Genomic DNA, 72,089 nt, shown 5'->3' with positions numbered 1-72,089 from the left:
ATTCATTACATATGTTTACAATATGATCAAGTTTATGATAGCATGTCACTTAAGAAATTATCTTTGTTATCGTTTTACCTGCTCGGGACGAGCAGAACTAAGCTTGGGGATGCTGATACGTCTCCAACGTATCTATAATTTCTTATGTTCCATGCCATATTATTGATGATATCTACATGTTTTGTACACATTATATGTCATATTTATGCATTTTCTGGAACTAACCTATTAACAAGATGCCGAAGTGCCAGTTCCTGTTTTCTGCTGTTTTTGGTTTCAGAAATCCTAGTAAGGAAATATTCTCGGAATTGGACGAAATCAAGACCCAGGTTCCTATTTTTCCACGAAGCTTCCAGAACACCCGAGAACCGCCAGAGGAGGGCCCTGTGGGCCCCAGATGATAGGGTGGCGCGGCCTGGGCCCTGGCCGCGCCAGCCTATGGTGCCACCGCCTCGTCGCCCCTCCGACTCCGCCTCTTCGCCTATTTAAAGGTCACTGACCTAAAACTTCGATACGGAAAAGCCACGGTACGAGAAACCTTCCAGAGCCGCCGCCATCGCGAAGCCAAGATCTGGGGGACAGGAGTCTCTGTTCCGGCACGCCACCGGGACGGGGAAGTGCCCCCGGAAGGCTCCTCCATCGACACCACCGCCATCTTCATCAACGCTGTTGTCTCCCATGAGGAGGGAGTAGTTCTCCATCGAGGCTCGGGGCTGTACCGGTAGCTATGTGGTTCATCTCTCTCCTATGTAGTTCAATACAATAATCTCATGAGCTGCCTTACATGATTGAGATTCATATGATGATGCTTGTAATCTAGATGTCATTATGCTAGTCAAGTGGGTTTTACTTATGTGATCTCCGGAGACTCCTTGTCCCACGTGTGTAAAGGTGACAGTGTGTGCACCGTGTGGGTCTCTTAGGCTATATTTCACAGAATACTTATTCACTGTTATGAATGGCGTAGTGAAGTGCTTATTTATATCTCTTTATGATTGCAATGTGCATTGTATCACAATTTATCTATGTGCTACTCTAGTGAAGTTATTAAAGTATTTTATTCCTCCTGCACGATGTAATGGTGACAGTGTGTGCATCCGTGTTAGTACTTGGCGTAGGTTATGATTATGATCTCTTGTAGATTATGAAGTTAACTATTGCTATGATTGTATTGATGTGATCTATTCCTCCTACATGGCGTGAAGGTGACAGTGTGCATGCTATTTTAGTACTTGGTTTAGTCGTGTCGATCTTTCATGCACTCTAAGGTTATTTAAATATGAACATTTAATTGTGGAGCTTGTTAACTCCGGCATTGAGGGTTCGTGTAATCCTACGCAATGTGTTCATCATCCAACAAGAGTGTAGAGTATGCATTTATCTATTCTGTTATGTGATCAAAGTTGAGAGTGTCCACTAGTGAAAGTCTAATCCCTAGGCCTTGCTCCTAAATACTGCTATCGCTGCTTGTTTACTGTTCTGCTGCTTGTTTACTTCCCGCAATATTACTACCATCAACTGCACGCCAGCAAGCTATTTTCTGGCGCCGTACTACTGCTCATATTCATTCATACCACCTGTATTTCACTATCTCTTCGCCGAACTAGTGCACCTATTAGGTGTGTGATACGTCTCCAACGTATCGATAATTTCTTATGTTCCATGCTTCATTATTGATGATATCTACATGTTATATGCACACTTTATGTCATATTTATGCATTTTCTGGAACTAACCTATTAACAAGATGCCGAAGAGCCAGTCGCTGTTTTCTGCTGTTTTTGGTTTCAGAAATCCTAGTAAGGAAATATTCTCGGAATTGGACGAAATCAACACCCAGGGTCCTATTTTGCCACGAAGCTTCCAGAAGACCGAAGAGATAACGAAGTGGGGCGACGAGGCGCCGCCACCATAGGGCCGCGCGGCCAGAGGGGGGCCCGCGCTGCCCTATGGTGTGGGCCCCTCGTCAGCCCCCCTGACCTACCCTTCCGCCTACTTAAAGCCTCCGTCGCGAAAACCCCAGTACCGAGAGCCACGATACGGAAAACCTTCCAGAGACGCAGCCGCCGCGAATCCCATCTCGGGGGATTCAGGAGATCGCCTCCGGCACCCTGCCGGAGAGGGGATTCATCTCCCGGAGGACTCTACACCGCCATGGTCGCCTCCGGAGTGATGAGTGAGTAGTTCACCCCTGGACTATGGGTCCATAGCAGTAGCTAGATGGTTGTCTTCTCCTTATGTGCTTCATTGTTGGATCTTGTGAGCTTCCTAACATGATCAAGATCATCTATCTGTAATACTATATGTTGTGTTTGTCGGGATCCGATGGATAGAGAATACTATGTTATGGTGATTATCAATCTGATGTTTATGTGTTGTTTAAGATCTTGCATGCTCTCCGTTATTAGTAGAGGCTCTGGCCAAGTTTGTACTTTTAACTCCAAGAGGGAGTATTTATGCTAGATAGTGGGTTCATGCCTGCATTGATACCTGGGACAGTGACAGAAAGTTCTAAGGTTGTGTTGTGCTGTTGACACTAGGGATAAAACATTGATGGTATGTCCGAGGATGTAGTTATTGATTACATTACGCACCATACTTAATGCAATTGTCTGTTGCTTTGCAACTTAATACTGGAAGGGGTTCGGATGATAACCTGAAGGTGGACTTTTTAGGCATAGATGCAGTTGGATGGCGGTCTATGTACTTTGTCGTAATGCCCAATTAAATCTCACTATATTTATCATGCCATGTATGTGCATCGCGGTGCCCTCTCTATTTGTCAATTGCCCGACTGTAATTTGTTCACCCAACATGCTTTATCTTATGGGAGAGACACCTCTAGTGAACTGTGGACCCCGGTCCATTCTTTTATACTGAAATACAATCTACTGCAATACTTGTTCTTTACTGTTTTCTTGCAAACAATCATCTTCCACACAATACGGTTAATCCTTTGTTACAGCAAGCCGGTGAGATTGACAACCTCACTGTTTCGTTGGGGCAAAGTACTTTGTTTGAGTTGTGCAGGTTCCACGTTGGCGCCGGAATCTCTGGTGTTGCGCCGCACTACATCCCGCCGCCATCAACCTTCAACGTGCTTCTTGGCTCCTACTGGTTCGATAAACCTTGGTTTCTTACTGAGGGAAACTTGCTGCTGTACGCATCACACCTTCCACTTGGGGTTCCCAACGAGCGTGTGCTTAACGCGTCATCAAGCTAAATTTCTGGCGCCGTTGCCGGGGAGATCAAGACACGCTGCAAGGGGAGTCTCCACTTCTCAATCTCTTTACTTTGCTTTTGTCTTGCTTTATTTTATTTACTACTTTGTTTGCTGCACCTAAACAAAACACAAAAAAATTAGTTGCTAGCTTTACTTTATTTACTGTCTTGCTCTCTATATCGAAAACACAAAAAAATTAGTTACTTGCATCTACTTTACTAGATTCATCATGTTTCCTTTTAATTTTACCACGAAAGATATTATTACCGGTAATAGTCTTGATGACCCACAAGTATAGGGGGTGTATCGTGGTATCTTCGACAACCTCACTGAGACTAATAATATCCATTGATTATCTTGTTATTGAATGTGTAGGGACAGGAAAAATCACGCTCGGAAGGTCCCTGCTAAAACTATTGGGAGCAGTCATAGACGTGGGAGAAGGCATCCTGGATTTCACCTCTATACCAGGGGGGAATCATACATTTCCTAAGTCAAAGAGGAAGGAAAACAACAAGAAAGGTAAGGGTAAAGCCCAAGGTAAGGATGATGCACCACTCTCCGATAATACTTGATTACACTTTCTGCGCCTAGCTGAAATGCGTTAAAGAAAAGCGCTTATGGGAGACAACCCATGTTTTTACTACAGCACTTTGTTTTATATTTGAGTCTTGGAAGTTGTTTACTACTGTAGCAACCTCTCCTTATCATGTTCTTGTGCCAAGTAAAGTCTCTATAGTAAGGTTCATACTAGATTTGGATTACTGCGCAGAGACATATTTCTTTGCTGTCACGAATCTGGGCCTAATTCTCTGTAGGTAACTCAGAAAATTATGCCAATTTACGTGAGTGATCCTCAGATATGTACGCAACTTTCATTAGTTTTGAGTTTTTCCATTTGAGCAAGTCTGGTGCCATTTTAAAATTCGTCTTTACGGACTGTTCTGTTTTGACAGATTCTGCCTTTTATTTCGCATCGCCTCTTTTGCTATGTTGGATGAATTTCTTTGATCCATTAATGTCCAGTAGCTTTATGTAATGTCCAGAAGTGTAAAGAATAATTGTGTCACCTCTGAACATGTAAATTTTTATTATGCACTAACCCTCTAATGAGTTTGCTTGAAGTTTGGTGTGAAGGAAGTTTTCAAGGATCAAGAGAGGAGTATGATATACTATGATCAAGAGGAGTGAAAGCTCTAAGCTTGGGGATGCCCCCGTGGTTCACCCCTGCATATTCTAAGAAGACTCAAGCGTCTAAGCTTGGGGATGCCCAAGGCATCCCCTTCTTCATCGACAACATCATCAGGTTCCTCCCCTGAAACTACATTTTTATTCCGTCACATCTTATGCATTTTGCTTGGAGCGTCGGTTCGCTTTAGTTTTTGTTTTGTTTGAATAAAGTTGGATCCTAGCATTCACTGTGTGGGAGAGAGACACGCTCCGCTGTTGCATATGGACAAATATGTCCTTAGGCTTTACTCATAATGTTCAAGGCGAAGTTTCTTCTTCGTTAAATTGTTATATGGTTGGAATTGGAAAATGCTACATGTAGTAATTCTAAAATGTCTTGGGTAATGTGATACTTGGCAATTGTTGTGCTCATGATAAGCTCTTGCATCATATACTTTTCACCCATTAATGAAGAAATACATAGAGCTTGCTAAAATTTGGTTTGCATATTTGGTCTCTCTAAGGTCTAGATAATTTCTAGTATTGAGTTTTGACCAACAAGGAAGACGGTATAGAGTCTTATAATGTTTACAATATGTCTTTTATGTGAGTCTTGCTGCACCGGTTCATCCTTGTGTTTGTTTCAAATAAACCTTGCTAGCCTAAACCTTGTATCGAGAGGGAATACTTCTCATGCGTCCAAAATACTTGAGCCAACCACTATGCCATTTGTGTCCACCATACCTACCTACTACATGGTATTTTCCACCATTCCAAAGTAAATTGCTTGAGTGCTACCTTTAAAATTCCATCATTCGCCTTTGCAATATATAGCTCATGGGACAAAATAGCCTTAAAAACTATTGTGGTATTGAATATGTACTTATGCACTTTATCTCTTATTAAGTTGCTTGTTGTGCGATAACCATGCTTCTGGGGACGCCATCAACTACTCTTTGTTGAATATCATGTGAGTTGCTATGCATGTTCGTCTTGTCTGAAGTAAGGGAGATCTACCACCTTATGGTTAAGCATGCATATTGTTAGAGAAGAACATTGGGCCGCTAACTAAAGCCATGATTCATGGTGGAAGTTTCAGTTTTGGACATATATCCTCAATCTCATATGAGAATAATAATTGTTGCTACATGCTTATGCATTAAAGAGGAGTCCATTATCTGTTGTCCATGTTGTCCCGGTATGGATGTCTAAGTTGAGAATAATCAAAAGCGAGAAATCCAAAATGCGAGCTTTCTCCTTAGACCTTTGTACAGGCGGCATGGAGGTACCCCATTGTGACACTTGGTTAAAACATGTGCATTGTGATGATCCGGTAGTCCAAGCTAAGTAGGACAAGGTGCGGGCACTATTAGTATACTATGCATGAGGCTTGCAACTTGTAAGATATAATTTACATAACTCATATGCTTTATTACTACCGTTGACAAAATTGTTTCATGTTTTCAAAATAAAAGCTCTAGCACAAATATAGCAATCGATGCTTTCCTCTTTGAAGGACCATTCTTTTACTTTTATATATGTTGAGTCAGTTCACCTATCTCTCTCCACCTCAAGAAGCAAACACTTGTGTGAACTGTGCATTGATTCCTACATACTTGCATATTGCACTTGTTATATTACTTTACATTGACAATATCCATGAGATATACATGTTATAAGTTGAAAGCAACCGCTGAAACTTAATCTTCCTTTGTGTTGCTTCAACACCTTTACTTTGATTTATTGCTTTATGAGCTAACTCTTATGCAAGACTTATTGATGCTTGTCTTGAAGTACTATTCATGAAAAGTCTTTGCTTTATGATTCACTTGTTTACTCATGTCATTACCATTGTTTTGATCGCTGCATTCATTACATATGTTTACAAATAGTATGATCAAGATTATGATGGCATGTCACTTCAGAAATTATCTTTGTTATCGTTTTACCTGCTCGGGACGAGCAGAACTAAGCTTGGGGATGCTGATACGTCTCCAACGTATCGATAATTTCTTATGTTCCATGCTTCATTATTGATGATATCTACATGTTATATGCACACTTTATGTCATATTTATGCATTTTCCGGAACTAACCTATTAACAAGATGCCGAAGAGCCAGTCGCTGTTTTCTGCTGTTTTTGGTTTCAGAAATCCTAGTAAGGAAATATTCTCGGAATTGGACGAAATCAACGCCCAGGGTCCTATTTTGCCACGAAGCTTCCAGAAGACCGAAGAGATAACGAAGTGGGGCGACGAGGCGCCGCCACCATAGGGCCGCGCGGCCAGAGGGGGGCCCGCGCCGCCCTATGGTGTGGGCCCCTCGTCAGCCCCCCTGACCTACCCTTCCGCCTACTTAAAGCCTCCGTCGCGAAAACCCCAGTACCGAGAGCCACGATACGGAAAACCTTCCAGAGACGCAGCCGCCGCGAATCCCATCTCGGGGGATTCAGGAGATCGCCTTCGGCACCCTGCCGAAGAGGGGATTCATCTCCCGGAGGACTCTACACCGCCATGGTCGCCTCCGGAGTGATGAGTGAGTAGTTCACCCCTGGACTATGGGTCCATAGCAGTAGCTAGATGGTTGTCTTCTCCTTATGTGCTTCATTGTTGGATCTTGTGAGCTGCCTAACATGATCAAGATCATCTATCTGTAATACTATATGTTGTGTTTGTCGGGATCCGATGGATAGAGAATACTATGTTATGGTGATTATCAATCTGATGTTTATGTGTTGTTTAAGATCTTGCATGCTCTCCGTTATTAGTAGAGGCTCTGGCCAAGTTTGTACTTTTAACTCCAAGAGGGAGTATTTATGCTAGATAGTGGGTTCATGCCTGCATTGATACCTGGGACAGTGACAGAAAGTTCTAAGGTTGTGTTGTGCTGTTGCCACTAGGGATAAAACATTGATGCTATGTCCGAGGATGTAGTTATTGATTACATTACGCACCATACTTAATGCAATTGTCTGTTGCTTTGCAACTTAATACTGGAAGGGGTTCGGATGATAACCTGAAGGTGGACTTTTTAGGCATAGATGCAGTTGGATGGCGGTCTATGTACTTTGTCGTAATGCCCAATTAAATCTCACTATATTTATCATGCCATGTATGTGCATCGCGGTGCCCTCTCTATTTGTCAATTGCCCGACTGTAATTTGTTCACCCAACATGCTTTATCTTATGGGAGAGACACCTCTAGTGAACTGTGGACCCTGGTCCATTCTTTTATACTGAAATACAATCTACTGCAATACTTGTTCTTTACTGTTTTCTTGCAAACAATCATCTTCCACACAATACGGTTAATCCTTTGTTACAGCAAGCCGGTGAGATTGACAACCTCACTGTTTCGTTGGGGCAAAGTACTTTGTTTGAGTTGTGCAGGTTCCACGTTGGCGCCGGAATCTCTGGTGTTGCGCCGCACTACATCCCGCCGCCATCAACCTTCAACGTGCTTCTTGGCTCCTACTGGTTCGATAAACCTTGGTTTCTTACTGAGGGAAACTTGCTGCTGTACGCATCACACCTTCCACTTGGGGTTCCCAACGAGCGTGTGCTTAACGCGTCATCAGTGTGTTGGGGACACAAGAGACTTCTTGCTTTGTGGTTGCAGGGTTGCATGAGAGGGATATCTTTGACCTCTTCCTCCCTGAGTTTGATAAACCTTGGGTGATCCACTTAAGGGAAACTTGCTGCTGTTCTACAAACCTCTGCTCTTGGAGGCCCAACACTGTCTACAAGAATAGAAGCACCCGTAGACATCAACGTGCAATGATGGACGCGTAGGACGCGGGTCGCATTAACCACCCCTCGCCTTTATAGACGCCTCCTCGCACTATCTCTGTCACTCTCACTCTCTCACGCAATGCCGCCTCTCACGTCCCATCATCTTCTCCAAAGCAAAAAATCCTCTCCCTCTCCCTCTCCTCTGCCGGCGAGATAGACAAAGAGAATGCGAATCCCATCGTCCACGACGCCGTCGGCTCCAAGCGCGACGCCTCCCTCTTTGACGCCGTCCCCTCAACGGCCGTCGTTGCCGCCGCCGCCGGTGCATCGGAGGCTGCCGCCGGTGGCAGTCAGATCCCGCCGGGATGGGACCCCTATGAGGAGGTGCCGTACATCTCGCCCTCGAACCCCTGCGACACCTGCATGGACGACCCATGGAACGAGGTAACTACGGTTTGCTCCCTTTTTTGTTCCCCATTCCTTTTTGAACTCTATTTTTGCTGGTTCCCTAGTAACTATTAGTGTCGATCTGTAGATGGATTAGTATTGGGTTAATATTTGCGCCGATTTTATTTCATTTTTTTATCCCTTCTTGATTTCGTTTAAGATTTGGGGTTTGGCCGTTCGGTTAATTTATGCAAGTAATAATGGGATCTCAATTAGTTAATTTATGCAAGTAATCATGGGATCTCAATCAGTTATTTTATGCACGAATCAAAAGATATCAACCGTTTAATTTTGCAAATAATCTGGAATATGTTCAAATTCAGACTGGAATCTGTTTCTTTGCCTATGATGAATCGTTGGGCATAAATTTTTACAGTGAGGGTTCAGCGAACCATTGTTGTGTACAAATTTGTTGTGCATGAGCTTTGGTTCGCTAACACCGTCCCTGTAGATATATAATCGTGTCCACTCTAACTGAGGAGGCCTATGTTTTTCCTAACTTTGTTATCATGCACGTTAGTCATCGTTGCAACTCATTCACTCATAATTTCTGTTTGATATGGATCAGGTGTCTGGTAGCGACGTCGGCAGCGACGATGAGGACCAGCACACCAAGACTCGGCAGGTGCTGCGGAGGCTGCAGGTCGGCCAGTACATCTCCTATTTCGCCAAGGGTGTCTACAGGTGTCCCTTCTGCACTAGGAGACTCGGCGGCACCGACTTCAACTGCCTCCTCACGCATGCCAAGGACATCGGAAGGACCTTCCCCAAGGTCGGCGTGACAGTGAACGTCTACTCCTTCCGCGCCAAGAACAAGGCGCTCGGCATTGACCTCCGCAACTTGCAGCGGGTGGAGATCTCCGCCGGGCGCATGCCTCCGATCAAGCCCAAGGTGCCCAAGGGGAGCAACAAGTGGAGGCAGAGCCAGTGGGGTAGGCGGAGTCCTGGACGTGTGCTGCTGCTGCAAAGCAGCTTCTATTTTGTTGTTAGCTAGGGATCCCTTGTTGTTATATTGTTAGTATGATGGTGTTGTGAAGAACCTCGAACCTGTTACTATGTTGGTTGTTGTATGCAGCTTATTATCTAGGGAGGGATTCCTATTATCTATCCCTATTCTACTATATTTTATTGGCCCTACTTTGTTTTCTCGATTTACTATGACCGTGTGAATTTATCGTATATTACCCTAGAGATTTGCTTCTAGATTTAACTACATACATATGGACCAGAGGGAGTACTAGATTTGCTGCCATATTCGGCAAACAACGAGGGCCAAAAGGCACAAATAATTGAAGAAAGACAGAAATGCAAACTTCTCTAGATTTGATACTAATTTGGTGAAAAAAGACAGAGAGAAAGAGGGGGAAAAGGTGCTCTTAAAAATGCCAATTTGGGCCGAGAGAGACAGAACCGAGCTCCTGCTCACGTACAACCAAACGCGGTCTCGTCCTGTCCCATGCGGTCCCTTTCTACCAGCCCCACGCGACGCGATCCCACACGCGCGGCCCCACACGTCAGCACGGAACGGTCAACTAAACGGGAATCCTCCCGTATGAGCTCCTTCTGCGGGTTTCAAACAAGGGCTTGGGAAAAACTAAGAAAAAACTAAGGAGCTGGGGAAAACTGAGTACAACTAAGGACCTGAGGGCACGAAAATAGAAATCCCTTTTTATTATACGAAACATGTATGGGGTATATTTTAAATGTTCCCAATATTAAAATGAGTGAAATATAATCCAATTTGATGTATAATACTTACGAAACCAAAAACATAGTGTTTGAATAAGGTTTAGAAAAGCTTAGAAAGTCATAAAAGGATTTAGTTTCTTCAGAAAACTCAACAAAGACAAACATATCAATAATCTTTATTTATTTAACATTACAAAGGTTGGATTTTTTTGGAGGCATCCTCTCAGAAATCATTGATTTGGACTATGTACTTGTCACTCTTCTCGTACTTAGCAGTGATCCATCACCGTCCTTGTTGAGTTGAGTGGCGGCCATCCTCCTCCTTCTTACTATGGAAACAACATGAACCACCATGCTCGACAACGGACCTCGCACGCTATCAACGAGTGCAGCAGGGGCCAAAGAGGAGTGAATCCGGTGCTTAACAAACTAAATAAATGCAACTTATACTAAACTGTTATACTTTTATAGAACATACATATATGATGATATAGTCTTAGTGTGTATATTTCTATTATTTATTTGGCATATTTAACCAAATATATAGCAAAGTTGCTAAATGTATTAGTTATAATGTTATTTGGTATACCATTGTAATGCATCATTCAAAACTACTCTTGCATTGTGATAAATTTAAGTTGCATTTCGTCACAAAAGTTTCTTCTCGAATCATTTTTTTACAGCTGCATAATATTTGTGTCAAAATCTATAAAGCGTGCACGATCTAACAAAATAATTTGCAAAAAAAAAAGACAAGGAATCGCTGTTTTTCATTGATGTAGAAAGAAGAACGGTTAGCATTTATATTTTCCCAGCAAGCTGAAATATGGTTCATTCGGCCTAACAAATATCTTAATACCGGTTTTGAGAGCATGCACCCTGAATCGAAGCATGCATTAATATGGACATGGAGCGGTATTGCAGGATGCGCGTGAGAAGCTGCAAAGTTTGGTTCGTTCGCGCTGATCAAGTTAGGCAATGCGCTTCGCAGGTACGCTGCCACGTCGCCACGCCGGCCTTCGCGTGGGCGACCGTCGTCCTGCTCGATCAGCGTCCACCCAACCGTACATAGCGCAGTTCAAATGCAGTAGAAGCGCAGAGGGGATTAGTGGGCAATGTTTTTTTTTTACCAGGAAACAGCAGGAGAGTCTACTGTGGTACTCCATTTCATTCATCGGCACAAATATTAACTTGGGGAGTAAAACCCCTTTACACGGTTTGGTAAAAAGAAAATCTGAATTGTGTCAACTAGACTAAATATATGATCTACCAGGTTTTGAAGACCCTGAAACTAAGAAGCAAAAGATCAGAATGCACTCTTTCTATCCAACATGCTCCATTTGGCCTCATGTCTCCGAAAATTAGATTATTGCTTTCCTTCCAAATTCCCCTCGCTTCAAAAATAAGTTTTTGGAAAAATAAAGGCCCCTGGGAAATGTTTTGCGACTGCGTTGGTGTATTTAGCTCCTGCTACTGATCAGGATGCAAGCGGGACTTTGAGGGTGTCCCTCACAGTCTCACATTTGTTTAGTGGGTGTTCCGCGGGAGCCTGCGCGCCAGTGCTCAAGATCTCACATATGCCTATCAATACCCACATATATGTTTTGCTACTGCCCACAAAACACACATGTGACACACAACTGTGAACAAAATCAACAGTTACACGAGCGACCTAGCTGGCGGCAGCTGAGGAACACCAATACGGCCACCACGGAGGGCAGTACTCGGCCATCTTCACCTCTGCAAAACGAAAAAAGAATAGTAGGCGGGCGCCCCGCTGCTGAATCTGACAAGAAATTGTTCATTGTGTCTCTTTCACATTGACATTGTTTCATGCTCATGTACTAGGCTGGGCGCGGATGAGGAGGTCGACGACACGGGCCTTGACGTCGTCGAGCAGGGGCAGGTGTTGCGGCAGAAGGAAGCACGCATACACAAGAAGGCGAGGAAGGCGAGTGACGTGACGGAGCGCGCACACCACTCCAGAGCACCCAACACCACCCGCTCCATGCGTCGGATGGTCACCGCATCGAACATGTCGTCCCTCTGCAAAGCATACCACCACACACTTGATTAACTAATCCAAACTATTGTGTTGCCTTTATAGGAAACATCAAGGCAATCTTCTGATTTGTCACAGAAAAGCGGGACAACACCGTGTCACGGTAGAGATATTAGGAAGCTGCAACAATTACCGCTATGGTGGAACTTACCGGCTACGCTTTGGGCACATTTTTTGTTCTGAATCTCGTCAGCATGAGGATAAAGTTAAGTAGGACGTACGTGCGGGCTCCCAAGGCTGTCAACTTACCCCACAATTTTTTGGTACTTAACTGCGGGTGCCCATGGACAAGATTAAGTGGGCTAATTATGCGGGTCCTGTGAACGGCCCACTCCAACTTGCACCCTTTTCTACCAGTCATGCATCTCCCTTCTCTCGGCTAGGAGGATCATATCGGCGAATTATCCACCTGGCCTTTTTGGTGGTCATAGTTGCGGGTCTAGGATTATTAATCTAATCTGGTCAGGGTTCATGGTTCCGATGGTTACAACAAATCTTGGACGGTTACTGAACATTTTAAAAAAATCTTCGAATTCAAGTTATTGGATTTTTTTAACTATAGTAACTGCACGGTAACCAGCAAATTCAAAATATCTCATTTGGGTCGGTCTCTTGATTTTTTTTTTCCCCGGTAGCACCTTAAACGCGGCGCTCGGGAACCTCACTTACTGACCGGTAACCAAAACCTTGATTTTGGTGCGTCCAGCATTCCCAGGGTATGAATATCCATGGCGCCACCTATAAGAAAACGTTGCCGCCCAACGTGAGCGCATGTGGGTGGGTGTGGATCAGCAAGCTAGACACTGGATGTCACAAAGCAATCGACGATACAATATGTAGCGCTCATGGCATTGCTTTTCTGTAAAGGTCCTTCAGTAATATTAATCTCAGGTTAGTTAATTGACTCACCAGCCGTGACAGCCATTTGGACCACTACATGGCATGGCATCGCATCCACTTTCACTATCACACCATCAGTCGTTGCCGGTGAGAAGGTCGAAGCTCCTCCGGGAAATGGAGAGCAGCGGCGGCGTGGGAGAGCACCGCGTCCGGATGTCGGCTTGCGGCGGACCAGCAAGCAAGGCCCCTACCGCTGACCCGCCGGAGATGGGGCTGAATCGCTTCGTCCGGTTTGTGGCACTCATCGAGAGGCTCGGCAACGCCTTGGGCACGCTGGCCTTCACCTGGGCGACCGTCGTCCTGCTCGGCGGCTACTCCAAGGACCTCAGACTTGACGATGATTTTTGGTACGCCACGGCGATAGTGTTCCTCGAAGCTACAAGGTATGCGAAAGCAGATTCTGTGTTAGCACAGGCCAATACGTACGAACCCCATTTACGCATTTGTAGGTAGTACTAAAGGATAGTTTAAAACATGTTCTTTATGATTTTCTCCTGTTTTTGTACATGTGCCTAAATTAACACTAAGTAGCACCATGAATTTTTTTAGAACTTGCAGAGTATTTATGTCTAAGAACTCGCCAAGGGGTGCATATATGACATAATATAAGACTTTCACCATGGCATGGAATTAACACATGGCTTAATATATAATGAAATTTATTATTCAAAATAGAGGGCTATTGTAAGTGTTTCTACTTGTTGTAATAATGTTACTGCTACAAATTATACCTTTTACTATATGCACAGTTAATTGTCATCAGAGCTTGACTGTCCATACTTGAAATTATCGTGCTACGTATTGGAAACTTCCATAGACTTGAAACTTGTTTCTCTAGAAAAATAGAAGTACTCTACTGCTTCATTTCTGCACAAGTTTTGGCTACTGGTATCAAAATTTTGTCCAAGCGAACCATTAGGGCCGGTAACCACGGGCAACCCAAAAATATCTGTCGTTTGCTCAAAAAAGTCTTTGCCATTCAAACGGTAGTTGACATAATTTTCAAAAATCATTTAACACCATATCTACATACTTCAGGATGTTCACCCGCAACAATAGACTGGATTACCAACTGTTTTTTAACACCAGGGGAGCTTTTAGACCTGTTGGCTGGAATGGACTGATTGCAATCCTATGCTTTTTCGATGTTTTGGTGATCCTCCTAGAGAAAGGTTCTCTGTCTAATATGGGGATTCTTTTGATGGCAGTAATACTTGCAACTGGCAGGTTCTGTCTGGGCTCAAACTGCACATATGCAATCCACTACGCCATGCCATATCGCTATGGAGCCCCTTGGTTGCAATCCTACTGATGGCTCCCCCTCTAACAGATAGCGTTACTCGATACATATATGCTGCTGATTATAATGAATATCAAATCGAAGATCAAAAACTAGGCCCGTTGCCCAGATGGATAGTGTTCACAGTACTACTTGTGCCAATGCTGTTGGTAACAATAAGCAGGTTACGGTTCCCAAGAATCATCACACTTGTGCGTAGAGCTCTGGGCAGCAGACAAGTATTTTAGCGTCGAGTTATTACCAACTTGTGCATGGTTGCAGCGCTAGGAATGCAAAATTTTGGTAAAAGAGACCACCTGTCCCAACGAATTGGCAAAAAGAATCACCTGTGAATCAAATTGATAAAAAAAAACCACCTTCTCTGTGGCGGCAGCGCTTCCAGCTGACACGTGTAAACGTGCCGCCAGAGTAGATGGCGGCAGGGCTTGCCGTCACCAGACGTGGCGGCACATTTGCCGGCTAGCGCCACCGTCAGCCGTCGTTAAACGATGTGGGACCTGCCGCCCCCGGTGGTGGTGGCAAGACCACGTGGAGTGTGCCGCCTCTAGCCTTGGCGGCAGGACCCTCCTCCACGTCGCGTCGCGTCTTTTGCTAGTTTTCTCTGGTCGCGGCCTGTGCATGTAGTGTGTGATGCCTAAGTAAACTTGGGAGCTAGGTGTTGCATGCCTCACGTCGAGTGCACAAGCTTCACTATGCATGGCAGTGCTTACATAGGTGGGCTCCACATTTGGTACCTGCTAGTACTACTCTTTGCATAGCTAGCACCACAATTAATTATACGAATGTAGCAATAGTATCTACTAGAATATCTAACAAAATAAGTGATTTAATAGAAAAAATGGTATTTTACAACAAAAAACAACAGTTTTAGCACTAACATTTTTTGTTTGTTTACAATAATATTCAACTACGTTAACAAATTCCCGGACTAAAAGTTTTCAGAACATATCTGATAATGATTTACAACAATATTTCACAACTGTCTTAGCTAAATAAATTAACTAATCCAACATTAGTGATATTCCCGTGCAAAATATATTGTTAATAGAATCATAAGTCATCTTCAACAAATTTCGTGACAAAAAAATGTTGTCCATCGGGCCCTATACTCTCCAAATCGGCCAGGCAACTAAGAATCTAGGGCACTAGCTTCGGCGACCTCTGTCCCATTCCCAGTGGTCGATGTGTGTTTGCAGCGAAAGATAGATAAGACACCAGTTTGTTAAAAATAATATATAAACTGTCGAGCACGATGAGCTCCGGTACCGTCCACGACCAGTTGGGAACCGGGGGAACGTACGCCGGGCGCGCCGGCGGTGCTGGACGTGGAGGCGCCCAGGGCTGTGGATGTGGCGGAGGTGGAGGCGCCGAGGGTTGTGGCGGCGGTGGAGGCGCCCAGGACTGTGGCGGCGGTGGAGGCTCCCGGGGATGTGGCGGCGGAGGAGGAGCCCAGGGGTTGTACGACGGCGGTTGTGGCGCGGCCGAGTCCTGTAGCGCCAGTCGTAGGGCTTCATCCTCCGACAGGCCCGGCGGCATGAAGCCGGTGGCGTACCGGGGCAGCGGTGGCTGCATAGATCGGTCGTTCTCGAAGACGAGGATGCCGAGCTTCGCCGTCATGTTGTCCGGGAACTCAAACTCGCGGCCCTCCGCCATGGCCAGCTGCCAATCCTGGAAGACGACCGCGACGTAGTCGTCGCTGTCGTCCTTGACCTCCTCGTTGTGGTACGCCAGTGCCTCGATGTAGTCGTCGTCGTATTCATCAAAGTCATCGTCGTCCTGCGCAGGAGTCGGCGCCTGGTGCGCACGCGTCGGCGCCTGCTGTCTTCGAGGACGAGGCGGCGGTGGACGGTCGAAGGGAAAGTCCCTGTCGCCCATGAAGCCCGCCCTCCTCCTCCGATCCCTCTCGGACACGAGATACGTGCGCCAGCTATCGGAGTCGATGGCGTACGCCGGATCGGCACAGAGGTCCGGTGGCAGGTACCGCCTCCTTCGCCGGATCTATAGTGGGACATTTATGTCTTAATGATTCTTATACTTGCACATGAAAATGGCTCTAGGACCCATCATAAAGGGTGTATTTGCACATGCTTATGGCTGCACCTATCTATGGCTCCTCCCTAGAAGAAGCACTAAAAAGACTATATTGAGCTTCACTAATTATGACAACCACACAAATGAAGTAGCAATTTTCCCGAACACTTGCTCTCACGAGTTACTTCACTTCACTTCACGTCATCTCATTGCATTTCACTTTATTGCACTTTACTTATTCTTGCACTAATTTTACTTCTTGCATTTTAATTTCAACACTTATAGTTTCTAGTAAAAACCTCTTTACACACACACACACACCCCATAGATCATAGTTTTGCATAAAGGCCATATAAGTGGGTTATAGGGATTTAGAGAACAGATAGTTTACCTTCAGCTTCTCGTGGGTTCGACACTCAAATACTTATCGAATTTGTACTGCGGTGATCCCCTGCACTTGGGGGTTATCAAGATACTTTTTTGGCGTTGTTGCCAGGGAGCGTGGCGCTAAGCTTCTATTCTTGTTTGTATTGCTAGTTTACTTTTAGTACTTTTATTTAGAAAATGGAAAATACCAAAAATACTCTTGTTATGAGCACAAGCATGAAAATTAATGACACTTTGTTTATGAACTTGAATGCTTCTAAGATTGCTAAGAAATATAGAGAATCATGTGAGGGGAAACGACTAAAAAGTTTCTTAAGACTGCTAAATAAAGCCGCTACTGAGTTGCTTGCATATTATGAAAGGTCTTGTAACCTTTTTTTGTAGTGAACACTTTAATTTCCAATGTAAATCCCATGAACAACATACAATTGCCTCCTATAATACTTATATTTATGTTCATTGGATGGAGGATGTAGAACAATTTGTGAGCTTTATGGCAGCCTATGAATTAAAAACTTTCCTTGATGATGTATATGAAATTAGTGGTGCGACTCATGATTGTGATTTTAATGTCTCTACTATCCTAAATCATTGCATAGAAGATTTTTCTGATAATATCTATGTTGTTGACTATAATAAGAGGGTCAACACTTCCCGAGAGAGCACTAATATTTTGCAGGAAGAAGATGATGAAAGCATAAGTTTGGGAATGTCCATGCAGCCCCAAGAGAAAGACAAAGAGGAATAAAAGGAGGGAGAGGATGATAAAAGCATAAGCTTGGGGATGTCCATGCAACCCCAAGAAGAGCATGAATAGGAACAATGGAGTAGCTACCCATCTCCAACTCTAAACTATGGTAACACACAAATTCCTATGAGCGCCCCTTCTTATAATATTGATGATGATCCTCTATGTAATTTAAGCTTTTCTAATTTATGGAAGGATCATGATGATTTAAAAGAAATAGATGATACCATAAGCTCATTAGATGATTTGTCTATATGTGGTGATTCTATTCACAATTATGTTGTTGAGTCTACTCTTGATGCTTCAAATTTTATGAAAGAGGAAGAGATAAGAGCCCTATTTATATTTCTATGTTATTTCAAGTGCAAGTTACTGGTCATTATATGCATTGGCTACCATTTAGTTTATGTTATTTATTCATATATAAAATGCCAATGCATAAGAAGAGGGTGAGACTTAAAAGTTAATGGTTTCAAATCTTGTGGTGTGCTCCATATGCTTTCAAGTAACTTTTAATTTGAGCACACCTTTATATCCTTGTTAAATAGCTTTACTTATTATTACATAGCAATGAGTTTTTAAGTTTTAATAAAAGAAAAACAATAATGTATGGAACAGTAAATGAGAAGGATGAGCAATGACGAAATTGGGGTCGAGCTTGAGCATGTGTTGTTCATGCCAATGGAACCATTGCAAAATCTATATCATTAAAACTCTTCACAGTAAAACTAAATAAAGAGAGTGTTGTCTTTCTTTATATATGTTAGCTTCTTGAATAAAATGGTTTTCCAATTATTCCCATCATGGTAGAAATTATCATATCATTTGTTTGGAGAACTAACAGTTTTGTAGGCATTGGAGTATCATGGAGATGAAAATATTTCTTTGATTGAGATGAGTAACATGATATGATGAGGAAGAAGTAGAGGACCTGAGGTAGCAAGATCATAAACTTGGAGATGCCCATGCATCCTCCTCTTCTTTCAAGTATCTCAAATAAATTATTTTCTAACTCATGTTCTAGTTTTATCTTCATGATCCCGTTAAATGTTTGCGGCGACCATGTTTTTATTTATCTTTGTTTATTTTTCGTTTTTTATGCATGCTTGCTTTAGCATGTTAGTTTTTTTTGTTTACTCTCTGGTTTCTAAATAAAGTATCAAGTTTTTACCCATTTAGATATTAAAAATTGCAAAAACAAATGTGGGAGTGGTTGTTTTCTACCCTGCACTTTTTAGTACATGATTTTTGTATTTTTTTGTAACTCCTAAAATCTTGATAAAATCACAGTAGCTGTAACTTTTGATCCTCTATGTGCACGTAAATTGGATAAATTTTATGAAGTATCTAAGTCGTGCCAAAAATTTAGTTTTGCTGCAGCAAAAGTTCTGAACAGATTCTGCCTTACTATGTTAGATTCATTTTTTTGAGTATCAAAGTGATTTTGTTTGAAACTTTTGATATGCTAGAATGAGTAGAGCATTATGTGCTCTCTGGTTCATAAATATATAATTTTATTTATGAAGAAAATAGCAGCAAGCATGATTCTTTGTACCTCTAATGTCACCCCATAATAAAGAATGGGGAGAAAGTTTTGTGTTAAAGTTTTTTCACAGGGAATGGAAGAACACCACACCAAGAGAAATCCAAAAATGGTGAAGATCATAAGCTTGGAATGCCCAAGGCACCCCACTGTACACATATTAAATCTCTCGGTTTGCACACATCTAAAATTCACTTGTGCATTTAAATATTGATTTTTCCTTATTTTTTATGTGTTTCTCAGGCTCTAGACGGTCGCACGCGCTGTAATTTGCAATGCCTGGTAAACCTATGCTTTCTCCCGGTTGCCGTGCCCTACATTTTAGCGTATTTGGTGAATCTCTCACCGGCGCCGCTTGTTACATCGGTATATAGCGCGCTGCAAATCCAATATAGTGTGCTGAATTCTGACGCGGCTGCTGGAATTGCTCTAAAAAGTTGACTTAGATATAATAAAAATCAGTGGACTTATTTCTAGCGAAGCCGATTCGATATCCTGGTGCATCTTTGTTGATAAAGGTTCAGGACTGGTAGTACTCATGTAGGGTTAATTAATCGACTCACCTACCGTGACAGCACTGACAGGCATCCGTAACGAGTTTCACTGTCACAAAGTCAGTCGTCGCACTGAGAAGGCTGGGGCTCCCGAGCCGGCCCGAGACGTGTGCTCAAGCTCATCCAAGCAATGGCCAACGGTATCCTGTCACAGAGGTCAGTCGTCGCACTGAAAAGGCTGAGGCTCCCGAGCCGGTCACGACGTGTGCTCAAGCTCATCCAAGCAATGGCCAACAGTATCCCCAGCGGCGGCGGAGAACACCGCGTTTGGGTACAGGCTAACGGCGGCGGACCGGCAAGGAAGGCGACCGCAGCGCCGGAGATGCCGCTGAATCGCTTTGTCCGCTTTGTCGCGCTCATCGAGAAGCTCGGCAACGCCTTTGGCACGCTGGCCTTCACTTGGGCAACCGTCGTCCTGCTCGGCGGCTACTCCAAGGACCTCAGCCTGGAGAATGACTTTTGGTTTTCCACGGTGATAGTATTCCTCGAAGCAACAAGGTACGTCGAAGCATATCATGTGAGCACAGGTTTATACCGACCTCGATCCTACCGAGTTTGTATAGTATTTGCGTACTGTAGTGTTAATTTTTTTTAGTAGTACCTAAATTAGGCTGGCGGACGCCTGTGTGGGCGACTACGGCGGCGATCCAAGTCAGGCTGAAACTTAAGCCTATTCAGATTTATCGTGGGCGATCTGAATAGGCTCAAGTTGTTGGATAATTAGGCACAATTTTCATGATTAATTCTAGTATATTAAATATGACGACAGCAACTACTAACATGTAAAACTCAAATATACTAGATGTATTAATCAACATGAACAGTAGCAGTGCAAACGGTACAACATCCATCGCTAAACAGATCGAGATATGTCGCACGTACCGATCTGGTGGAGGTGGCGGTGACGGTGTAGCAGATGAAGTCGCAGCAGTAACGTTATGGATGACAACGTTGTTGACGACGGGGACGACGGGTCGAAGTAGACGGCGTTGAAGACGACGGTAGGCAGCACCGCCCGACTTGGACGGAAGACGACCCGTGATGAAGAGCTTGAGCAGTCGCGCAGAGCGCTTCCCAAAAACCTAATTCGCCCTCTCTCATACATGATCGCAAAGGCGAGTGGTTCCGGAGACCTGCTCTCCCGTTCGCCGGTGCACGCCGACGGGCGGGATGGAGTAGGCTACGATGGCGGCGCAAGCAGAGAGAGGTGGAAACCCTAACTCGTGTGTATTCCGTGTTTCTGCGGTAGCCGGGCAAGAGATTATATAGGCTCGGGAAACCCTAGGCAACGTGGGCCACGCCCACGTCGCACGAACGTTTCGAGTCGGTTACAGATAGCCCACGATCCGGGAGCGACCCGAACCGACTAACTGCGACGCGTCCGTCTAGGACTCTGTTCGTTTTCCTGAACTGCAAAAAGAAAGGAAAGTCTCGGCTCGAGGCTCAATCCACTCACCACGAGCGCGGCGCGCGTAGTGACGTGACGTGACGTGTCGAGTCGAGTCGAGTCGAGTCGAGTCGAGACGAGCGAGCGAGCGAGCGAGGAGGAGGAGCACGCGTGTACCACTCCTATTCTTACTCACTTACTAGTGGTGGAACAACCCACCTTATAAGATGGTCTAACTTCCTCCCAACTTTCCATGTGGGACTAAACTTCCCACCTATTGCCACTCCCTAGTGAGCTGCCACCAACTTGGGCTCAAACTCACAAGGCTGCCACTAAGTGGGCTTTGAGATTTATAGGAAAAATCTGAAATCTAGTATGGGCCACTAAAAGTGGGCCCAATATTTCAACAATCCCCCACCAGATCTCAAATCCCCATTTAGAGATTTACCAATACTCGCTGCTTGTTTATATACCAGTGTTTCAGCGGAGACTGTTAAGTTGAACTTCCGCCTAGAACCTTAAGCTAAATCCATTCACACTTGAACATGGACTAAGCCTTGAATTGCAAGTTTTGTGTGAACAGGGTTTCACTCAAAGTCTGTTATCACCGGATTTTGGCCAAATCAGGAGATGGGCCGTAAGTGAAGATGGGCTTGAAGAATATACACGTGGAGCATCTTTGAAGCGGCCTTGCGCGAGGAGTTTGGGCTAGATTGCCCATGTATCTGTAATATAGTAGATCGCATTGTAGTTTAGATAAAAGATAGAGTTTAACCCGTGCACGGTTAGGTGCACGTCCAAATTAGAAAGTCCCCTGGACTATAAATATGTATCTAGGATTATCGGAAAAGGAGGACAATCACGTTCACAACAAACACAAATCAGGCGCATCGCCACCCCTTCTTTCGAGGGTTTCTCCCGGGTAAGCATCATGCTGCCTAGATCGCATCTTGCGATCTAGGCAGCACAACGTTTATTCGTTTACCTTGTGTTGCTCGTACTGAAGCATTGTTGATGGCGAGTAGCACTATTTATCATAGATGTTCTGGGGCTTGCATAGATGCTTTTCTTGCGTATATCTGCTTAGCTATGCCGTCCCTCAACATCTAGCTGCCCTTACACCTATCCAGGTGTAAGGGCAGCATCTTGCTTGTTCGTTACTTAGTAGATCCGATCTGTTATAGTTGCTCCTTGTTCTTCAAGGATTAGTTTAATATCCGTATGGTTAGGCCTTACAAACGGGTTGAACGATCCGGTAGTGCGTTAGGTATGGTTTGTTAGTCCTAAGAGGGATGTTCCGGGAATTAACTTAATGTTGGTTTTTAGGCCTCTTCTAGGGTTAGTTTTCCATTATCTTTCGTGTCTATTAGGCTCAACTACGCGTAGGATGATCCGATCATACGGTGAAAACCCTAAACTGTCGTAGATTGGTTTAGCTTTGTCGTGATCAAGCAGGATCCCCATGTCATTGAAAATCTAACATGAACCATGGGGCGATCGGCTCTTTGAGCCGATCCGCAGGGCAACCTGAGAGCCGATAGGGCTCGTATTTAATGTTTACGTGTCTGCCATGCAGGGAACTAATCAAAGCAATCCACACCTTCCTAGCCAGGTATAGGTCAGGTGGCACGCCCTTGCAGACGCCAGGTCGTGTGCCGGAACATTTGCGGGACGACGTCGAGGGACCAGGGCCCACTGCCGCCTTGGAAGCCTCCCGGCTCTTCGTGTTGCTTAACCACTGCTCGCCGGTGGGTTTTGGCAGGCAACACATTCTGGCACGCCCGGTGGGACATCGGGACAATCTTCCGCAGCAACCATGTCGTCATCTGCGTCTCAGACGGCGGAACCAGTCAAGTATGAAGATCTGCCTCCTGAGCATAAGAAGAGATATGATGAGCTTAAGGCCATCCTGGAAGCCGATCTCATCGGCGCTTTTGAGAAAACCCGTTCGCACGGGATCAAGTTCAAGGGGTTCCAACCCGAAGGCGTGCTAGATGGACTAGATCTATCTCTCCCGTCGGACGAACGTACCAGAGCCCTGCGACAAGAGGTCAACTATGCCGTTGCTCACTCTCTTCATCGGCATGCTGAGAGCCTGGTGAATACTCTGGAGCGTGTCGCGCTCAATGTGGTGCAAGAAGTCACGAAGCACAAGTACTCTCCGTCAGGTCCTGCTCTAGGAACTCACCAAGGGGAGGTACCGCTCTACACAAGGCCGCCACTGCAACACACGTTTGCAGCTCCACAGCAACAAGGTTCACCGGCGTACGTCGTCTACAAGGTTGGAGGTGATCCAGGCGACTACCAATTCCTGTATGAGCCGCCCAAGGAAATTCCACATGGATACGTGTGCACATACGTGCCGGACTGCAACGACTGGATGACCCAGGTCACAGCAGGAAGGACTGCCACGGCAGGAGGAGTCGCTGGAGCAGGAAGCAGTTTTGGAGCAGATGCTGAGAAACAGGCGTGGCTAACTAAATATGCCACCAGTACAAGTCATGAACGATCAGCTTCTGCAGCTCCTACGGTGGATGAGATCACCGCCATCATGAGAGACAAGTTCGGCATCCTGCCGAAGAAGAGGATGATCGGCTATTCCAAGCCGTATCCCAACGACTACGACCTGATCCCGCTGCCACCTAAGTATCGGCTCCCTGACTTCACAAAATTTAGTGGATCAGAAGGAACCAGCTCGATCGAGCACGTGAGCCGATACTTGGCACAGTTGGGCATGGTCTCAGCTTCAGACGAGCTACGGGTGAGGTTCTTCTCGCAGTCTCTCACGGGTCCAGCCTTTGGGTGGTACACCTCGTTGCTACCAGACTCGGTTCGGACGTGGAAGCAGCTGGAAGAGCAATTCCATGTACAATACCATTCAGAAACTACGGAAGCTAGCCTTGCCGATCTGACCCAAGTTTGGCAGAGACGAGGAGAGACGGTATCTGAGTACATCCAGAGGTTCAGGACCGTCAGGAACCGATGTTATTCGGTTCGCCTATCTGAGAAGGAAGCAGTCGAGCTGGCGGTAGCAGGATTATCGGCGCCGCTCAAAGATGTGACCTTCCAAGCAGAGTACAATTCACTGGCGCACATGGTTCAGAAGTTGACAGCATATGAACAGCGCCATCCAGAATTGTACCAGGACAAGTACAAGCGCGTCGCCCTGATCGAGACATGCGAAGATGAAGATTCTGCTGGAGATCAGGAGGTCGCTGTAGCTGAGTGGACTCGGGGGGCAAAACCCGTGTCCTGCAAGTGGGTGAAGCAACCAGGGCCTGTGAGGGGGTTTGACTTCGATTTGAGCAAAACGGAAAAAAATTTCGATTTGCTGCTGAAGGAGAAACAGCTGAAGTTACCTGAAGGCCACAAAATCCCCACGCCCCAAGAGATGAACGGCAAGCCATACTGCAAATGGCATCACACGTTCACCCATACCACCAACGACTACTCTTCGGTCAGTTTACTCTTCGGTCAGTTTGCCATGAGGATTGACACGCAGCCGTTTCCGGAAGTCAACATGGTCGATCTCAGTCAGTGCCTAGGACGCGAGCCAGGTTTCTCGTTTGATATTAATATGGCAGGGCTTGCAGATCGCCATGGCGATGATAAGCCAGAGAGTAGTCGCTCTCGTGGCAAGGATAAGAAGGAGGCCGATCCACGCGACCGGCCCCAGCATGATGACAGACGGTATTTGACTGAAGAAGAGGTGATAAGCGTGCGGCATCAACGACCACTTTCCGCACACCTCCTTAACAAATATGAACAACAGTACGACCGACGTCGACGCTACGACGTAGATGATGATAGATATCGTCGGTCTGATGCAGACAATAGGAAATACCGTCGATACGAAGGGTATGAGCGTCACGCCAGAGGGAGGTCAAGGGAGCAAGAGGACGTGGACAGACATTGGAATTGTCCTTTCTTCAAACACTGCTGGGACTCAGGAATGAGCCGATTGCCTACAATCGAGAACTGCCCAGAATGTAAGCAGAAGAGAAAGGGAACAAATGAAGTTTCAGTGTTCAAACGTCTAGGACCTCTCCCACCTCAGAACAAACGAGCTGAGTCATCCCAAGATGAAGACTTTGAGGAGTCAGAAGAAGAAGATAGATATCACCGACCAAGGTGGTGTCCTGATGGACTCAGCCACTCCCAAAAGCGCAGAGTGCAACGGCTCAGAAACTTGGAGGAAGCCGAGGCGCAGTACCTGTACACGTTGAGGAAAGCACGGCCTGATCTGGCTGTGAAAATTCAGCAAACACTGGAAACAGAAGCTCGCCCACCGAAGAAAGTGTGGCGACCCAAGCAGACGAAAGCCGATGCAGGGACATCGGCTGATACAAACATGGTGTTCGTTTTCCCGTCAGAGTTTTGTGCTCCAAAAGACGAGGAAGTATCAGTGGCACAGTTTGATTGCGGGCCACGGCCAGTTATCTTTGAGAAGCCACGAGAAAGGAGCTATAGGCATCTGAAGGCCCTATACCTGAAGGGTTATATCAACGGGCAGCCTATCAGCAAGATGCTAGTTGACACGGGAGCAGCAGTCAACATAATGCCGTACTCCATGTTACGACGTTTGGGACGTTCTACTGAAGATCTGATCAAGACCAACGTCACGCTAAGCGATTTCAACGGCCAACCGTCAGAAGCCAAGGGTGTTCTGAACGTGGACTTAACTGTCGGCCGAAAGACCATCCCCACATCCTTCTTCATCGTCGACAGCAAGAGCACTTATGCTGTTCTGCTAGGAAGGGATTGGATCCATGCTAACTGCTGCATTCCATCCACAATGCATCAGTGCATCATACAATGGGATGGAGATGAAGTGGAGGTTGTTCATGCAGATGATTCAGTCGATATCTCTTTGGCTGCCATGAACATCTGGGAAGCAAATGACCAAGAGCCGCTCTCTGGAATCAATCTGGACGACTGTGAGCGCATCGAAGCTACAAAAAACGGGGTGAGGCTAGTCTTATCCACTGGCCTGACAGAGTAGCAAGATCCAAGTCTATGGACGTACGTGGCAAGGCCGATCCCTGCGATCGGCCCCAAAAAATAAGAAACAAGGATCTCACTTCAAACATGCCACGTTGTCGTAGCAGGGAACCAAGAAGTTGTAAACCCTCGTTAAACATTGCAATGGAAAAGGAGGCCGATTCTAGCAATCGGCCACAATTAGCCTCAACCTACCTTCTGCCTGTCTTCATCATTGATTTGACAGGCAATGGAAAGCTGAGATATGGGTTTACAGCAGCTGATGGACTAGAAGAGATCGACATTGGTCCTGGGGATAAGCCATGGCCAACATTTATCAGCAAATAAGTTGGATCACCAACTGCAAGGGGAGCCGATTCCAGCAATCGGCTAAAATTATTCGCACCACCCGTGTTTACTGATGTGCTATTTCGCATGGTGAGTGGCGAGAAAAGCTTGAATTGGCTGTAAAGCCGATATCTTCAATCACTTGAAGGATTCGGCTCGGGGGGCATACACATGGAGAAGGTACAAAGCCACGAAGTATGTACCCAGGGGAAGCCGATTCATGAATCGATCGGCTAATAAAAAATCGAAAATGCAAATTTTTTAAGCACAGCCGATGCACGGCCATCGACTCGAGAGGTACAAGCATCAATGGAGCAGTTGCTGATGGAGAGGTTCTACTGGAAGAACGCCTCGATGGAGGAAGCTTATCTCTGCTAGGACCGTGAGAATAGCCGGTGACGAACGATCGGCTGTGGAGAGCGTCGGAACTTCATCAGCACCCCCACTAAAGACGCATCAGTCTGCTAGAGATGATGGGCCGATCTGAGCAGCAAGACGCGAGAATGGAGCTAGGAGGAACTGAAGGGCCATTACATTTGAGGCTTCTTAGTCCAAGGGAGCTGCTGATCCTTCCAAGCTCTTCTAGTGCATTGGCTCTTTGGGCGTAAGCTTCCCTGCCACGTTTCGATCTTTTGCTTCAAGGAGCCGATTTTGTTGGAATCGGCTGATTCTACACTACAACTTGGAAGCCAAGGGTGGCCCATTTGGCTGGTCCACTTCTATCCTCGCCTTGGCTGAGGCTCGGGGGCAGCTTGCCCTTAAGGTTTCTTGTTCTAGGGACCTGATTTTGTTGGAATCGGCTGGCTCTGCATCACAACTTGTTTGAGAGATGATGAATTGTTGCAGAAGGAAACCACCGGAGTTGATGGGAGGAGTTTGAAGAGGGAGCCATTATCATTGAAAGGCTCTGGACCAGCTTGTTGCTGCAAAGAAATAGAGCATCACAAGGAAAGTTGTGGGCGAATGGTATCTGTTATGCAGAAGTTCTAGCTTCAGCATCCAGGTGTTCAGCAATGGTCCTGGAGTTCTCCTGAAGGCATTGATTCCGGAATTTTGGCCGTTAAAGCTAACATTAAGCTCAGGAGGTTTGGATTTCCAAGATCTAAGGTTTGCACGATTGCGATTGGGTCCTGTTCGACTGGAATTTGGGGATCTGGACTGATCTATCTTGAAATTTATCATAAGAGACCGATGCGTTGCCATCGGCTCATTGAGCGTTGATCAGGCTAACAATCGGCAAAATCAGTTCGAGGGGACATCGGCTAAATTGACATGAAAGGGATCGGCAAAATCAAGTCAGGGGAAATTCTTCATTGGTAGCAAGATTTCTTACACGAAGAGCTAATTGCTCTCAAAAGGAATTACTAGGGGATACATTGCCCCATCTACTACTACTAGCCCTATGCTAAAGATCCTATCTACGGGCCGTTGCTGCCCTCGTCGTCGTCGTCGCCGCTGTCGGCGCTGCTCCCGGCCGGCTCGTCGTCGCTGCTGTAGTGGCCGCCGGCAGGACCTTCATTGTCCTCGTCTTCCTCGTCAGCGTCGTCGTCGCTGTCGAAGTCGCTGAGGTTGCCCGGCCAGGGGCAGAAGCGCTTGGCCGGCGGCTCGTCGGAGGAGGCGTCGTCTTCCTCCTCTTCTTCATCCTTCAACTCCTCGGACGAGGTGAAGTCACCCCAGGAGAGGCGATCGTCCTCGCTCTCCTCCTCCGATTCTCCGGCGAGGAAGCGGAGGCCGCTCTCCCCGTCCGTCAAGGACTGGTCATCCTCGGACCAGACGGAGAAGTCGTGGCTCGACTCGTCCCCGTCGGCTATGACGCGACGGATGTTGGCTGCGTGGGCCTCCTGCGGATCCCACTCCGGCGTCGACTCTCGGAAGGGGGAGGACTGGGTGGAAAGACCCGATGAGGAGGAAGAAGAGGAGGACATGGTGGCAGAGGAGGGCTTTTGGAGTGCTAATGCGAAGGGGATGAAGAGGAGAACTGTTCGATGCAGTTAAATAAAAGAGATGGAGATTTAATGTTCGAACAGTTTTCGAGGATGTGGTGCCAAAACTGTCAAATCGTGCAGAGAAGTTGAGAAGGCAAGGCGTCATGATGAAGAATACTGCGACGGTTCTGCTCTGCCACGAAATGACCCCTCGAAGGTAAAAACAGAGTGGTTTTGAAATTATCATTACCAAAACCAGGGGGGCATGTGTTATCACCAGATTTTGGCCAAATCAGGAGATGGGCCGTAAGTGAAGATGGGCTTGAACAATATACACGTGGAGCATCTTTGAAGCGGCCTTGCGCGAGGAGTTTGGGCTAGATTGCCCATGTATCTGTAATATAGTAGATCGCATTGTAGTTTAGATAAAAGATAGAGTTTAACCCGTGCACGGTTAGGTGCACGTCCAAATTAGAAAGTCCCCTGGACTATAAATATGTATCTAGGGTTATCGAAAAAGGAGGACAATCACGTTCACAACAAACACAAATCAGGCGCATCGCCACCCCTTCTTTCGAGGGTTTCTCCCGGGTAAGCATCATGCTGCCTAGATCGCATCTTGCGATCTAGGCAGCACAACGTTTATTCGTTTACCTTGTGTTGCTCGTACTGAAGCATTGTTGATGCCGAGTAGCACTATTTATCGTAGATGTTCTGGGGCTTGCATAGATGCTTTTCTTGCGTATATATGCTTAGCTATGCCGTCCCTCAACATCTAGCTGCCCTTACACCTATCCAGGTGTAAGGGCAGCATCTTGCTTGTTCGTTACTTAGTAGATCCGATCTGTTATAGTTGCTCCTTGTTCTTCAAGGATTAGTTTAATATCCGTATGGTTAGGCCTTACAAACGGGTTGAACGATCCGGTAGTGCGTTAGGTATGGTTTGTTAGTCCTAAGAGGGATGTTCCGGGAATTAACTTAATGTTGGTTTTTAGGCCTCTTCTAGGGTTAGTTTTCCATTATCTTTCGTGTCTATTAGGCTCAACTACGCGTAGGATGATCCGATCATACGGTGAAAACCCTAAACTGTCGTAGATTGGTTTAGCTTTGTCGTGATCAAGCAGGATCCCCATGTCATTGAAAATCTAACATGAACCATGGGGCGATCGGCTCTTTGAGCCGATCCGCAGGGCAACCTGAGAGCCGATAGGGCTCGTATTTAATGTTTACGTGTCTGCCATGCAGGGAACTAATCGAAGCAATCCACACCTTCCTGGCCAGGTATAGGTCAGGTGGCACGCCCTTGCAGCCGCCAGGTCGTGTGCCGGAACATTTGCGGGACGACGTCGAGGGACCAGGGCCCACTGCCGCCTTGGAAGCCTCCCGGCTCTTCGTGTTGCTTAACCACTGCTCGCCGGTGGGTTTTGGCAGGCAACAAAGTCATAACTAGTACATGGCTGCCAGTAGCCTACCCCGCGGGTGAAGCATATGCGTCATATTTCGTGGTCTCTTCATGAGTTTACTAGAGATCACCCAAATCTCATAGATTGCGATGTTTAACAATCGGACTCATATAGGTGTGTTATTTCAATAATGCTCTGTAGGACAACATCTTTGCTAAAATAGCTAACATAAACACATTGAGGCTTGTTGCCAACCTCCCTTACAGCAATTGAGAGTTGTGCATCTTCACATAGAGAGGGTTACATAATACTCTCCTCAATTAAACCACTAGTTTGTTCTTCCCAAGTCCTAATTCACGGGGATCTCCGATCACAAAGGTTGGGTTACCACTATGGTGTAACATCAACGGGTCTCAAATCCATCTCCCTTGATGCACTTTCTATCACATTACGTGATAGTACCTTTGTAAAGGGATCTGCCAGGTTTTTGTCTGTTTGAATATATGTAACAGTTATTACTCCGGAGTTTCGCAATTTCCTGACAGACTTCAAACGTCTCTTGACATGTCTTGATGACTTCGCGTTATCCTTAGAATTGTTCACTTTGACAATTATAGTTTGATTGTCACAATTCAAAAGAATTGCCGGAACATGTTTTTCAACCACAGGCAAGTCCATCAAGAGCTCACGCAACCATTCTGATTCAACAGTGGTTGTATCTAAAGCAGTAAGTTCTGCTTCCATAGTTGACCTCGTCAATATGGTTTTCTTGCAAGATCTTCATGACACTGCGCCACCTCCAAAGGTAAATACATACCCACTAGTGGCGTAGAGATCAGCTACATCAGAGATCCAATTTGAATCACTATATCCTTCAAGCACAGCTGGGTGCCCTGAATAGTGAATCACATAACTCATTGTACCACATAGGTAGCGCATGACCTTATCAAGTGCATGCCAATGATCAGTACCCGGGTTTGACATGAACTTACTCAACTTGCTAACAGCAAAAGAGATGCCGGGTCTAGTCGCGCTCACTAAGTACATGAGTGAGCCAATGATCTGAGAATATCTCAATTGATCTATGGCGATTCTCCGGTTCTTGCGTAATGTCACACTGAGATCATAAGGTGTTGGAGAAGGCTTGCTATCAATATAGCCAACCGGCTCAAGATCTTCTCAACATAATGGGATTGCGTTAGACTACCCACTCTCGTTCTTAATCAGCTTGATGTTCAGAATCACATCAACTTCTCCCAGATCTTTCATATCAAAGCTCTTTGACAAGAAAGACTTGACCTCGTGTATTACTTTCATGTCTGTACCAAAGATCAGAATATCATCCACATACAAACATAGTATAACACCTTCGCCCCCACCATGGCGATACTAAACGCACTTATCAGCCTCATTGACAACAAAGCCTACAGAAGTTAAAGTTCTGTCAAACTTCTCATGCCATTGCGTAGGTGCTTGTTTTAGGCCATATAAAGATTTTAGCAACTTGCTGTTGCCTGCCAAAACCCACCGGCGAGCAGTGGTTAAGCAACACGAAGAGCCGGGAGGCTTCCAAGGCGGCAGTGAGCCCTGGTCCCTCGACGTCGTCCCGCAAATGCTCCGGCACACGACCTAGCGGTTGCAAGGGCGTGCCACCTGACCTATACCTGGCCAGGAAGGTGTTGGATCGCTTCGATTAGTTTCCTGCATGGCAGACACGTAAACATTAAATACGAGCCCGATCGGCTCTCAGGTTGCCCTGCGGATCGGCTCTCAGGTTGCCCTGCGGATCGGCTCACAAAGCCGATCGCCCCATGGTCCACGTCGGGTTGACGATAACATGGGGCTCCTGCTTGATCAGTATAAAGCTAAACCAATCTACGACAGTTTAGGGTTTTCACCGTATGATCGGAACATCCTACGCGTAGTTGAGCCTAATAAACACGAAAGATAATGGAAAACTAACCCTAGAAGAGGCCTAAAAACCAACATTAAGTTAATTCCCGGAACATCCCTCTTAGGGCTAACAAACCATACCTAACGCGCTACCGGATCGTTCAACCCGTTTGCAAGGCCTAACCATACGGATATTAAACTAATCCTTGAAGAATCAAGAAGCAACCGTAACGGATCGGATCTACTAAACGATGAACAAGCAAGATGCTGCCCTTACACCTGGATAGGTGTAAGGGCAGCTAGATATTGAAGGACGGCATAGCTCAGCAGATATGCGTAAGAAAAGCATCTATGCAAGCCCCAAAACATCTACGATAAACAGTGCTACTCGCCATCAACAACGCTTCAGTACGAGCAGCACAAGGTAAACGAATAAACGTATGCTGCCTAGATCGCAAGATGCGATCTAGGCAGCATGATGCTTACCCGGGAGAAACCCTCGAAAGAAGGGGTGGCGATGCGCCTGATTTGTGTTTGTTGTGAACGTGATTGTCCTCCTTTTCTGATAACCCTAGATACATATTTATAGTCCAAGGGACTTTCTAATTCGGGCGTGCATCTAACCGTGCACGGGTCAAACTCTATCTTTTAATCTAAACTAAATGCGATCTACTATATTACAGATACATGGGCAATTAAGCCCAAACTCTTCATGTAAGGCCGCTTCAAAGATGCTCCACGCGTGTATCCTTCAAGCCCATCTTCACTTACGGCCCATCTCCTGATTTGGCCAAAATCTGGTGATAACACATGCCCCCCTGGTTTTGGTAATGATAATTTCAAAACCACTCTGTTTTTTCTTCGAGGGGTCATGTCGTGGCAGAGCAGAACCGTCGCAGTATTCTTCATCATGACGCCTTGCCTTCTCAACTTCTCTGCACGGTTTGACAGTTTTGGCACCACATCCTCGGAAACTGTTCGAGCATTGAATCTCCAGTATATCTCCTTTTATTTAACCGCATCGAACAGTTCACCTCTTCATCCCCTTGCTCCAAACCAGCCGTCAGCCAAAAAACCCTCTCCCTCTGTATCCATGTCTTCCTCTTCCTCCTCCCAATCCTCTTCCTCGAGTGAAGTAGAGCCGGAGGTCAATCAGATAGAAGCGTACAATCGGCGCGCCCCCGAGCATTGGGATGAGCAGGAGTTCGACTTCGACTTCGTGCCAGAGGGGCGACCCGAGGACCTCGTCTGGTCAGATGGCGACATGCCCCTGACTGACGGGGAAGATGACCTTCGGTTCTTGATCGACGGAGAGCTGGAGGCGGAGAGCGACAGCAACGACCCCTCCTTCCGGGGCAAATTCACCTCCTCTACCAAAGAAGAAGAAGAGGACGATGAAGACGAAGACGTCTCCTCCGACATGAAGCAAGAACAGGAGGACGACACCTCCTCCGACGAACCGCCGCCCAAGCGCATCCGTGGCTGGGCTTGGTCAGATGAGGACGACGATGACGAAGAGGAAGAGGCCTCCGCTGAAGGTTACAGTAGCAGCGACGAGGAAATCATCGACAGCAGCGATGACGGCAGCTACCCCAGCGACGGTGAAGACGGCAACAGCCCTTAGAGTAGGGACTTACTAGCATAAGATTAGCAATAGTAATCTGTTCCCTTTGAGTAATCAGCTTCTCTTTGTAAGAAATCACCTTTTTTAATCAATGAAGATTAAGATGTTCTTCCAATTCAAATTCCAATCATCCGATTTCACCTCTTTCCACTTTCTGATTGTCAAAGGTGGTCAACGCTGCAATCCTTGTCCCAATTCCGATCCTCAAACGGCAATCCTTAACCACTCCAAATCACCAGGGCAACCTTGCACAATTTTCCATGCGTCAAACCGAACCCAAGGAAGTATTAAAATAGTTCAAAACTTTCCTTATCAGGAGCCTGGAAATTTAAAAATATAGTCTCCCTCAGGCTAGACCACCTTGCCGAAGATGACAGCACTTGGCAGTTTTACTCATGATCTGTCCCTACTTCCTCCCAGTTGGTATGACTGCCTCAGACAGGATCATGAAACCTGGTCACGGATCTTTAAGGCCAGTGCCCCCCGAGCCTCAGTCAAGGCGAGAACAGCAGGGAGACAGGTGGCCACCAGGAATTTTGAAGGCCAACACCCCTCTAAGTTTCCGTAGCATGTTAGCTCATCAAAAACAGGGCACCATCTTTGCAAGAATCTTCCAGTGGGGATACTGATGAAGTTCTGATGCCCTCTACACTGACGGTGACGTCGACCAAGTCACCACTTTGGCCAAACCCCAGGCAGAAACGCCACAGCCGATTGCGTCGTCATCGGTTGTTCCCATGGTCCTAGGAGAAGCATGTTCCTTTATTGGGCTCATCCTTACCCCGATCTGCATGCTTGTGCTGCCCTTGTTGTCTGTTAGGGCTGTGATCTCTCGGGCTTGCTGACGTGTCGCTCGACCTTAAATATCGAGCCGACCTCTCCATAGCACGTGATGAACCAAGTTCAAGCTCCAATGCCTCAAAGTTCTGCTCATTCATTGAGATATTGGTTGAAAACTCCGAGGAGGTAATGAACATCCTTGAAGAAATCCAACCCCATGATCAAGTGGCAGCTTGGACTCTGTAATTCTGAAGTCGATGTCCACACATCGGCTGTGCTGAAAATTTTTGTATTTTCGATTTTTTTTTATTAGCCGATCGATTCATGAATCGGCTTCCCCTGGGTACATACTTCATGGCCTTGTACCTTCTCTGTGTGTATGCCCCCCGAGCCGAATCCTTCAAGTGATTGAAGATATCGGCTTTTCAGTCAATTCAAACTTGTCTCACCACTCACCATGCTAAATAGCACATCAGTGAACTCGGGTGGTGGGAATAATTTTAGCCGATTGCTGGAATCGGCTCACCTTGCAGTTGTTGATCCAACTATTTGCTGATAAATGTTGGTCGAGGCTTATCCCCAGGACCAATGTCAATCTCTTCTAGATCATCAGCTGCTGTAAACCCATACCTCCACTTTCTATTGCCTGCTAAATCAATGATGAACACATGCAGAAGGCAGGTTGAGGCTAACTGTGGCCGATTGCCAGAATCGGCCTCCTTTTCCATTGTAATGTTTAACGAGGGTTTACAACTTCCTGGTTCTCTGCTATAGCGACGTGGCATGTCTGAGGTGGGATCCTTGCTTTTTATTTTTTGGGGCCGATCGCAGGGATCGGCCTTGCCACGTACGTCCATAGACTTGGATCTTGCTACTCTGTCAGGCCAGTGGATAATACCAGCCTCACCCCATTTTTTGTAGCTTCGATGCGCTCACAGCCGTCCAGATTGATTCCAGAGAGCGGCTCTTGGTCATTTGCTTCCCAGATGTTCATGGCAGCCAAAGAGATATCGATCGAATCATCTGCATGAACAACCTCCACTTCATCTCCATCCCATTGTATGATGCACTGATGCATTATGGACGGAATGCAACAGTTAGCATGGATCCAATCCCTTCCTAGCAGAACAGCATAAGTGCTCTTGCTGTCGACGATGAAGAAGGATGTAGGGATGGTTTTTCGGCCGACAGTTAAGTCCACGTTCAGAACACGCTTGGCTTCTGACGGTTGGCCGTTGAAATCGCTTAGCGTGACGTTGGTCTTGATCAGATCTTCATTGGAACGTCCCAAACGTCGTAACATGGAGTACGGAATTATGTTAACTGATGCTCCCGTGTCAACCAACATCTTGCTGATAGGCTGCCCATTGATATAACCCTTCAGGTATAGGGCCTTTAGATGCCTATAGCTCCTCTCTCGTGGCTTCTCAAAGATAGCTGGCAGTGGCCCGCAATCAAACTGTGCCACTGATACTTCCTCATCTCTCGGAGCACAAAACTCTGACGGGAGAACGAACACCATGTTTGTATCAGCCGATGTCCCTGCATCGGCTTTTGTCTGCTTGGGTCGCCACACTTTCTTTGGTGGGCGAGCCTCTGTCTCCAGTGTCTGCTGAATTTTCACGGCCAGATCAGGCCGTGCTTTCCTCAACGTGTACAGGTACTGCGCCTCGGCTTCTTCCAAGTTTCTTAGCCGTTGCACTCTGCGCTTTTGGGAGTGGCTGAGTCCATCAGGACACCACCTTGGTCGGTGATATCTATCTTCTTCCTCTGACTCCTCGAAGTCTTCATCTTGGGAGGACTCAGCTTGTTTGTTCTGAGGTGGGAGAGGTCCTAGACGCTTGAACACTGAAACTTCATTCGTTCCCTTCTTCTTCTGTTTACATTCTGGGCAGTTCTCGATTGTAGGCAATCGGCTCATACCTGAGTCCCAGCAGTGTTTGAAGAAAGGACAGTTCCAATGCCTGTCCATGTCCTCTTGCTCTCTTGACCTCCCTCTAGCGTGACGCTCATACCCTTCGTGTCGACGGTATTTCCTGTTGTCTGCATCAGACCGACGATATCTATCATCATCTACGTCGTAGCGCCGACGTCGGTCGTATTGCTGTTCATATTTGTTAAGGAGGTGCGCGGAAAGTGGTCGTTGATACCGCACGCTGATCACCTCTTCCTCAGTCAAATACCGTCTGTCATCATGCTGGGGCCGGTCGCGTGGATCGGCCTCCTTTTTATCTTTGCCGCGAGAGCGACTGCTCTCGGGCTTATCCTCGCCATGGCGATCTGCAAGCCCTGCCATGTTGATATCAAACGAGAAACCTGGCTCGTGTCTTAAGCAGTGACTGAGATCGACCATGTTGACTTCCGGAAACGGCTGCGTGTCAACTCTCATGGCAAACTGACCGAAGAGTAATCGGCCTTGTTCTATCGCCATTTGGATTTGCCCGCGCAAGACTTTGCAGTCGTTGGTGGCATGGGTGAACGTGTGATGCCATTTGCAGTATGGCCTGCCGTTCATCTCTTGTACCGTGGGGATTTTGTGGCCTTCGGGTAACTTCAGCTGTTTTTCCTTCAGCAGCAAATCAAAAATTTGCTCCGTTTTGCTCAAATCGAAGTCAAACCCCTTCGCAGGCCCTGGTTGTTTCACCCACTTGCAGGACACGGGTTTTGCCCCCCGGGTCCACTCAGCTACAGCGACCTCCTGATCTCCTGCAGAATCTTCATCTTCGTCCGTCTCGATCAGGGCGACGCGCTTGTACTTGTCCTGGTACAATTCTAGATGGCGCTGTTCATACGCTGTCAACTTCTGAACCATATGCGCCAGTGAATTGTACTCTGCTTGGAAGGTCACATCTCTGAGCGGCGCTGACAGGCCTGCTATCGCCAGCTCGACTGCTTCCTTCTCAGATAGACGAACCGAATAACATCGGTTCCTGACGGTCCTGAAGCGCTGAATGTATTCAGACACCGTCTCTCCTCGCTTTTGCCAAACCTGGGTCAGATCGGCAATGCCAGCTTCAGTAGCTTCTGAATGGTATTGCACGTGGAATTGTTCCTCCAGCTGCTTCCACGTCCGAACCGAGTCTGGTAGCAACGAGGTGTACCACCCAAAGGCCGGACCCGTGAGAGACTGCGAGAAGAACCTCACGCGTAGCTCGTCTGAGGCTGAGACCATACCCAACTGTGCCAAGTATCGGCTCACGTGCTCAATTGAGCTGGTTCCTTCTGACCCACTGAATTTGGTGAGTCAGGGAGCCGATACTTAGGTGGCAGCGGGATCAGGTCGTACTCGTTGGGATACGGCTTGGAATAGCCGATCATTCTCTTCTTCGGCAGGATGCCGAACTGATCTCTCATGATTGCGGTGATCTCATCCACCGTAGGAGCTGCAGAAGTTGATCGTTCATGACTTGTACTGGTGGCATATTTAGCTAGCCATGCCTGTTTCTCAGCATCTGCTCCAGAACTGCTTCCTGCTCCAGCGACTCCTCCTGCTAGTGGCGATCCTTCCCGTCAGTAACACGGGTCATCCAGTTGTTGCAGTCCGGTACGTATGTGCACACGTATCCATGTGGAATTTCCTTGGGCGGCTCATACAGGAATTGGTAGTCGCCAGGATCACCTCCAACCTTGTAGACGACGTACGCCGGTGAACCTTGTTGCTGTGGAGCTGCCATCGTGTACTGCAGTGGTGGCCTTGTATAGAGCGGTACCTCCCCTTGGTGAGTTCCTAGAGCAGGTCCTGACGGAGAGTACTTGTGCTTCATGATTTCTTGCACCACATTGAGCGCGACACGCTCCAGAGTGTTCACCAGGCTCTCAGAATGCCGATGTAGCGAATGAGCAACGGCATAGTTAATCTCCTGTCGCAGGGCTCTGGTACGTTCATCCGAAGGGAGAGATAGATCTAGTCCCTCCAGCGCACCTTCGGGTTGGAACCCTTTGAACTTGATCCCGTGCGAACGGGTTTTCTCAAAAGTGCCGATGAGATCGGCTTCCAAGATGGCCTTGAGATCATCGTATTTCTTCTTATGCTCAGGAGGCAGATCTTCATACTTGACCGGTTCTTCCGCCATCTCGGATGTTGACGTGGTTGTTGCAGAAGATGGTCCCACCGGGCGTGCCAGAATGTGTTGCCTGTCAAAACCCACCGGCGAGCAGTGGTTAAGCAACACGAAGAGCCGGGAGGCTTCCAAGGCGGCAGTGAGCCCTGGTCCCTCGACGTCGTCCCGCAAATGCTCCGGCACACGACCTAGCGGTTGCAAGGGCTTGCCACCTGACCTATACCTGGCCAGGAAGGTGTTGGATCGCTTCGATTAGTTTCCTGCATGGTAGACACGTAAACATTAAATGCGAGCCCGATCGGCTCTCAGGTTGCCCTGCGGATCGGCTCTCAGGTTGCCCCGCGGATCGGCTCACAAAGCCGATCGCCCCATGGTCCACGTCGGGTTGACGATAACATGGGGCTCCTGCTTGATCAGTATAAAGCTAAACCAATCTACGACAGTTTAGGGTTTTCACCGTATGATCGGAACATCCTACGCGTAGTTGAGCCTAATAAACACGAAAGATAATGGAAAACTAACCCTAGAAGAGGCCTAAAAACCAACATTAAGTTAATTCCCGGAACATCCCTCTTAGGGCTAACAAACCATACCTAACGCGCTACCGGATCGTTCAACCCGTTTGCAAGGCCTAACCATACGGATATTAAACCAATCCTTGAAGAATCAAGGAGCAACCGTAACGGATCGGATCTACTAAACGATGAACAAGCAAGACGCTGCCCTTACACCTGGATAGGTGTAAGGGCAGCTAGATATTGAGGGACGGCATAGCTCAGCAGATATGCGTAAGAAAAGCATCTATGCAAGCCCCAGAACATCTATGATAAATAGTGCTACTCGCCATCAACAATGCTTCAGTACGAGCAACACAAGGTAAACGAATAAACGTTGTGCTGCCTAGATCGCAAGATGCGATCTAGGCAGCATGGTGCTTACCCGGGAGAAACCCTCGAAAGAAGGGGTGGCGATGCGCCTGATTTGTGTTTGTTGTGAACGTGATTGTCCTCCTTTTCTGATAACCCTAGATACATATTTATAGTCCAAGGGACTTTCTAATTCGGGCGTGCATCTAACCGTGCACGGGTCAAACTCTATCTTTTAATCTAAACTAAATGCGATCTACTATATTACAGATACATGGGCAATTAAGCCCAAACTCTTCATGTAAGGCCGCTTCAAAGACGCTCCACGTGTATGTCCTTTTAAGCCCATCTTCACTTACGGCCCATCTCCTGATTTGGCCAAAATCTGGTGATAACACTTGCACACCTTTCTTTCTTCACCCTTTACTACAAACCCATCAGGCTGATCCATATAGATTTCCTCTTCCAACTCTCCATTAAGAAAAGCTGTCTTTACGTCCATTTGATGAACGATAAGACCATAGGAGGCAGCCATGGATAGTAGTACTCGAATGGTGGTAAGTCTAGCGACAGGTGAATAGGTGTCGAAGTAATCTTCGCCTTCTCTCTGTGTGTAGCCTTTCACTACAAGCCGCGCCTTGTACTTCTCAATAGTACCATCAGGTCTTAGCTTCTTCTTGAACACCCATTTGCAGCCCACATGCTTGCATCCATGAGGTCGTTCTGATAGCTCCCAAGTTCCATTAGAAAGAATCGAGTCCATCTCAGTATGGACAGCTTCTTTCCAGTCATCTGCATCTGGAGATGCATATGCCTCTGCAATGGACGTGGGAGTATCATCCACAAGGTACACAATGAAATCATCACCAAAGGATTTTTCAATCCTCCGTCTCTTGCTCCGTTTAGGAGCTTCATTGTCATCCTTCTCAATAACAATCTCATGTGATTGTTCAAAATACTCATTAGATGTACTAGATTCAGGAACTATCTCAATAGAAATTCTAGCAATGCTATGCATATCTTTCATAGGAAACATATTCTCAAAGAATGTTGCATCACGAGATTCCATAATAGTATCAACATGCATATCAGGTACTTCAGATTGAACTACTAAAAATCTATAGCCTACACTCCGCGGAGCATAACCTAGAAAGATACAATCCACTGTCTTTGGTCCGAGTTTGCGCTTCTTAGTAATTGGAATATTGACTTTCGCGAAACATCCCCATGTGCGCAAATATGAAAGTGATGGTTTTCTCCCAGAGCACTCCTCGTAAGGGGTTTTATCTTTATTCTTGTTAGGAAATCTATTCAGGACATGACATGAAGTCAACAAAGCCTCCCCCCACCATGCCTTTGATAAACCAGCAGTGGCTAACATGGAATTCACCAAGTCAGTCAGCGTGCGGTTTTTTCTCTCGGCAACACCGTTTGATTAGGGAGAATAGGGAGGCGTCCTCTCATGAATTATACCATGTTCCTCACAGAATTCATCAAAGATTTTAGGAAAATATTCACCACCACGATCCGACCTAAGACGCTTGATCTTTCTCTCTAGTTGATTTTCAACTTCGGCCTTATAAATTTTAAAGTAGTCTAAGGCTTCATCTTTAGTTTGCAACAAATAAACATAGCAAAATCTAGTCGCATCATCAATCAATGTCATGAAATATCTCTTTCCACCTTTTGTCAACACACTATTCATCTCGCATAGATCAGAATGTATGAGTTCTAGAGGTGCCAAGTTTCTCTCCTCGGCCGCCTTGTGAGGCTTCCGAGGTTGCTTTGATTGCACACAACTATGGCACTTATAACCTTTGGCAATGGTGAAATTCGGAATTAAACTTAAACTGGATAGCCGAGACATTAAACCAAAATTAATGTGACATAAACGAGAATGCCAAACACTGGTATCATCACTAACATTGCCACAAATATAGTTCACATACGTATTACTGAAATCAGAAAGCGAAAAGCGGAACAAGCCTCCGCACTCATAGCCTTTACCAATAAATTGTCCAAACTTGGAAACAACTACTTTATTCGACTCTAAAACAACCTTAAACCCATCTCTACATAGAAGGGAGCCGCTAACGAGATTCTTGTTCATAGTAGGGACATGCTGCACGTTCCTCAGCTGCACGATCTTCCCCAAAGTGAACTTCAGATCTACCGTGCCAACACCACGAACAGAAGCATGTGTCCCATTCCCCATCAAGACGGAAGAATCCCGGGCGACCTGGTAAGAAGTGAACATGGATATGTCAGCACACACATGAACATTAGCACCCGTATCAATCCACCAACATGGAGATTGAAATACCGAAAGAACAGTAAAGAGATTACCGTACCCATCAGCATTGCTAGCGGTCACCGTGTTGACTTGCCTCGCCTTTTTCTTGCGGTCTGCCCTCTCTGGACAGTCCTTAGAAAAGTGGCCAGTCTCTCCACAGGTAAAGCATCTTAGATCTGCTTTGTTTATCATCTTCTTCTTCTTGAAGGTTATAGTCTTCATAGGCTTATTGAAGGAGGGCTTGTTATTCCCTTTGTTCTTGCTGTAGGATTTCTTCTGCACCATGTTGGCGCTAGACTGACCCTCTCCTTTCTCAGTAGTATCCTTAGCCCCAGCTTTCTCCTCAACATCAAGAGACGCTATCAGGTTTTCAACTGATATCTCCTGTCTCTTGTGTTTGAGAGTTGTGGCAAAGTTCCTCCATGAAAGGGGCAACTTAGCAATAATGCATCCAGCCACAAACTTGTCAGGTAAGGCACACTTAAGGAGTTTAAGCTCTTTCGCAATGCACTGTATCTCATGAGCTTGTTCGACTACAGAACGGTTGTTCACCATCCTGATGTCATGGAAGCTCTCCATGATGTACAGTTCACTGCCCGCATCGGTTGCACCGAACTTAGCATTCAGTGCATCCCAGAGCTCTTTACCGTCTACTATGTGCATATACACATCACATAGACGATAAACAAGAATACTCAGTACGCATCCGACAAAGAGAGTATTGTCTTCCTTGAACTTGTTCTGATCTTGGTCCAGATGAGTAAGCCAGAGCGTGGCATTAATCTGCCACCTCTTAAAGTGCACACCTTAATCGAGATATGTCGCACGTACCAATTTGGTGGAGGTGGCGGTGTAGCAGATGAAGTTGCAACAATAACGTTATGGATGACAACGTTGTTGACGACGGTAGGCAGCACCGCCCGACTTGGACGGAAGACGACCCGTGACCGCCCGACTTGGACGGAAGACGACCCATGATGAAGAGCTTGAGCAGTCGCGCAGAGCGCTTCCCAAAAAAGAAAGAAAAGTCTCGGCTCGAGGCTCAATCCACTCACCACGAGCTCGGGTCGGGTCGGGTCGGGTCGGGTCGAGACGAGCTAGGAGGAGGAGGAACACGCGTGTACCACTCCTATTCTTACTCACTAACTAGTGGTGGAACTAGGAAATTGAGTGGTCAAGAGAAACCAGCTTAGTACAGATCATAAAACCCCATAGCTTTGGGCTGCTAGTTGGCTAGTGTCAGCGGTGCATCAAAATCTTAGACTAGAGGAATCGATTTGAACTAAAAACAAATCAAGCCAGAAACCATGTAAATTCCAGGTTTCGTCCTGCTCGGCGGCTACTCCAAGGACCTCAGACTGGACGATGATTTTTGGTACGCCACGGCGATAGTGTTCCTCGAAGCTACAAGGTATGCGAAAGCAGATTCTGTTAGCACAGGCCAATACGTACGAACCCCATTTAGGCATTTGTAGGTAGTACTAAAGGATAGTTTAAAACATGTTCTTTATGATTTTCTCCTGTTTTTGTACATGTGCCTAAATTAACAGTTAGTAGCACCATGAAATTTTTTAGAACTTGCTGAGTATTTATGTCTAAGAACTCGCCAAGGGGTGCATATGACATAATATAAGACTTTCACCATGGCATGGAATTAACACATGGCTTAATATATAATGAAATTTATTATTCAAAATAGAGGGCTATTCTAAGTGTTTCTACTTGTTGTAATAATGTTACTGCTACAAATTATACCTTTTACTTTATGCACAGTTAATTGTCATCAGAGCTTGACTGTCCATACTTGAAATTATCGTGCTACCTATTGGAAACTTCCATAGACTTGAAACTTGTTTCTCTAGGAAAACCGAAGTACTCTAGTGCTTCATTTCTGCACAAGTTTTGGCTACTGGTATCAAAATTTTGTCCAAGCGAACCATTAGGGCCGGTAACCACGGGCAACCCAAAAATAATTGTCGTTTGCTCAAAAAAGTCTTTGCCATTCAAATGGTAGTTGACATAATTTTCAAAAATCAACTAAAGTTTGTCATTATTTCCAGGAACTTTTGTCGATTTTTTTCCTTTGGTTCAGTTACCGCGAGTCAACGGTAAGACTAGTAACCAGCTGGTTAGAAAAACATTTAACCCGGCATCAATGACACAAAGGCTTAGCTATGGTCCAAATTAACAAAAAAAACAGCACTGCTATGGTCTACATTAGTCAGAATATATTTATCCTTGTTACATGTTTTATATTTCTTAAGCATTAAGATCTGGATGCTCACCATCTTGGATTTGTGATTTGTGCAATTTCAATATATCATTTAACACCATATCTACATACTTCAGGATGTTCACCCGCAACAATAGACTGGATTACCAACTGTTTTTTAACACCAGAGGAGCTTTTCGACCTGTTGGCTGGAATGGACTGATTGCAATCCTATGCTTTTTCGATGTTTTGGTGATCCTCCTAAATAAAGATTCTCTGTCTACTATGGGGATTCTTTTGATGGCAGTAATACTTGCAATTGGCAGGTTCCTGTCTGGGCTCAAACTGCACATATGCAACCCACTGCGCCATGCCATATCGGTATGGAGCCCCTTGGTTGCAATCCTACTGATGGCTCCCCCTCTAACAGATAGAGTTACTCGATACATATATGCTGCTGGTTATAATCAATATCAAATCGAAGATAAAAAACTAGGCCCGTTGCCCAGATGGATAGTGTTCACTGTACTACTTGTGCCAATGCTGTTGGTAACAATAAGCAGGTTACGGTTCCCAAGAATCATCACACTTGTGCGTAGAGCTCTGGGCAGCAGACAAGTATTTTGGCGTCGAGTTATTACCAACTTGTGCATGGTTTCAGCGCTAGGAATGCAGGTGTTCATGCTGCACCTAGATCCATCCGTGAACCTTCCTGTGGTCTTAATAATACAACTGTGCGCCTTTGCGGTGGTGTCATTAGGCAACTTCCAGATCCCAGCAGCAGTGTTGCGTATCGTACTGGCATTGTTGAGCCTTCGGCACAAGTACGGGCCTAAAGAAAAAAACCTCAAGGCATCTCTGAGAATCTTCTATGGGATGGTGCTTGGACAAGGAATGCTCTATGTTGTGGCTTGCATGCTTGAGTTCTTTTCATTCATCCCTCGGAGATCCCTCGTCCATAGTGGTGCGTTTAGAGGTCAGTGGGGAGTGGAATCTGTCAACCTATACTATGCATATGCCTTGGAAAAATGCATGCAAGAGGGTGTGCTTGCTCCAAAGAAGATCAGCCTCAGCACCTTTGCCATTGATTCTCTAAACTCAGACTCGCCAAAGAAACAGCTCAACGGGATCCGGACGATGCACTGCTTTCTCCAAAGGGGGCCAACCAAGGCACAACTCTTTTCAGAACTCACAATTTCTAACATGACGATGGCCAGAATAATTAGAATGTTGGATTGGACAAGTCCAAAGGATAGAGCAATCAGATTATATGCCGCAAAGGTTACCACTGAACTTGCAAAGAACATCCGTGCTGTCACTTTCCCCGGCACAATGCAGCTTCTATCTGCACTCCTTGATGCTGATAGCAGACCAAAAAGAGGAAACCCGCTTCTGATTACAGATGATGAACAGGAAGAAATACGAGATCCATTTCTGAATATAGAAGATAGCCAAGAGAAAGAACACGATGCAGTAAGGGATGTAAATGGTAACCGAGGGCAAAGACAAGACCCACTTCAAGACACCGATAACCTGCTGGAAACACAAAACCGATCGACCAAGCAAGCTTGCATCAACAAACAGAATTGTGTACTCAGGTGCTGGCAGCGGATTTCAGAATTTTGTTCAATTCCCGAGGAGCAGATGTCGACAGACCATGATCTTCTCCCAGCACTGGCCATGTCAATTATTGAAAGTCTTGCTGGTTGTGATCAGGAAAATTGTGTACAAATCAGCAATGCAGCTGACCTCGTCCCTAAGATCATAGGATTCACAAGCTACACAAGGGGCACGGACAATGTGAATACCAAGGCACAAGAAAAGATTTTGTTGAAGTCTTCACTGAAGGTGCTACAAAGGCTCACAAGCATTGGTGGCGAAATCGGCATAACACTGCGGCACAACATATCAAACCATCCTTTCCTGTTGACAAACCTCGCAGAGGTCTTGGGAAACAATAGGAGCAGCCAGGAATCAATAAAGATTGTGGCAGAAATACTCAGGAACATTGCGGTTGATGGGAACACAAGGCAGGAGATTGGTCAAATCCAACTGATCATTACCATGCTGATGCATGTATTTCTAAATGCAGAAGGAAGCCCAAGTACCAATGCTGATCGCTTGGTACGGAAAGTTGCCGGGCAAGCACTGGCAATGCTGACAACAGAGAGTGTCCAGAACTGCTTGGTCATATTGAGGGAACCAGAGTTCATTCAGAAACTCAAGACTATGATCCTGACCAATGATGACAGGTACATATATGTGGCGGCAAGCCTGATGCGCAATCTGTGTCTGCACGCTCGTCCCAAGCTCAAGGATTCAGACTTGAAGGAGCTATCTCATACCCTGCGAGAGGTGAGCCCTGCTAATTCAAGCAACAGATGCACTATTAGATGTGAATAATGGAATTTTCCATCTGCATATGTTCTTGTGCTCAATATATTGTGAAAATTTGTCCTGCACTTTTTACCACTGAAGTATAGCTGTATATTATATTTTTACTGACCATATGCATTCCACTATAGGTGTTGGAAAGAATAATGAATGCGGAAGGGGCAGAACTAGAGATCCTCATTGGCCTTAGTTCACAGATATGTAAAGTCATCCCTGGGGACTTTACCCGAGAACTAGAAGATGGTCAGATTGAGAGAAGATTTGCGCAGAGGCTTGTCGACACACTGAATGCAAATACAAAACCTAGTGCTCACTGTCCTGGGATCAGAAGGGTGATACTTGAGCAAATAATATACATGATAGAGTTCAATTCTCGGTTTGCATACCGTTTCAAAGAATGCAGGATGACAGAAGCCCTATCAACGGTAGAGCATACACTGTCAAAGGCTGAAAACTACAGGCTTTTCTTGGGCGACACGGGGTTTATGGAGTGTAGCACACCTCTCTCCACTCTTCTGGACAGAGCTAAAGAACTTATGGGTTGTGACTAACAACTGGATTTCATCACGTGGTAGAAGACTCCAATTTCCCCATATGATAAGCTATTTGTGGGACATCATCCCTCCACAATTGCATTGAGTTGTTCATTGCAATAGAATAAGGGCGCCACAAAATTTAGAGTTGATATCAAAGAATGCAGGTTTTTGACTTTGTATGATTCTGAAATTAATAATAGTCTAAGTACTTGCTGTATTTTGAAAGAACAAAATTACTCTTTTGCAGTGAGAATAACGGATATTGTAGTTCAGCATAATAATATCACATTATCTGCAATTCATTTATTAGATTTTCTACGAGTAGTAGGTTAAAATGCATATTTGTTTGTCTTCAAATGTTTGTGAATCAATGACTGTGGACGATTCAGGTGATTATTACTCCACCTGTTTCTTGCCCCCATTGGATACTCAACTTGATGTCAACATTACATGCGTTGGTAAAAACAAGAAGAGAAAATGGCTATAAGACCACTGATATTTTATAAGATATGGGAGGGTACTCTACCTATGATCCTGCATTGTGATTCAATATAAAATACCGTACAAAATATGATTCTAGTGCTGCATCTGAAGCCCAACACAAAAGCTCAATAGCATTCGTGTTGTTTAAGACTGGGGGAGTATGGTGTTTAATTAGTCCGGAATTGAGTAGTCAGAGGGCCTGGAGGCGTATGTTGTTTAATTATTTCGGAACAGAGTGTTCAAGAGGAACCAAGTGAGTACAGATCCTACAAACTCCATAACTTTGGGATGCCAATTTGCTCGTGTTAATCTTAACTAAGAAGCGTCGACTTTGGCAGTGGATAAAAACCTTATTAAATGATCGAGTTTACCAAACAACAAATCGTGACAACAACCATGTAAAATCCAGGATTATTCCGAACTTCCAACACCTATAGGGCAAATGATAAAATTCCTGCTACCCACATCACGATTAGCCGCTAAACACTACAATAGTCAGTAACGATACCCCAGAGACCACAGATTCAAAGCTTCCTGTATCAAGCCGCGCTGCCGATTAGAGTTGATATCACGAATACAGGTTGTTGCAATGGCAAAAGAACAATCTTGAGTGAGCGGAAACAGGTTCTTTGCAGTGACCAGTTAGAATAATAGATGTTGTAGTTAATCATATCACTGAATCAGTAATTTATTTATCTGATTTGCTACAACTAGCAGTTTAAAAATGCATATGCACTTGCCTTCAAATGTTTCTGTATCAATGCTTGTGGATAGTTTGGACAATTACTGCTCTACCTCGCCACAAGAATGGAGAGATGTTTTATGTCATAAAGCATAGTTCATGTCAGCATTGCCTGTCCTGGTAACAGCAACATGAAAAATGGCTAAGAGACCATTGAAATTTTACAAGATATGGAAGGATCCTACATTGTGATTCAGTATGAAATACCATACTACTGTAACGAATATCATCCTAGTGCTGCATTTGAAGCCGCCCAAATGCCCAAGGATAAATCTGAATAGCCTTAAGTTTCAGCCTGATGGTGTATGCTGTTTAATACGTAGGAAATTGAGTGGTCAAGAGGAACCAGCTTAGTACAGATCATAAAACCCCATAGCTTTGGGCTGCTAGTTGGCTAGTGTCAGCGGTGGATAAAAATCTTACACTAGAGGAATCGATTTGAACTAAAAACAAATCAAGCCAAAAACCATGTAAATTCCAGGTTCTTCCAATACCGCAACAACTGAATCGTCTAGAACCCACAACGCGATTGGCTATCAGTACAATACTCTAGTCAGTAGCGATAAGCCGACACACCCAAGAGACCACTGATTGACATCAAGCCGCGCTGCAAGGGGTCCAATGTAAACCTTAAAGCTCGGCAGTTGGCACTAAATGGCCCAAATTAACCTCCGCAATGAGCGCGGCCGCTGTCCGTAGCGAGATGCGAAAGGAACGGTAGCTGCACCTCTGGAAATCCGCGGCGAATTGTTCCCCGCCCTAGCGGAGAAGGCGGAGGCGGAGCTCGTCGGCCGGCTCCTTCCGGCCGGCGCCTTTCTCCGAGTCTCGAGACGGCAATCAGTACAGCGCAGCAGGCCGCATGAAGCTCTGTGGTGCACCCCAAGAGAGAAGTCAGAGAACGGGTCGGATCGGATCATGGCCTTGTTCAGTTCAGTAATATATTCTTCAGTTATGTCAGTTTTTAAAAACCCTAACACCTTCCATAAGTTGGAAATTACAACAAAAAAGCAACAGATTTTGGGCTGGTTAACAAAAAGGAAGAAGCTGAGCGTCCCCCGGGGGATTAGATTTCTAATCCCCCGGGTGGACAGCCGTTGGATCAGCTTGCTTCGACCGTCTAGATCGTGACACGTGTCATAATAGTTCCCAGTCCCACTTTTGCTACCATAATGTACCAAAGTAGCAAAAACCGGTTCGTTTGTAGCAAAACTAACCCAATTGTAGCAAACAATAATTCACCCACTATACACACAGATCTCGCCGGAGACTCGCCGGAGGCCTCGCCGGAGGCGATGTAGCAAAATGTTGTACTATTGTAGCAAAAAAAATCGGGTATTGTAGCAAAGTCCGAGACATCACCGGAGATGTCGTCGGAGACGTCGCCGGAAACCTCGTCGGAGATATCGCCGGAAACCTCGCCGGAGAATTGGTAGCAAAAAACATATGCTATGGTAGCAAGAAACCACAAATATTGTAGCAAAATTATTTTTCTATTGTAGCAAACCATATAAAAAGGGTCTATTATTGTAGTATTGTAGCAAAACCGACATCTCCGGTGACCACGCCGGAAAATCTCGCCGGAGGAGGAGTAGTGGCGCGCTATGGAGGAGGTTCGGCAGCGCTGCGTGGGGCCGCGGCCAACACCGGCGGTGCGCAGCTTGGAGCACCTCCATGGCGGCGGCCTGGAGGTCGAGCGGCGAGAGCCGTGGGCGGCGGAGGGACACCGGCGGTGCTCAGCTTGGAGCACCTCCATGGCGGCGGCCCGGAGGTCGAGCGGCGCCCTGCTGGTTGGCGGAGAGCCGTGGGCGGCGGAGCGACACCGGCGGTGCGCAGCTTGGAGCACCTCCATGGCGGCGGCCCGGAGGTCGAGCGGCGCCCTGCTGGTTGGCGGAGAGCCGTGGGCGGCGGAGGGACTCGGGGCGGCGGCGGCGCTGCTGGTTGGGACGGCGCTGCTAGTTAGGGCGGCGGGGCTGCTGGTCGGCGCTCGGGACTGCGGCGTCGCTCGATCTGATTGTTTCCATGGCTGCTGTGGGGATTGGGGAACGAAAGGCAGAGAGGATGAGGGAGTGGACGAGGTCGTGGTGGACCCCACAATACGCACGTGTCGACGCCAGGAGGAGGAGGATTAGAACGATAATCCCCCGGGGGTTTCCAAGCGTTTTCCTAACAAAAATGTCACCACACGGGAATGGAGAAAAGGTTATAGGAGCTTCTGATCTCACGGTCTTACAACGCCTTCGCTCGGAACACTGGACTGAAACTTTAGTTAATTTCTTACTCAAACATTTCGTGTCCTGCTTTGCCAAAGAAGAAACGTTTAGTGTTTTGCCGAAACAACCATTTAAACTTAGGGTCTCAGCTAAGAATTAGCTTAGTACTCGGTAGAAATGATGTAGTCTTTTATAGTTGTTTCTTTTATGTTTTCTAGTTTTTTACAATTTGAATCGCAAAAAAAAAGTTTTTTACAATTTAACACCTTTTCTTTTAGAAGCACACAAATTAAATTTTCTCCCTCTCATATTCGGTAAAATAAAATCACGGACAAAAAATATTCGGAAACATTTTCATAATTAAACATTTTTAAAAAATCAGTTGCAACCTGGCTTGCAACTGGAAAATTCTCACTTCCAATCACACTTGCAACTGGATGAAATCTCGGTTACAACCATAGTTGCAACTGGATAAATATCAGTTGCAATCTGTTGCCTGCCAAAACCCACCGGCGAGCAGTGGTTAAGCAACACGAAGAGCCGGGAGGCTTCCAAGGCGGCAGTGGGCTCTGGTCCCTCGACGTCGTCCCGCAAATGTTCCGGCACACGACCTGGCGGCTGCAAGGGCGTGCCACCTGACCTATACCTGGCCAGGAAGGTGTGGATTGCTTCGATTAGTTCCCTGCATGGCAGACACGTAAACATTAAATACGAGCCCTATCGGCTCTCAGGTTGCCCTGCGGATCGGCTCAAAGAGCCGATCGCCCCATGGTTCATGTTAGATTTTCAATGACATGGGGATCCTGCTTGATCACGACAAAGCTAAACCAATCTACGACAGTTTAGGGTTTTCACCGTATGATCGGATCATCCTACGCGTAGTTGAGCCTAATAGACACGAAAGATAATGGAAAACTAACCCTAGAAGAGGCCTAAAAACCAACATTAAGTTAATTCCCGGAACATCCCTCTTAGGACTAACAAACCATACCTAACGCACTACCGGATCGTTCAACCCGTTTGTAAGGCCTAACCATACGGATATTAAACTAATCCTTGAAGAACAAGGAGCAACTATAACAGATCGGATCTACTAAGTAACGAACAAGCAAGATGCTGCCCTTACACCTGGATAGGTGTAAGGGCAGCTAGATATTGAAGGACGGCACAGCTAAGCAGATATACGCAAGAAAAGCATCTATGCAAGCCCCAAAACATCTACGATAAATAGTGCTACTCGCCATCAACAACGCTTCAGTACGAGCAACACAAGGTAAACGAATAAACGTTGTGCTGCCTAGATCGCAAGATGCGATCTAGGCAGCATGGTGCTTACCCGGGAGAAACCCTCGAAAGAAGGGGTGGCGATGCGCCTGATTTGTGTTTGTTGTGAACGTGATTGTCCTCCTTTTCCGATAACCCTAGATACATATTTATAGTCCAGGGGGCTTTCTAATTTGGACGTGCACCTAACCGTGCACGGGTTAAACTCTATCTTTTAATCTAAACTACGATGCGATCTACTATATTACAGATACACGGGCAATTAAGCCCAAACTCTTTGCGCAAGGCCGCTTCAAAGACGCTCCACGTGTATGTCCTTTTAAGCCCATCTTCACTTACGGCCCATCTCCTGATTTGGCCAAAATCTGGTGATAACACATGCCCCCCTGGTTTTGGTAATGATAATTCCAAAACCACTATGTTTTTCCTTCGAGGGGTCATGTCGTGGCAGAGCAGAACCGTCGCAGTATTCTTCATCACGACACCTTGCCTTCTCAACTTCTCTGCACGATTTGACAACTTTGACACCACATCCTTGGAAACTGTCCGAGCATTAAATCTCCACTATATCTTCTTTTATTTAACCACGTCGAACAGTTCACCTCTTCATCCCCTTGCTCCAAACCAGCCGTCAGCCGAAAAACCCTCTTCCTCTGTAGCCATGTCTTCCTCTTCCTCCTCCCAATCCTCTTCCTCGAGTGAAGTAGAGCCGGAGGTCAATCAGACGGAAGCGTACAACCGGCGCGCTCCCGAGCATTGGGATGAGCAAGAATTTGACTTCGACTTCGTGCCCGAGGGCCGACCCGAAGACCTCGTCTGGTCGGATGGCGACATGCCCCTGACTGAAGGGGAAGATGATCTTCGGTTCTTGATCGACGGAGAACTAGAGGCGGAGAGCGACAGCAACGACCCCCCCTTCTGGGGCAAATTCACCTCCTCTACCAAAGAAGAAGACGAGGAGGATGAAGACGAAGACGTCTCCTCCGACACGAAGCAAGAACAGGAGGAAGACACCTCCTCCGACAAACCGCCGCCCAAGCGTATCCGTGGCTGGGCTTGGTCAGATGAGGACGACGATGATGAAGAGGACGAAGCCTCCGCTGAAGGTCACAGTAGCAGCGACGAGGAAATCGTCGACAGCAGCGATGACGGCAGCTACCCCAGCGATGGCAAAGATGACAACAGTCCTTAGAGTAGGGAGTTGCTAGCATAAGATTAGCAGTAGTAATCTGTTCCCTTTTTGTTGAGCAATCGGCTTCTCTTTGTAAGAAATCACCTTTTATCAATGAAGATGAAGATGTTCTTCCAATTCAATTTCTAATTATCCGATTTCAGCCCTCGCCATTTTCTGACTGTCCAAGGCGGTCAACGCCTTCATGAAACGATGGCAACGCATCAGTCCTTCCGGATAAACTGCGAGACAGGTTAATTCAGTTATCCCTCAAATAATAACCTGCAACCCTTGTCCCAACTCCGATCCTCAAACGGTAGTCATCAACCACTCTAAATCACCAGGGCAATCCTTGCCGATGATAACAGCACTCGGCAGTTTTACTCATGATCCATCCCTGCTTCCTCCCAGTTGGTATAACTGCCTCAGACAGGATCATGAAACTTGGTCACGGATTTTTAAGGCCGGTGCCCCCCGAGCTTCAGTCAAGGCGAAAACAGCAGCGAAAAAAGGGGTGGCTGCCAAGAAAACTTTGAAGGGCTACAACCCTGTGCCGGCTCAAAAAGGAATGCTGAAGATAATATCAGCATGAACATGCAACCCAGCCGACGTACTCCAGCTTAGGCACCTCTGGGGACACCACCACATAAAATTAGCCAGATGTGTCACCATCGGCTTCCAAGAACAGGTCAGCCCTCACCTCCCATCAAAACAAGATAGGAAAGCTTACGCACAAGGAGTCGATATACCACGAGGGCTCAGCAGGACCAGCAAATCCCTTCTTTGAACCAAGAAACTTCTCATGCAATGGCTCTTTAACTCCTCCTGGCTCAATTCTTGTGATTCGCTGCTTAGATCAGTTCACCATCCTTGACGATGACTCTGCAGTTGAAGCCCTGGCCAATCGTGAGGCCTGATCAAGTGGCAGCTTAAACTCTGTAATTCTAAAGTCGATGTCCGAGCATCGGCTGTGCTGAAATTTTTTGTATTTTCGATTTTTTATTAGCCGATCGATTCATGAATCGGCTTCCCCTGGGTACATACTTCGTGGCTTTGTACCTTCTCCGTGTGTATGCCCCCCGAGCCGAATCCTTCAAGTGATTGAAGATATCGGCTTTCCAGCCAATTCAAGTTTGCCTCACCACTCACCATGCGAAATAGCACCTCAATAAACACGGGTGGTGGGAATAGTTTTAGCCGATTGCTAGAATCGGCTCCCCTTGCAGTTGGTGATCCAGCTTATTTGCTGATAAATGTTGGCCATGGCTTATCCCCAGGACCAATGTCGATCTCTTCTAGTCCATCAGCTGCTGTAAACCCATATCTCAGCTTTCCATTGCCTGCCAAATCAATGATGAACACATGCAGAAGGTAGGTTGAGGCTAATTGTGGCCGATTGCTAGAATCGGCCTCCTTTTCCATTGCAATGTTTAACGAGGGTTTACAACTCCTTGGTTCCCTGCTACGACAACGTGGCCTATTAGAAGTGAGATCCTTGTTTCTTATTTTTTGGGGCCGATCGCAGGGATCGGCCTTGCCACGTACGTCCATAGACTTGGATCTTGCTACTCTGTCAGGCCAGTGGATAAGACTAGCCTCACCCCGTTTTTTGTAGCTTCGATGCGCTCACAGTCGTCCAGATTGATTCCAGAGAGCGGCTCTTGGTCATTTGCTTCCCAGATGTTCATGGCAGCCAAAGAGATATCGACTGAATCATCTGCATGAACAACCTCCACTTCATCTACATCCCATTGTATGATGCACTGATGCATTGTGGATGGAATGCAGCAGTTAGCATGGATCCAATCCCTTCCTAGCAGAACAGCATAAGTGCTCTTGCTGTCGACGATGAAGAAGGACGTGGGGATGGTCTTTCGGCCGACAGTTAAGTCCACGTTCAGAACACCCTTGGCTTCTGACGGTTGGCCGTTGAAATCGCTTAGCGTGACGTTGGTCTTGATCAGATCTTCAGTAGAACGTCCCAAACGTCGTAACATGGAGTACGGCATTATGTTGGCTGCTGCTCCCGTGTCAACTAGCATCTTGCTGATAGGCTGCCCGTTGATATAACCCTTCAGGTATAGGGCCTTCAGATGCCTATAGCTCCTTTCTCGTGGCTTATCAAAGATAACTGGCCGTGGCCCGCAATCAAACTGTGCCACTGATACTTCCTCGTCTTTTGGAGCACAAAACTCTGACGGGAGAACGAACACCATGTTTGTATCAGCCGATGTCCCTGCATCGGCTTTCGTCTGCTTGGGTCGCCACACTTTCTTCGGTGGGCGAGCTTCTGTTTCCAGTGTTTGCTGAATTTTCACAGCCAGATCAGGCCGTGCTTTCCTCAACGTGTACAGGTACTGCGCCTCGGCTTCTTCCAAGTTTCTGAGCCGTTGCACTCTGCGCTTTTGGGAGTGGCTGAGTCCATCAGGACACCACCTTGGTCGGTGATATCTATCTTCTTCTTCTGACTCCTCAAAGTCTTCATCCTGGGATGACTCAGCTCATTTGTTCTGAGGTGGGAGAGGTCCTAGACGCTTGAACACTGAAACTTCATTTGTTCCCTTCCTCTTCTGCTTACATTCTGGGCAGTTCTCGATTGTAGGCAATCGGCTCATTCCTGAGTCCCAGCAGTGTTTGAAGAAAGGACAATTCCAATGTCTGTCCACGTCCTCTTGCTCCCTTGATCTCCCTCTGGCGTGACGCTCATACCCTTCGTATCGACGGTATTTCCTGTTTTCTGCATCAGACCGACGATATCTATCATCGTCTACGTCGTAGCGTCGACGTCGGTCGTACTGCTGTTCATATTTGTTAAGGAGGTGCGCGGAAAGTGGTCGTTGATACCGCACGCTTATCACCCCTTCTTCAGTCAAATACCGTCTGTCATCATGCTGGGGCCGGTCGCGTGGATCGGCCTCCTTCTTATCCTTGCCACGAGAGCGACTACTCTCTGGCTTATCATCGCCATGGCGATCTGCAAGCCCTGCCATATGAATATCAAACGAGAAACCTGGCTCGCGTCCTATGCACTGACTGAGATCGACCATGTTGACTTCTGGAAACGGCTGCGTGTCAACTCTCATGGCAAACTGACCGAAGAGTAATCGGCCTTGTTCTATCGCCATCTGAATCTGTCCACGCAGGACTTTGCAGTCGTTGGTGGTATGGGTGAACGTGTGATGCCATTTGCAGTATGGCTTGCCGTTCATCTCTTGTGGCGTGGGGATTTTGTGGCCTTCGGGTAACTTCAGCTGTTTCTCCTTCAGCAGCAAATCGAAAATTTGCTCTGTTTTGCTCAAATCAAAGTCAAACCCCCTCACAGGCCCTGGTTGCTTCACCCACTTGCAGGACACGGGTTTCCCCCCCCGAGTCCACTCAGCTACAGCGACCTCCTGATCTCCTGCAGAATCTTCATCTTCGTCTGTCTCGATCAGGGCGACGCGCTTGTACTTGTCCTGGTACAATTCTGGATGGCGCTGTTCGTATGCTGTCAACTTCGGAACCATGTGCGCCAGTGAATTGTACTCTGCTTGGAAGGTCACATCTTTGAGCGGTGCTGATAATCCTGCTACCGCCAGCTCGACTGCTTCCTTCTCAGATAGGCGAACCAAATAACATCGGTTCCTGACGGTCCTGAACCTCTGAATGTACTCAGATACCGTCTCTCCTCGTCTCTGCCGAACTTGGGTCAGATCGGCAAGGCTAGCTTCCGTAGTTTCTAAATGGTATTGTACATGGAATTGCTCTTCCAGCTGCTTCCACGTCCGAACCGAGTCTGGTAGCAACGAGGTGTACCACCCAAAGGCTGGACCCGTGAGAGACTGCGAGAAGAACCTCACACGTAGCTCGTCTGAAGCTGAGACCATGCCCAACTGTGCCAAGTATCGGCTCACGTGCTCGATCGAGCTGGTTCCTTCTGATCCACTAAATTTTGTGAAGTCAGGGAGCCGATACTTAGGTGGCAGCGGGATCAGGTCGTAGTCGTTGGGATACGGCTTGGAATAGCCGATCATCCTCTTCTTCGGCAGGATGCCGAACTTGTCTCTCATGATGGCGGTGATCTCATCCACCGTAGGAGCTGCAGAAGCTGATCGTTCATGACTTGTACTGGTGGCATATTTAGTTAGCCACGCCTGTTTCTCAGCATCTGCTCCAGAACTGCTTCCTGCTCCAACGACTCCTCCTGCCGTGGCAGTCCTTCCTGCTGGAACCTGGGTCATCCAGTTGTTGCAGTCCGGCACGTATGTGCACACGTATCCATGTGGAATTTCCTTGGGCGGCTCATACAGGAATTGGTAGTCGCCTGGATCACCTCCAACCTTGTAGACGACGTACGCCGGTGAACCTTGTTGCTGTGGAGCTGCAAACGTGTGTTGCAGTGGTGGCCTTGTGTAGAGCGGTACCTCCCCTTGGTGAGTTCCTAGAGCAGGACCTGACGGAGAGTACTTGTGCTTCGTGACTTCTTGCACCACATTGAGCGCGACACGCTCCAGAGTATTCACCAAGCTCTCAGCATGCCGATGAAGAGAGTGAGCAACGGCATAGTTGACTTCCTGTCGCAGGGCTCTGGTACGTTCGTCCGACGGGAGAGATAGATCTAGTCCATCTAGCGCGCCTTCGGGTTGGAACCCTTTGAACTTGATCCCGTGCGAACGGGTTTTCTCAAAAGCGCCGATGAGATCGGCTTCCAGGATGGCCTTGAGCTCATCATATCTCTTCTTATGCTCAGGAGGCAGATCTTCATACTTGACTGGTTCCGCCGTCTGAGACGCAGATGACGACATGGTTGCTGCGGAAGATTGTCCCGATGTCCCACCGGGCGTGCCAGAATGTGTTGCCTGCCAAAACCCACCGGCGAGCAGTGGTTAAGCAACACGAAGAGCCGGGAGGCTTCCAAGGCGACAGTGGGCCCTGGTCCCTCGACGTCGTCCCGCAAATGTTCCGGCACACGACCTGGCGGCTGCAAGGGCGTGCCACCTGACCTATACCTGGCCAGGAAGGTGTGGATTGCTTCGATTAGTTCCCTGCATGGCAGACACGTAAACATTAAATACGAGCCCTATCGGCTCTCAGGTTGCCCTGCGGAGCCGATCGCCCCATGGTTCATGTTAGATTTTCAATGACATGGGGATCCTGCTTGATCACGACAAAGCTAAACCAATCTACGATAGTTTAGGGTTTTCACCGTATGATCGGATCATCCTACGCGTAGTTGAGCCTAATAGACACGAAAGATAATGGAAAACTAACCCTAGAAGAGGCCTAAAAACCAACATTAAGTTAATTCCCGGAACATCCCTCTTAGGACTAACAAACCATACCTAACGCACTACCGGATCGTTCAACCCGTTTGTAAGGCCTAACCATACGGATATTAAACTAATCCTTGAAGAACAAGGAGCAACTATAACAGATCGGATCTACTAAGTAACGAACAAGCAAGATGCTGCCCTTACACCTGGATAGGTGTAAGGGCAGCTAGATATTGAGGGACGGCACAGCTAAGCAGATATACGCAAGAAAAGCATCTATGCAAGCCCCAAAACATCTACGATAAATAGTGCTACTCGCCATCAACAACGCTTCAGTACGAGCAACACAAGGTAAACGAATAAACGTTGTGCTGCCTAGATCGCAAGATGCGATCTAGGCAGCATGGTGCTTACCCGGGAGAAACCCTCGAAAGAAGGGGTGGCGATGCGTCTGATTTGTGTTTGTTGTGAACGTGATTGTCCTCCTTTTCCGATAACCCTAGATACATATTTATAGTCCAGGGGACTTTCTAATTTGGACGTACACCTAACCGTGCACGGGTTAAACTCTATCTTTTAATCTAAACTACGATGCGATCTACTATATTACAGATACACGGGCAATTAAGCCCAAACTCTTTGCGCAAGGCCGCTTCAAAGACGCTCCACGTGTATGTCCTTTTAAGCCCATCTTCACTTACGGTCCATCTCCTGATTTGGCCAAAATCTGGTGATAACACAATCACACCTGCAACTCTGCAACTGGAGAAATTCTAATGGTTGCAACAAAAAAAATCTCAGCTGCAATCACAAGTCTTAATTGAAACCATATTTGCAACTAAAAAAGTAGTTGCAATGACACTTGCAAAAAAAAAACTGAGTTGCAACTCCATTTGTAACTGCAAAAAGAAATTCATTTGCAACCACATTTGCAACTGAAAAATATTTCATTACTGAACTTCACTTGCAACTGCAAAAAAATCTCATTTGTAACCATACTTACAACTGAAAAAAGTTTCAAATACAACAACAACAACAAAAACTCGGTAATAACCCCACACAATTGAAATAGTCTCTGTTACAATCCTACTTACAAGTTGCAACTATAATAAATAACAATAAAACTATCATATGTGCTCTCTATAATAACCGGATTGGCCTCGAGGTTCGTGTTTACTAGTCGGACCAATGGATCGTCTAAAAGTATAAAAACAAGACAAATCTATATCTACCGTATATATGATATATTGAACAAAAACAGAATGTGTCTATTTCTTGCACCAAGCAAAGCTAGGTGAGATGGTTAATACTGTACCTGAAGTTAGCTATGTTGACTGGTGTTAGATCAAGGGTTCGAATACCGTCGCCTGCATGATAATTTTGGAAGAGAAACTTGTAAAAAAATGTTGCATGAATTTTCGTGTAATATTTGACTATTGCAGAGTCTACTGAGCTTTAAGCTAAATCTCAGAATACTCACAATTAGAAAATTCGTAACCTAATATGCTTCACACAAGTGCAATTCAAATTTACGTTTTAATTCTATTTTTTCAATGTTTTTTGAAAAACATTTTGAAATTTCACCCAACTTTTGGTACACAAAAGTGAAAACACCTTTTTCCAAACTTCTCCAGATAATGACACCTAGATGCCACATCATTGCTCCTTGTTTGGAGTTTTGGAAAAGCAACAAGTAAAAAAATGTTTTGGAGCTTTAAGCTAAATCTCAGAATACTCACAATTAGAAAATTCGTTAAACCTAATATGTTTCACACAAGTGCAATTCAGATTAACGTTTTAAATGTTGTATTTTTTTCAATGTTTTTTGCAAAATATTTTGAAGTTTCACCCAACTTTTGGTACACAAAAGTGAAAACACCTTTTCCAAACCTCTCTAGATAATGACACCTAGACGCCACATCATCGCTCCTTGTCACGTCTAGGGTTCGAATCCCATCGCGCGCATGATAGTTTTGGAAACGCAACTCGTAAAAGTGTTGCACGAATCTCCGCATAATATTTGAGTGTTACAGAGTCTACTAAGTTTTAAGCTAAATCTCAGAATACTCAGAAAATTCGTTAAACCTAATGTGTTGCACACAAGTGCAATTCGGATTAACGTTTTAATTACCGTATTTTTTCAATGTTTTTTGAAAAAGATTTTGAAGTTTCACCCAACTTTTGATACACAAAAGTGAAAACACATTTTCCAAACTTCTCCGGATAATGACACCTAGATGCCACATCATTGCTCCTTATGGGGCATGATCCTCAGTTAATTAGCTTAATTAAAATTTGGCCAATGTATTACACCAATAGCTAGTTGTCCGGGTAAAAGAAAACGGAGGGGATATTCCTTTCCGCCTAAACTGACTGCAAATTTTGCCACCTTCTCGTAACCCAAACTCCCACCTAAACAACACGATGGGCGCCATCACCGCTGAAAGGACACGGATGTCGCCTAGAGGGGGGGTGAATAGGCGATTTAAAACTTTTACGAGATGGGCTTAACAAATGCGGAATAAAACTAGGTTTACTTTGTCAAGCCCAAAGCCTATAAACTATGGTTCACCTATGTGCACCAACAACTTATTCTAAGCAATGGTTCACCTATGTGCACCAACAACTTATGCTAAACAAGACAAGCAACTTATGTGATAGCAAGATATATAAATAACTTCAAGCACGATGGCTATCACAAAGTAAAGTGCATAAGTAAAGAGCTCGGGTATAGGAATAACCGAAGTGACGCGGATACAATGATGTAGCCCGAATTTCACACTCTTGCGAGTGCTACTCTCCGTTGGAGCGGTGTGGAGGACAAGTCACTCCAAATGCACGAGGGCCACCGTATTCTCCTCGAGAATTCCCATCAAAAGGGATGTCCTCGATCCACTATGGGACCTTAGGAAGGTCACCGAACCCGCACAAAGCTTGGGGCTATCTCCACAACTTAATTGGAGGCTCCCAATAAATTGCCACAAAGGCCATGCCCTTGAAGATTCTCCACAACTTAATTGGAGTCCCCAAGAACACCACTAAGATGCCACAAAGGCTTTTCCCTTGAAGATTCTCCACAACTTAATTGGAGTCCCTAAGAACAACACTAAGATGCAACAAAGGTCTTGCCCTTGAAGATTCTCCACAACTTAATTGGAGTCCCCAAGAACACCACTAAGATGCCACAAAGGCCACTAAACCGTCTAGGGTTCCAAGAACCCAAGAGTAACAACCTTCTTGCTTTCACCACCACGAATCACCGTGGAGAACTCAAACCGATGCACCAAATGCAATGGTAAGAACACCACAAAGATGCTCAAGTCCTTCTCTCTCAAATTGCAACAAAGATACAAAAGCTATTGGGGGAATAAGAGAGAAAGAACAAATAAGAGGAGGAACACCAAATTTCTCCAAGATCTAGATCTAGTGGATTCCCCTCACAAAGAGAGGGATTTGATTGGTAGGAATTTAGATCTAGATCTCCTCTTCCTTTTCCCTCAAAAAGATTCAAGAAGCATAGGAGGAATAGAGGGAATGGCAAGCTCTCAAGGTCAACAATGGTGGAGAGCAAAATGGGAGAGGAGCTAGCAGCCCAAGGAGGAAGAAGGGGGGCTTAAATACCCCCTCCCATCGAAATATGACCGTTTGGGTATGCTCAGGCAGGATTTTCCGGGCCGGATATTTGCAAAATATTCGGCCCCCGAGAAAACGGCTAAGGACCAGAAAAAACGTGCCCAGGATGGGGGCCGGATATTTGTCCGGATTTTCCCAGAGGCCGGATTTTTCGGGGGGCGGATTATCCGCCCCAAACTTGGGCCAGAATATCCGCCCCCCTGAAAACTGGCAGAAACATCAAACTGAAATGGGCATAACTTTAGCATCCGGACACCGATTTTGATGATCTTGGGCTTGTTTTAAAGCTAGGAACAAGCTCTACAAGATCATGCAGGGAACCATCGTAATCCAACAATGTAGGATAGAAACAAATGATGAAAGGTTTGACCTATCTAAAAAAGACATACCGGTGAAAACCTCCAACCTTGAAAATGCAACAAGTTGCCCATGCAAAAACCATTTTCGATGAACTAGAGCTTGTCATGAGAATAAGCACAAGCTCTAAAACATCACATGGATAAGATCCTGTAACATCCCAAATTCCAATAAAATGAGTAAGAGAGGAATTCAAGAATCCAAAAATCAGAGTTAACAAAAACTTTTTCATATCATATAGGACCATGCATGTAGAGCACCTTGTAATTTATTTTTGAGTGTGAAATTGCCATGATACTTGTTTATGTGTTCTCTCTCACTCTAAAACCCTAGCAATGATCACTTGATCATCCAAGGTCAAATAAAAAGAAAATAGAAAAGAAATTGTAAAAATCAATTTCACACACACATAAGGCTTAGGCCATTTTTATAAATCTTTGATCTAGGCCTTTTTGGTTTGCACCATTGAGTGTAAATGAATACTAAACATATATTAACAACTTTGGAAACAATCAAACACATTTAAAATCAAATTTGAAACAAATATGAGCTCACATGCAATTATGGTCACTTGTGCCATTTTTAGCCTGATGCTCACTTTGAGCCCCTGGGTTGTGAGTTTCCACTTCTACACTTGATCATCTCTTTTCACCTCATCCAAGACAACATCAAGTACAACAAATTTGCTCAAGACCACACCCCAAAACTCCCTCTCTATTTCAAATGGCAAGCAAACAAAGTGAGGACTTTTTATTAAAGTGAAGATCATATGCAATATGTGTACCATCAGATTCTGAGTTAAAGCAAGTCATTCTGAAGGAAGCTCACGACACCCTGTATTCCATTCACCGCGGAGGGACCAAGATGTACCAAGACCTGAAGGAACAATTCTGGTGGCACGGAATGAAGCGAGAGATAGGAAGTTACATCGCCAAGTGTGATATCTGTCAACGAGTCAAGGCAGAACACCAACGACCCGCAGGACTGTTGCAACCCTTACAGATTCCTGAGTGGAAATGGGATTCTGTCGGTATGGACTTTATCACAGGATTGCCCAAATCTAGCAGAGGAAATGACTCCATTTGGGTAGTCATCGATAGGTTAACCAAGGTTGCACATTTCATCCCCGTCAAGACCACATACCAAGGACCAAAGTTAGCTGAGTTATACATCTCAAGGATAGTCGCCCTGCACGGAACCCCGAAGTCAATTGTGTCAGATAGAGGATCACAGTTCACCTCAAGATTCTGGCAGAAAGTGCATGAAGGATTAGGAACCCGTCTGAACTTCAGCACAGCTTATCACCCCCAGACTGACGGACAGACCGAGAGAGTTAATCAGATACTAGAAGATATGTTGAGAGCCTGTGTACTAGAATATGGATCCAAGTGGGAAGACTGCTTGCCATATGCAGAATTCTCGTACAACAACATTTATCAAGCTAGCTTACAGATGGCCCCCTTTGAAGCCCTGTACGGAAGGAAATGCCGTACCCCTCTGAACTGGTCAGAAGTCGGAGAAAGCCAAGTTTTTGGACCAGATGTTCTTCGTGAAGCCGAAGAGAAGGTGCACAAGATCCGAGAGTACCTCAAGACGGCGCAATCAAGACAGAAGAGCTACGCTGACAAGAGACGCCGAGAGATGACCTTCGAGATTGGAGATTTTGTTTACCTCAAGGTATCACCCCTCAAAGGAATGCAGAGATTCCAGCTGAAAGGAAAGCTCGTGCCCCGATATGTGGACCCTTCAAAGTTCTGAGTCGCCGAGGTGAAGTGTCCTATCAACTGGAACTACCTGAAGAAATGGTAGCTGTGCACAATGTGTTTCACATCTCACTGCTCCGGAAATGCCTGGAAGTACCGGAGAAGACTGAAGTATTCAAGAATATAGATCACCGTTCGGTGGATATCAACACGGACTTGACGTACCGCGAAGTGCCTATTCGCATCCTGGAAGAAGCATACAGAACCACCAGCACCAGGAGTATCAAGTTCTTGAAGATTCAGTGGAGCAATCACACTGAAGAAGAAGCCACTTGGGATCATGAAGAAGACATGAAGAAAGAATACCCCGATCTCTTTAGTACCTAGTTTTCTCTCGATCTCGGGACGAGATCTTTTGTAAGGGGGAAGGGTTTGTAACATCCCAAATTCCAATAAAATGAGTAAGAGAGGAATTCAAGAATCCAAAAATCAGAGTTAACAAAAACTTTTTCATATCATATAGGACCATGCATGTAGAGCACCTTGTAATTTATTTTTGAGTGTGCAATTGCCATGATACTTGTTTATGTGTTCTCTCTCACTCTAAAACCCTAGCAATGATCACTTGATCATCCAAGGTCAAATAAAAAGAAAATAGAAAAGAAATTGTAAAAATCAATTTCACACACACATAAGGCTTAGGCCATTTTTATAAATCTTTGATCTAGGCCTTTTTGGTTTGCACCATTGAGTGTAAATGAATACTAAACATATATTAACAACTTTGGAAACAATCAAACACATTTCAAATCAAATTTGAAACAAATATGAGCTCACATGCAATTATGGTCACTTGTGCCATTTTTAGCCTGATGCTCACTTTGAGCCCCTGGGTTGTGAGTTTCCACTTCTACACTTGATCATCTCTTTTCACCTCATCCAAGACAACATCAAGTACAACAACTTTGCTCAAGACCACACCCCAAAACTCCCTCTCTATTTCAAATGGCAAGCAAACAAAGTGAGGACTTTTTATTAAAGTGAAGATCATATGCAATATGTGATTTTGCAAATCAACACCATTTTGACCACCACCACCACCAATCTAGTCCAAATAATATATGTTTACAACCCACCAAAAATCTTTCCAAAATTGGAAAATATTTTTCTTTCGGCCATTTGGTCGAACACCTTGCAGGCAGGGTAAAGATTGTTGCCCATGCTGATTTTTCACATTTGACCAAGTCCCTTCTGGCTCACCCCTGCACTTCTGGACCCTCCTCTCACCTCACTGCACCATCCCCACCACTTGCCAAGCACTGGAGCTTGCTCATGTTGACCAGAGCATCCATGTCGTGGCATGTCATGCCACCCTCATGCTCTCTCTCTCTCTGGTCAGTTCAGCACCACACCACCATGTCTGGCAACTCCCTCTCACCTCCCTGATCATGCTAGAAACGAGCCTCGACGATTTCGTGCACCGCAATGACCAGAACAAGCCGCGCCCAGACGTGCCAGTGACGCGCGCGTGCACGCCAGAGCGTGCACGGCGAACGCCACGGGCACGACAGAACGTGCCGTCGTCCCGCGCCCCTGCGTCACCTTAGCCCCCACTCTCTGCACCAGTCGACGCAAGACAACACCCTGCATCGCCTAGACATGACCCCTGGCCCGCGGGAACGCCGCAGACGACGACCGCGTCCACGACCGTCCGCCATGGCCTGAGAGCTCCCGTCAAGATCACCGCCGCTGTAGTGCCTCGTCTTCACCGCAATCAAGCGCTACAGCTTCGCCTGGACGTCAGCAACCGTACGCGCCCATCTCTTGCCCCTTCGCCGCCCTGGAACGGCGACGACGACGATGACCCGCCAGCTCCGCCACGGCCACCTCCCCCAACTATAAAAGCAGGACTCCTCCGCTCAAATGGAGCACACCAATCTCTTCCTCTCATCTCCCAGCTTCTCCTCGACACCTCAATTCACTCGATTAGTCCCCGTAGCACTCCAATCGCAAGATCATCGCCGCCGCCAGTACCCGGAGTCCGCCAGAGCAGGAGGCCACCCCAGGCGCCGCCGCTGCTTCCATCGGCTTCACCATCGTCGACAACCTCGCCGCGACCCTTCCCCGACCATCGCCGAGCCACCGGTGAGCCTCCGACCCCCCACCGTCGCCGCGCCAGTAGCCATCTCTCGCCGGAGACGACGACCTCTCTGGTCCGTTCGATCCGCCCCTAATCGTGCGGCCCACGCTCAGCGTACCGTTTCGCTGGCCAAATCCCACTGACGCGTGGCCCCCGCCCGTCAGATGGCCCGCTGCGCTGGACGCAGAACTGGGCCGGCCCACCTTTTTCTCCCCTGTGCAGCCCAATTACTTTCCCGCCTAAGCCCACCAGTTTAAATTTAAATTTTCGAAATTAGGGAATTACTCTCAGATGCTGTTTTCAAAATTAAATAGAATAAAATCCACCCAACCAAATTTTACCAATTTTATATATTTGGAAACCTTATGAAATTATCTACACAATGCCACTGGTTTGAACCCTAGATCGATTATAAAAATAAAGTGAGAAAATAAACAAAACAGAGACTTTTCTGCCTTAGAATAATTATTAAAAATCAACTAAAAATGATTTTTAGTTAATTCCAACTCCTATAAATCAAATTACACTTATAATAATTGTTTTTGCAAAAATATGCCATGCTTACTTTGAATGATCATGGCCTAGTTTAATTAAAGGACTATATGGCTAATTCTAGTCAAAGATATTGTCCAAAAATATTGATAAAGCATATGGGATTATATCTCTCATTTAAATCTTGTCATGAACAATCCAAAATGAGGTAGAGACTCTGGTCATATAGGTCTCATATGGATTGTTGATGATATTAAATTATTACCATGCTAGGATTAAATTGTATGGGGTGCTACACCTCATTTAAATCATTTTCTTAAATGATAAGTATGAAGAGGTTGACTTTGGTCAACCTAGGTCATATATTACTCATGAGAGAAATTAAATATTAAATGGAATAATGAGAGGAAATTATTTCTCTAAATAAATAAAAATAACACCTAAGTTAATATGAGAGGAAATTATTTTTCTTAAATAAGAAAAACACATCCAACAAATTAATAGTAATGTATGATGCTAGTTTAAGTTGAGTGAATCATGGGTGTGCTTAGTTTAGTAAATAAATTGGTGTGATGATTGTGTACCCCGTATTTGTATTTTAGACGCTAGTACCGAGGAGTATCCAGAGGAGGAGGAGGTCTACTGTCAAGGAGAAGAAGACCACTTTGACCAGTTCCCCAACCAAGGCAAGATAATACTCTTGCAAAGTGCAAGCTCATCATGAGCAAAGCATCACCCTTTTACTTTATGTTTATGAGCCTACTTCCCAGTTTTAATTTCAAGCTTTACTTACCGTTATTTTATCCATGTACTGTTGATTCATAATTCAATGGGGTTAATGTTAGATTAGTACAAGAGTATCAAAGTTAGCCTAGAAGCAAAGCAAAGTACTTAGCACCCCTCATACCTAGATGCTAGTGCTAAATTAAAAATGACTACTCTAGATGGGAACATGTGTGGTGAAATAATGATGATGATGAAAGTTATGAAATGAATTTTGAAGGTGAATATGACCAAGAGAAGATAGTGATTTTTGATCAAAAACTAATACTGGTTTGGATGCGATACCTTCCCAATTATTGAGTACCCCCACAATACCTGATTATGGGTAAGGGCTTAACTAGAAGTTTATGTATCTTAGTATGAGTTCCCTCTAAACACACATCATAGGGGTTATGCCGAGGCTGCCTCCGTTGTTGGGAAATGATGTGAATTGAAGTGAATTGTACGGCCAAGCCCTGTGCAGTTCCCAGGTTGACAGTTGGTCTTCACTGGGAGGCCAAGCTCATGGGGAGAGGTGCTCATACTAGGGTTAGTAAATGAAAGGTTATGGTTGATGATCCGCGTACTGTGTTACGATGATTCGGGGAAATCCCGACTGATGAAATCAAATGTTGTGGAACAAGTGTGCAACCTCTGCAGAGTGTAAACCTATTCGAATAGCCGTGTCCACGGTTACGGACGGTTGGAAAGGCCATACAGTTTCCAGTGTTAGATTTTGAACATGTTGATGAAATGAATGGTGAAGGGTGACTTGTTTATATTGAAACACCACAGAGTTGTGGGAATGACACTAATGTTCCCACTTGAGTTAGTTAGCACATGATTAAGTCTTTAGCAAATACTTGCAAACTAAAATTGGCTTTATGCAAAGAAACTAGAGCTTAGCACCCCCTTTTACTAGAAATGCTAGCACTTACACTAGTATTAGTTTGCGAGTACATAAAGTACTCACGGCTGTGTCCCTGGCTATTCAAATGGCCAGACTATGAAGAGGAGCAGCAGTACGAGGAGGACGGTCAGCAGGAAGTCTACAACAACTAGGAGTCTGCTAACATCAAGCGTTGGCCTGTGGACTATAGAGTCCTTGTATCTTACGCTTCCGCTATGAACTTATGTTTGTTCGTTGATCAGTTCGTTGATCACTAGATCAACTATTTGTGTAATATGGATCATGTGATTCCAATTTGTAAGACTTTATGGTTTGTAATGAATGATGACTGTGATACTTAACTATTATGCCTCGCAACAACAATATTCCTGGGATTGCGATGTATGACATAATAGGCATCCAGACTTAAAAATCCGGGTGTTGACAAGTTGGTATCAGAGCCATTGTTTGACCTTAGGAGACCCTAGTTAGAATGGACGTTCTGAAAATTTTAGTTTCTGAAACTAATGAAGTAAATATTTGTGAAAAACGTATTCATTTTCTTCTCTATAAGATCTTTTCAAAAAGGATAAGCCATGCTCCTCCTTATAAATCCATCTAAAATTTTGTCACACATGTTCACATCTCTAACTTACTCATCCATTTCACTTTCAGATGGAGCATTACGCCCAGACGGAGACCTACGAGCTGGGAAACGGAGGAAGTTTGGTGTTCGAGCGAGACCTGTTCTTGGTGTCTGAGAAGCTTGAACGCCCACCTCCCCAGTTCCACGGAGTCCGGATCCACAACACCCCCGAAGGGGAACAGCAGTGGATGATCACCGCTGACTTGAAGGGAAGTCCGGAGCCTCCCATATCGGAGAGGATCCTTTTCTCCTTCAAGGCATACAACTGGGTGGACGGGCTTGCTCATGCCCTTCAGGAGGGACTTGCCCGGGTGTGCGGACAGAACATCACCGCACTCCAGGGAACCCGCTTCGCCCACTTCGCGAGGCATGACACCATGGGAGAACCCATGGCACTCTCTTCGCACCCGGTGCTAAAGCATCATGTGGAGCATCTGGACTTTATGCTTCATGAGACCCGGAAGGACCTGGAGCAGGCGCGTATCCACGCCCACCGTGCCCAGATGGCTTTGGCTCATCATGCCGACGCCATCAGGCTACTCGCCAAGAACCGCAGGTCACTCCGCCTGCAGCGTGCCAAGAAGGATGCCACTATCAACCGTCTTCGCGAGAAGATACGCACCTTGGAGATAACTGTCCGGACCCAGCAGGACCAAATCCAGGAGATGGAGGAGGATGGAGAAGACATCCAGGGAGGCGATGACTTCCTGAGCGACGACAACGACTTTGAAGAGGATGAGTTCACCGAGGAGGAAGACTACGAGTTTCTGGAGGCTGCGGAGGATGGGATCATTCCCATCGATGTGGATGAAGACGATGAGGAGTAGTTGCACTAACTTCACTTATGTAGGTGTGAGTTGTATCCCGCACCATGTATCGTAGATTGGAGAAGAAGGGTTCTTTAAACCCTTAGTGTGTCAGCTTGTAATGTGTGATGTTACCATGAATAAATGTTGTGTGTTATGTGCATCATCAAAAGACTTTAAGTTTAAAACTTACCCAAAATAAGCCATAGAAAAATTCCCTCTCGTCTCATGCGCTATCTACCTGTTCAGATGGCTCGTCCGCATCGCAATGCGAACCCGGACGCAATGATGCAATTGTTGCAGACCCTGATGACAGACAGGGAAGCTGACAGAGCAGAGCGCCAAGCAACCATAGCAGCACTACAACAGTTGGCCAACAACCAGCATGGCCATGGGAACCATGAGCACCCAGGGTCCAAACTCAAGAATTTCCAAAACACCAACCCACCTATCTTTAGCAAGACTGAAGAGCCCTTAGATGCAGATGATTGGCTGCAAACCATAGAAAACAACTTGGAAGTGGCTGGAGTTGATGAGAATGAGAAGGTGCTGTTTGCTACGCACTATCTCGCAGGACCAGCAACAGCATGGTGGACCAGCACCCGTGCCATGAACGCAGGACAGATGATGACTTGGGCTGACTTCAAGCTCAAGTTCAGCAAGTACCATGTACCACCAGGTTTAATCAAGAAGATGAGGGATGAATTCCGTGAACTGAAGCAAGGCCGGATGTCGGTGGTAGAATACCGCGACAGGTTCCTCACCCTGTCAAGGTACGCCCCCGATGAAACCGACACCAATGAGAAAAGGAAGGAGAGATTCCTAAACGGCCTGCACGACGAGATGCAGACAGTATTAGTCAACATTCCCTTTGCCGACCTCGAAGCCCTAGTAGATTCTGCCATTCAGATGGAAGGCAAACTGCACCAGGCCAATGAGAACCGCAAGCGCCGCATGATGAACCAGAGTGGGCCCAGCAATGCCCCAAGGTATCGCCCGAGCTCAAGCGGAGGTTTTACCCCCAGAAACAACAAGCCCCAGAACCAGATATCGCGCCCCGGTTTTCAGAACCGGAGCGGAGGAAACCCAAGGCCAGGAGGCCCCCACCACAACAACAACAACAGTAACTCCTACGTGCACCACAACAACAACTTCAACCGCGCTCCGCCGCGAGCCCCCAACAACAACAACAACAACAACACCAACACTGCACCAAGGACCGGAAGCAATGCCATCCCTGTTGCAACCAAGGACAAGTCCACAATCACCTGTTATGAATGTGGAGTTGTGGGACACTTCTCCAATGAGTGCCCCAAAAGGCTGGCCAAGCTCGCCGGCAACACCGCTGCACCTGCTCAGCAGCAACGACGTGTCTCCACCGGCAAGAAGTTCGCCCCCAACAACCCGCACAACCGCGGAGGTCGCCTCTACCACATGAACGCCGAGGAAGCCCAGGAATCCCCAGATGTGGTGCTGGGTATGTTCTCTGTTAACTCAATACCAGCAAGAGTGCTGTTTGATTCAGGAGCATCGCATTCATTTGTTACAGAAGATTTTGTGAGCACTAGTAAGATTCAACCAATCAGCCTGAAACATGTCATGATAGTTCAAATACCTGGGTCAACAACTAAAGCTAGAAAATTTTGCAAAGAAGTACCCATCAGAATTCCAGAAATAATGTTTTTTGCAAACTTAATCGTTCTGGGAACAAAAGGATTGGAAGTAGTACTAGGTATGGATTGGATGGCGAAACATCATGGATTGATAGACTGCGCCAAGAAGGCCATCACCATGACTAGTAGCACCGGAATAACAATAGAACATGTGTCTGAGAAACTGCCCAGAAATTTCACTTGCAACCAAGGTGTAGCCCAACCAACTCTGGATCAGATCAGGGTCGTCTGTCGATACGCTGATGTGTTTCCGGATGATCTACCCAGTATGCCCCCGGATCGGGATATCGAGTTTATCATCGAGTTAATTCCTGGAACAGGACCTATAGCCCAGAGAGCCTATAGTATGAACCCAGCAGAGTTAGTGGAGCTGAAGAAGCAACTGGATGACATGTTACACAAAGGTCTGATTTGACCAAGTGCGTCGCCTTGGAGATCACCAGTTTTATTTGTGGATAAGAAAGATGGTGCCAATCGGTTATGTACGGATTATCGTAAACTTAAAGATGTCACCATCAAAAACAAATACCCCTTGCCAAAGATAGAAGACATGTTTGACCAACTAGCCGGTGCCACCGTATTCTCCAAGATTGACCTTAGGACTGGTTACCATCAACTGAAGATCCGTGCAACGGATATCCCAAAGACTGCTTTCACCACCAGATATGGACTGTATGAGTACAATGTCATGTCATTTGGATTAACCAATGCCCCTGCCTATTTCATGAACCTCATGAACAAGGTCTTCATGAACTTTTTGGATAAGTTTGTCGTTGTTTTCATCGATGACATCCTTATCTACTCCAAAACCGAAGAAGAACATGAGCAACACCTGGAAATTATCCTAGAAACCCTTAGGCAACACAAGCTGTATGCCAAGTTCAGGAAGTGCGAGTTTTGGTTAAAGGAAGTAGGATTCCTGGGACATATCTTGTCTGCAGGAGGAATTGCTGTAGATCCCGCCAAGATCAAGACCGTCACCGAATGGAAAGCCCCAACCACTCAAACTGAGGTCCGCGCATTTCTCGGATTAGCGGGATATTACCGCCGATTCGTTGAAGGATTTTCCAGCATAGCCCGACCCATGACCCAACTGTTGAAGAAAGATAAGAAGTTTGAATGGACTGCCAAATGCGAAGAAAGTTTCCAACAGCTCAAGAACAGATTGACCGCCGCCCCAATTTTGATCATGCCGGATATCACCAAGCCATTTGACGTCTACTGTGATGCATCCAAGATTGGTATTGGATGTGTGTTGATGCAAGAAGGCAAAGTGATATCATATCTGTCCCGGCAACTGAAGCAGCATGAACAGAACTACCCAACCCATGACCTCGAACTTGCAGCCGTGGTGTTAG

The 72,089-nt window shown here is 46.1% G+C and overlaps 2 protein-coding genes across 3 annotated transcripts; both read left to right on the top strand.

The window, feature by feature from the left end:
* The first annotated feature begins 13,111 nt into the window (after nt 1-13,111).
* LOC127331837 (uncharacterized) lies at nt 13,112-14,791 on the top strand. Its single transcript, XM_051358047.2, has 2 exons — nt 13,112-13,606; nt 14,262-14,791. The coding sequence occupies exons 1-2, from the start codon at nt 13,266-13,268 to the stop codon at nt 14,533-14,535; spliced, it is 615 nt and encodes a 204-aa protein (XP_051214007.1). The 5' UTR covers nt 13,112-13,265; the 3' UTR covers nt 14,536-14,791.
* Nucleotides 14,792-19,842: 5,051 nt separating this feature from the next.
* LOC127331836 (uncharacterized) lies at nt 19,843-46,744 on the top strand. 2 transcript variants are annotated; one of them, XM_051358044.2, is made up of 3 exons: nt 19,843-20,284; nt 43,696-45,913; nt 46,084-46,744. In XM_051358044.2, the coding sequence occupies exons 1-3, from the start codon at nt 19,917-19,919 to the stop codon at nt 46,501-46,503; spliced, it is 3,006 nt and encodes a 1,001-aa protein (XP_051214004.1). In that variant the 5' UTR covers nt 19,843-19,916; the 3' UTR covers nt 46,504-46,744. The 2 variants fall into 2 exon arrangements, with proteins under 2 accessions (XP_051214004.1, XP_051214006.1); XM_051358046.2 differs by lacking the exon at nt 19,843-20,284 and adding an exon at nt 42,674-42,757.
* The last annotated feature ends 25,345 nt before the right edge of the window (nt 46,745-72,089 follow it).

The sequence above is a fragment of the Lolium perenne genome, chromosome 2, assembly GCF_019359855.2.
Source record: "Lolium perenne isolate Kyuss_39 chromosome 2, Kyuss_2.0, whole genome shotgun sequence".
Classification (NCBI taxonomy): Eukaryota; Viridiplantae; Streptophyta; class Magnoliopsida; order Poales; family Poaceae; genus Lolium; species Lolium perenne.
This window is presented reverse-complemented; position numbering and strand designations above follow the sequence as displayed.

Excerpts from the sequence above, each read along its gene's own strand:
- LOC127331837 (XM_051358047.2), top strand. The coding sequence starts at position 13,266 with ATGGCATCGCATCCACTTTCACTATCACACCATCAGTCGTTGCCGGTG. Across the intron at positions 13,607-14,261 it reads GTGTTCCTCGAAGCTACAAG|GATGTTCACCCGCAACAATA; the intron begins GTATGCGAAAGC and ends TACATACTTCAG.
- LOC127331836 (XM_051358044.2), top strand. The coding sequence starts at position 19,917 with ATGGCCAACGGTATCCTGTCACAGAGGTCAGTCGTCGCACTGAAAAGG. Across the intron at positions 20,285-43,695 it reads GTATTCCTCGAAGCAACAAG|GATGTTCACCCGCAACAATA; the intron begins GTACGTCGAAGC and ends TACATACTTCAG. Across the intron at positions 45,914-46,083 it reads TATCTCATACCCTGCGAGAG|GTGTTGGAAAGAATAATGAA; the intron begins GTGAGCCCTGCT and ends ATTCCACTATAG.